The sequence below is a fragment of the Oncorhynchus clarkii genome, chromosome 5 (genome assembly GCF_045791955.1).
Source record: "Oncorhynchus clarkii lewisi isolate Uvic-CL-2024 chromosome 5, UVic_Ocla_1.0, whole genome shotgun sequence".
NCBI lineage: Eukaryota > Metazoa > Chordata > Actinopteri > Salmoniformes > Salmonidae > Oncorhynchus > Oncorhynchus clarkii.
In genome coordinates, this window is record NC_092151.1 from 24,056,485 (window position 1) to 24,113,960 (window position 57,476).

Below are 57,476 nucleotides of genomic sequence, written 5' to 3' on the forward strand. Positions count from 1 at the left end.
AGGCAATAAATAGGCCATGGTGCCGAAGTAATTACAATATAGCAATTAAACACTGGAGTGTTAGACGTACAGAAGATTAATGTGCAAGTAGGGATACTGGGGTGCAAAGGAGCATGATAAATAAATAAATACAGTATGGGGATGAGGTAGTTGGATAGGGTATTTCCAGATGGGCTATGTACAGGTGCAGTGATCTGTGAGCTGCTCTGACAGCTGGTGCTTAAAGCTAGTGATGGAAATATGAGTCTCCAGCTTCAGTGATTTTTGCAGTTCATTCCAGTCATTGGCAGCAGAGAACTGGAAGGAAAGGCGGCCAAAGGAAGAATTGGCTTTGGTGGTGACTAGTGAGATATACCTGCTGGAGCACATGCTATGGTGACCAGTGAGCTGAGATAAGGCGGGGCTTTACCTAGCAGGGACGTGTAGATGACTTGGGGCCAGTGGGTTTGGCGACGAAGCGCAACTTTGGCAAATGTATTTCAATCTATCAGGGGTGCTGTGGGACCCCCTGCGGCTATGATTCTATAAGGAAATAAATGACGAAGTGCAACGCTGGAAAGATGAGTGTTGCAGGCTCATGTCTATCAGGGCAGAGAGGCGGAAAGAGATAATAGAAAGTTAATCTCTTCAGTTCGGTGAGAGATACATGCGCGCTTCTCTCTCACCAGTGTTGTGCTATATAGGCTAGGCTAGAAACGACTACAAGTGTGCTTGCCCTAGTTCCTAGACGCCACAGCTAGCAGAGCTAAACAAGTACCTTATAGTTTAAGCCTTTTCTTTGTGTCATAAAAGTGCATTAAAATTGCATAGGAACTGTGCACTTTGGATTTTTACAAGTATGATTTTCCCTGGACAGTTACTTTAATAATATGCAATTGTTTCACACATTGTTGTATAAATATATTAATACTGCATGCACTCAGTGGTTAATTAATTATCCAGGCCTCAATCCAGGCTGTATCACATCTGGACGTGATTGGGAGTTCCATAGGGCTGCACACAATTAGCCCAGCGTCGTTTTTTTACTTAACTGACTTGCCTAGTTACATTTTTTTTTAAATACAAAAATACAAAATACAAAAAGAAAATACAAGATATTTGTACAAACCATTTATTTAAAATTGACATTAAACATACAATGGCTTTGCTACATTCGTATCTGAAATCCAGACACAAGCAAACAATTGTCTAAGGGAGAAAATTACTTAAAGAGTTTTTTTGTTTGTTCATAAAACATTTACATGGGCAGTATAAACATGTTTTTAAGCTATGCAACAAATAAACAGAAAAGTGTGAGGCTTGTAGTAAAATATGAAGAAGTACAAAGAGAAAAAAACAACTATTCTCAAATCAATTGCCAGAGCACAAACATGATGTGAACACCAATTCATAACCCTAACTCCTAAGCAGTCTCAAAGGTAATATTGTAACAGAAGGGATGTGTTAAAAAAGGGGGTAGAAAAGCATTATGAAGAAAAAATAAGGTCCCTAGAAATTGATGCAGGCTGGTTTTTCATTGTCTGTCAATAGATGGCAGTGCCAGCACTGTAGCTTCATATCTCAGCTATAAAATATAATGATTTCCTCTTTACACAAGTGTAACCACTAGACTACAGGGAAAAAGGGGCTAAACCAAGTTTAATGTGTCTAACATCATATGCTAGTACTTAGGTCGATTCACCACTTATGGCCTCACTAAGTCTATTCTACACAATTTACTTCACACTTCATTCAGTTCCTTCTGCTTTTAGGTTTTTATTTTTTGTTAATAACTGTATGTATGTACATATATATTTTGTGAAGCACATAAATACACTCTTACAAATGTTTGTACAAAGGACGCTACAGGAAATAAACATGGATTAACTATCCTGAAAAGCTTTCTTCTTGTCAGAGCCAAACAATGAGAAGCAATGTGATTTGCGTACCTGTATATACATGTTTGTTGACATGTATAAAGGGGTCCAACTTTATATCAATACATTAGTAGCCTTCTCACACTACCGAGCCAAACCAAGCAGAGCTGTACTGGACAATGTGAAAAGTACAGTTTGGGTCGCCCCTATAGTGTGAATCAGGCATATTAGTTCAGGCTTGAAAAGTCTGCCCTCTACCACAGAGAGAAAGGCTCACAATAGCCCACAAATAGATTAAAAACATTGTGTTAACAATCACTACAAGAGCCCTAACACAAAACGGACATTATCATGACCACCTTGGTTGAATAAGAAATTCTATGTGCAGAAATGGCATATGGAACTATGAACTTCTTTGACCGTATGTGCACTGAACATAGTCTTTGATCAGTGCTCCGGCATCAAGCAGGAAAAGGTTAACCCCAAATGCAGTTCACCCACTCCTGTCTATTTGATCTCAGTCATGATGCCCTGTAGCTAAATGTAGTCTTGATAATGTAGTAACACATTACTGTGCTCTTTAGTTTTCCAGGGCTGCTTTGTTCGGAATGGCATAAATAATGACACATAATCACCATCCGTTTAAAATAAATATGTCAATGAATGTCAATAAATAAAAAATGATGGAACCTTGAGGGCTCTGAGTGTTTGTAGGAACTGTTCAGAAACATTTGACTAACAAAAGAAATAGCTATGGAAATAACTTCCAACAAGTGTCCCACGGGACACACTGGTTGAATCAACATTGTTTCCACGTCATTTCAATGAAATCACTTGGAACCAAAGTGGAATAGACGTTGAATTGACGTCTGTGCCCAGTGGGGTGAGAATGCATTAACACTGAAAAACAAAACAACTAACAATGCAGTCTATAAAACATTCAGTTTAGTCACTTCTGCATTTATAAAAAACAACTTCCTTGCCCTTACCTGCACTTATTCACTTTAAATGAGCCTATGGCACATTTCAATTCATAAACAAATTCTGGAATTTGTAAACAGTAACAAGCCACCGTATGAGACATATTTACACACACATGTAAATATTCAAATGGACCATTTATAACTGTAGTTAAAACTTCTAATACAGTTATGACTCATATCAATCTGCATTGTCAACCATGATATACAGTATGTTCCATATTTTACTGTCATTTTTTTACAGCGTTGTGCTTAAATGGTCTCTTTACCTGTAGTTTAAACTTCCTCCTAATATGGGCATTTGTTACCTGTTGCTCTAAACCCTTCATGTGCCAGAGGCCAGTGCATCAAGAAGACGCAGTATCAGTGACAAAAAGCTAGCTAATGCCACTCCTACAAACCAGTGTATGTCCCTGTCCCAGGGGTCAGTATTGGCCTATAAGCCATGTCAGTCTCAGAGAGAAGGGGCAGGGTATAAAATCATTGAAATCAAAGGTGAGCTTCAGACCCACCCAATCACCTCAGCTTACATCTGACCACAATGGCCGCTAACTTGTGTTGAGGCCATCTCTTAAAATAACCTCAACATCCATCTCCAAATCCTCCATTTAGTTTTAGAAAGTGTTGGCCTATCAAGACCGAATACACCAGGCCATATTAGCCGATTACAGTTGATGTCTTCTTGCAAGACAACAACGTCCATCTCTAAACCCTGCATTAGAGAGTACTGGTCTATAGGCCCGAATACACCAAACCATTTTGTCTGATCTTCAAAAGACAACAATGTCCATCTCCAACTCCTCCATTTTATAAGAAAGCACTGGCCTGAAGGCCGAATACATCAGACCATTTAGGCCAATAAGAGTTGACGTTGTCTTTCAACAATGTTTTTAATTTAATCGCAATCCACACGCGTCTCCAAGGCAGCGCCCCCAGTGGGCTGGGGGTGTCAAGGCGTGTCTGCGTGTTTGTAGTAGCCCCTCTTGATGGCAGCTAAGGCGATGCTCTCAGCGGAGCGCCTCTGGTCCAGGCTGAGAAGGGCCTGGAGCAGTGCATTGATGTCTGCTTTCAGACCCTCCTTCTGCATCCAGTTCTTCAACAGGTCGTACACCTTGTCGCCAGGAAGGGCTCTCTCTGCCATCTTGATGTGGTTGTCATTGACACCAATGTAGCGGAAGAACTTGTTGTGGATCCGCACATCCAGGCACTCGTCGAAGAGGTCGAAGCTCTTCTTCAGGGATGTCTCATCTCCTGGGGAGAGAAAGGAGAAGAAGTGTTACCTTGGTTACATCTTTGCTAATTCATTGTTGCTGATATCAAAAATAGGGGAGTTTTCCTGTTTTCCTGACCACCAAGAAAATATGTGCTTTAGTTATAGACAATAAGAAAGGTCTGGACTTTTTTCCTGAACTGGTCACATGGTCAGGAAAAAAACTCCTGCCCGTTATTTTAGAAAGCATAACTCTTTATCGTAATTTTTCCTTTTCCTGATGATTTCACTTAAATGAATTACAATTCTCAAGCAGAAAACAATAATATATTAAACAATAGATAAACATGTACAGTCATGCACTGAACTAAAGTAGCTCTGCATCAACTATGATCTGTTCCTGAATCTGTGGCGGTGTGCTTTCCCCGTCACATTTTGTTCATTTTCTCGGCCTTACAATAGAGCTCCTTTTTAGCATCCAAATTGTAAATTGTTTCTAACCTCTTAATGCCGGGGAATTAACTCGTAAAGCAATTAACCACTGAATACAGAGCTAACAAGGTTAAACCGTGGAGCCAATAGTAAATAAGTGCTATACACACGCAATTTACTTCAGGCAGAGATAAAAACAAAGCCAAGCTATACTGACTATAGTTCAGTAGCAAAAACTATTCTTTAGGTAAATCCCGTATTCCTGTAGTCCCTATTCATTAAATTCAAATCCCTATTCATCATAGGATGAATGAGTGACAAAGGACATAAAATCCATATATAAAATCCATCAAATTCATTATTGTTTTGACTTGCTGTGGGCTGACATGAACTCGACGTTACTCCATCTCTATGGAGTGTATTCAAGAAGTCGAAATACTCAAACCTTGCATATAAAATGTAACTTATAGACAATACATTTCTATCAGACTGTTCTGTAACAATTCACTCTTCTGAACAGACCGCAGTCAGGATATGATGAATGTGTTGTTTATGGTGTTTGTGGAACCCCTCCCTACAGTGGTGTAGTGGTGCCTGGAGAAGTGGGTATACTCTAATTTTTCCAAGGCATCCTGTGTGAAAAAATCTATGAGAAACAGTCACATACACTCTGAATGACCTAAAACCATAAATCCCATATTGGTCTTTCACAGTCAGGCCAAGCCAAGCTGTACTGTGCAAGTAGGCTTAGATTAGGTGTACAGTTGAAACAAATAAATGAGCCTGTCAACGGAGTCAGAAATTCATAGTTTTCAGATCCTTCCCTATTTTATTAGGTTTTCACTCTCAAGGTCACACTTCTTCAACAGAAAAACAACGAAATTGTATGTTTTAAGTCCATAACAATGATTGAACCACACCAGACCACTTTTGAGGTCTGGAAAAAAATCTAAGAAATGTTGAGTTTTGAGTGTAGTTACCCTTTAATTCAAGTGTGCAGGCACCTAGCACTGTTGTTTGGTTAGCTGTGCTTCTGTTGCACACACATGGATTAGGCAAAATAAATGTCCACTGGATTGGTGCAAATAATCATGACATCATTCTGACAGGTAGGCAAAGGCTACTTTGTAGCTAATTAACATTTAATAAAGAAGGTTTTTGGGAAAGCCTGTCCATCTATCAGAAGACGGTTAGGCCTATCATTAGCACTGCTATATGTTTCCTGTTCCTTAATGGTTTGACACCTGGAAGTTTTACTTCATAGGCATGTCTTACCTTGCTTTAAAGTAGCGTATTGCACAAATTCCACCATAGAAACATGGAGGCAATTATTTGTATAAAGACCTACTCATGCGTTCTCCTGTTCTATTGTTTTTTTTTAGTTAAAAAAAAAACTTTGTTTCATTGTCTAGCAGCCAAAGGCATTATGCTAGTCATATTAACAACACATGATACATTTCTAACGGATAGTCCATCTATTTCTATGAAACTGCTTGCATGTGCAGTGCGCATTTTAGAATGGTGTTTTCCAGCAATTGCAATTTGGAACAAATACATAATAGTTAATCAACATTTTATGCTAAATACGTATCAGTTGGGATTAAGAAGAGTGTATAAGTGGGTATAAGGCTGCGTATACCCTCCACTACACCACTGCCTCCCTACTAGAACCCGGCCCACACTCCAGCTCTGTGCGGGGTCCCTTACCTAGCAGGGGCACCAATCTCTTCTGTAGAGGATCATCCTGAAACACGACAGGAGAAAAAACGAGTTAACCACAGCCCTTCTACAGACTACCGAGGACAAAATCCCTTTTGTGTTCAGAAATACTGTAAGTAAAATATTATTAGTGTTATGAAAGTCTGCCTTGGTGAAAATTCTCAAACTTGCAATGTGCTATTGTTATTGCACTTCTCAGGATATGTCTGCTGCAGGAATGCACAACTCGTCTCCGTGCTCACATGATCTGCTGCTAGCAGGGTCTGTTTGGTTTTGTGTCCTAGGCCATACCTATCCCCAGGGTCCCTGTCCCCCAATCCCCCCTGATTTCACGCTCCCCCTGCTCCCCTCTCTTGCAAGGTACCTGCCCTCTTCTAACCTTCTCTGCCCCCATATTCTTCAACATCTCCCTCCCTCCACTGCCCCCCAACCACCTCTCCCTCCTTCTCTCACCCCGGCTGTGGGCTGCAGTCTCTGGGTGGAGGGGCTGTGTTGGGGAGAGCTGCTCGACGAGGCTGCCCCGGCGGTGGGCAAGGCCGACAAACTTGTCTGGGAGGAGCTGGTGGTGTTGGGCAGGCTGTCACCCAGGCCACGGTCCTCGTCCTCCCCCAGGCTCAGGGGAGGGGAGGCCTTGATCAGCCTACCCTGGGTCTCCTGCAGCAAGGGACGTGACTCGGGACGGACCTCCTCTGCTTCTTCCTCCTCCAGGCCGGCGTTCTGGCTGTTTTGTCTCTCCTCTGCTGTGGGTCCACTCTCATCCTAAAAGAGAGAGATTTACATAGAGAGAGAGAGAGCACATTCATATCATAGATGTAATCATAATTAGTTGATATGGTTCAGGCCGGTGTGACTAATCTTCTGCCAAGACCAGAAAAAGTGAGTGACGCATCACTATGACCTTCGACTGTGTCACTTAGCAGATCAAAGTACACTGAGACATTCTGAGAAGATGCATGAAAACAATTCCCCACGAAGATTCATATACAGCCAACAGACTGATATACACCAGGGATGGTCAACTGGTGGCCCAGCCCCCCTTTTATAGGCCCGCAGATACATTTTTAGGAACTCAGTCAGGATCTCAACTTACTTTTGAGAGTTATAATGGTAGAATACACAAGGTACAATTTCAAAATGTGGTTGTGCATCAGCAGTTTTTCTCTTGTTATGTCAGTAATTGGCAGTCACTCAATCAGCCCATGTCAGCTAAAAAGTTTAGTCTAGCCAGTTATCTAAACTTGTAGTAATCATGGTCGAATTAATGACCAGGGGCCCCCATTGATTTTGTTAGTCACTTAGATATGCAAACATTTCTCTCTGCCCCATGGGAAAATTTGTAGAATTGTATGAAATGAGTTGCGAAATCTTCTCTACGCCCCATGGCAAAATGTGTAGAATTGCAGCAAACTTGCTTTAAAACTGCAACATTTTCTCAACGCATGATATTAACTCTCTGCTGTCAAGGGAGGGCACTAAAATGTTGTGCTCACAAGTAAGCGGTGGGGGACACACAACAAAATGTCACATAGGGCCGGATCTGACTACATGTATGTAGGTACGCAGACACACGAGCCACTGTCCCCTCATGATGAATTCAGATTTTTTATCTACACTGTTAGATAACATAACCCCAAAGACATACTGTAACTAAAGGAGTAGAGAGGGGAAAACTTACGATGGGAATCTTCACGATCTCATTGGAGTCACAGCGACTGTCTGAACCTGAAAGACAAACTAAAACACATGGAGAATTAGACAACAACCATATCAGACAACCAATCTGCAGTGTTGTGTCAATATGTATTTCAATACACAGCGAGTGGCGAGGGACATTTGTTTTTGTTACTCACCTGGCTGAAATGTACATGGCTTCTTGATCCAAAGCCACACACCAATCCCAATGGAGAGGAGGAAGAGCAGGAGCAGAATTACCAATGGCGTAGCTTTTGGGGAGGAGAAATGAGGAAACGCAACCAATCAGAATCACATCTCAGACTTGATAGAAACTATGCTTATTTTTCACAATTAAACACCCCATAACCTATGACTTCAGTAAATTAGGAATTTGCGCTCCACTAACAAGCAAGTGTCATGTTATTTAAGCTGAAAAAATATCAGTGTATCAACTATATACAGTTCATTCTGTTTATTTAATCTGTCCTCAATAAAAAAGATTCAGAGCCTATAAAACAGATAGCTAAAGACATATGTAGGCCTACCTATGGTCCTTGGTGAGCTGGGGGTGGGGGTGGGGAGGGTAGGAAGGTGGAGGGTAGGTGAGACGTCCAGTTTCCTACACAAAGTGTTGGAAATGGGGGTGCATTTCTTCACCTCCCCCTCCCCCACTTTACACCTAGGAAGACAAGAAAAAGGAATTAGTATTTTATTTTTGAAGGGGCTAGTGCAGTAGACACTTGGTTAAAAATGACATAATGCTAAACTCAGATCAATTTGTGCGGTCTTGCCAACTCCTTGACAACTCATGGCAACGACAATAGAAGTTGGCTATAGAGTAAAAACTGATCTGAGACAAGGCTGCTGTTTAGTAGGCCTACAGGGGTGATTTCTGGACTAAATTCTGGTGGTTTTAGTAGTGTTCTAAATGTTTAGGGTGGCACTCACTTGGCACATCTCTTGCAGACCTCACAGGCCTGCTCTGGCACACAGAAGGTGCCCGCACGACACTGGCACTGGGTGTCTGTGGTACTGGTACAAGGTACCGTCTTGCTCTGATCTGAAGAGGGAGAAAAAGAGAGAGAGTGAGAGCGAGCGTAATTAAGGGCACATTCGTACATTCACTCTTGCTATCTACTCCAATTTCAGAGCACTCGTCTTAGTACCAGAGCGCAGAATAACTGATGAATTTACGAACGCTCAACACCTGATGAATATGGCCGGTGTCAGTAAACATCAGCAAAACAGCTTAATTAAATTTTTGCCAGCAGCACAGTTACAGTCACCAACGCTCTGGATAACATGAAAACAGCTTAACCAGAACGCTCTGATCAACCCTACTCCTCGGCCAGAGTGTCCAGTGTGTGCTCTAAACACTCCAAGAGCGAAGCGCTCTGAATTTACGAACTGACAATTTGACAGTTCTCTAAATTTACACTCTCTGGTACTCCAACGTGAATTTACGAACCCTAAGTGTTAATGCCCGAGAAGCTGGTGTTTGGAGGATATATTGGCATGGGTGTTGTTAGGGCAAACACCGGCTTCGAGGGCATTATCACTTTTATACAACAGGTTTATACAACATATTCAAATAACGATTGACATATTTTCATGAAAGTTATTTTGATGAATTTATTCATACTATTTCATAATTCCACAAGATATAGTCCCTACACAAATCTGGGTTGCTGGAGACGCAACCCAGTCGTTCAGTCGTTCAGCAAAGTAGCTGTATTTGCATTTGTTTAAGTGACATTTATTTGGATACTTCCATAACAATAAGCTGATGAGGCGTGATTTCGCCTGGCATAGAAAATGTGCTCACTCGTCAGAACACCATCGTTCAGAGGAGCTAGCCAACAACACAGCTACAGTAACAATCACTTCAAATTGAAGCTGGAAAGACTGCAAATTAGCTGTGTTTTGTTGTACCTTTAAAAAAAAGAAGAAGTTTTGTATATATCCATAAAAACGCTGCCTGTCTGTCTGTCTCGTCCCGACACGTTCATTTATATGGGACAGCAGGAGATTGAATTTGAATATAAAAAATATTTAGCAAATGTCTACTGATAAAAACTAAATGTTAGTCTAAAAGCAATGTGAGATAATGTCTAGATGCTTTATATAGTGGAGATCAAAATGATAAATTGCTTGGCTGGGCTGATGAGACAATGGATTGCGCAGTCAGATGGAACAGAGTAAATAAGCATTTTAAGGTCATAGATTTAGCCATTGGCAATTTGTGGAATAGACACTGGCTGGAATGTGGTTTTAACCAATCAGCATTCAGGATTAGAACCACCCGATTAGACCCACCCACAAGTACTATTATAAACTGTGTGGTTCAAGCCCTGAATGCTGATTGGCTGACAGCCGTGGTATATCAAACCTTATACCACGGGTATGACAAAACATTTATTTTTACTGCTCTAATTACATTGGTAACCAGTTTATAATAGCAATAAGGCACGTCAGTAGTTTGTGGTATATGGCCAATATACCACAACTAAGTGCTGTATCCAGGCACGCCACGTTGCGTCGGGCTTAAGAACAGCCCACCATACACTACATGACCAAAGGTATGTGGACACTTGGTCGTCAAACATCTCATTCCAAAATCATGGGTATTAATATGGAGTTGGTCCTCCTTTGCTGCTATAATAGCCTCCACTCTTCTGGGAAGGCTTTCCACTAGATGTTGGAACATTGCTCGCAGTCAAAGTTCCAAATCATCCCAAAGGTTTTCGTTGGGGTTGCTGTCAGGGCTCCGTGCAGGCCAGTCAGGTTCTTCTACACCGATCTCGTAATACCATTTCTGTATGGACCTCGCTTTGTGCACGGGGGGCATTGTCATGCTGAAATAGGAAAGGGCCTTCCCCAAACTGTTTCCACAAAGTTGGAAGCACAGAATTGTATAGAATGTCACTGTATACTGTAGTGCTAAAATTTCCCTTCACTGGAACTAGCCCGGACCACGAAAAACAGCCCCAAACCATTATTACTCTTCCACCAAACTTAACAGTTGGCACTATGAATTGGGGCAGGGAGCATTCACCTGGCATCCGCCAAACCCAGATTTGTCCGTCGGACTGCCAGACGGTGAAGCGTGATTCATCACTCCAGAGAACGCGTTTCCAATGGCGGCGAGCTTTACAGCCGACAATTGGCATTGCGCATGTTGATCTTAGGCTTGTGTGCGGCTGCTCGGCCATGGAAATCCATTTCATGAAGCTCCTGACAAACAGTTCTTGTGATCACGTTGCTTCCAGAGGCAGTTTGGAACTCGGTACTGAGTGTTGAAACTGAGGACAGATGATTTTTACGCGCTACGCGCTTCAGCACTCGGTGTTCCTGTTCTGTGAGCTTGTGTGGCCTACCACTTTGCGGCTGAGCTGTTGTTGCTCCTAGACGTTTCCACTTCACAATAACAGCTCTGACAGTTGACCGGGGTAGCTCTAGCAGGGCAGAAATTTGACAAACTGACTTTCCACATTGAAAGTCACTGAGCTCTTCGGTAAGGCCATTCTACTGCCAGTATTTGTCTATGGAGATTGCATGTCTGTGTGCTCGATTTGATACACCTGTTATCAATGGTGTGGCTGAAATAGCTGAATCCACTAATTTGAAGCGGTGTCCACATATATTTGTATGTATATACTGTATATATATTGTATCATACATTCAATAGTTTAGGTAAAAGTTTATTTTCAGTTCTGTTTCAGATGGTATTTATTACTAAGTTATTATTACTAATCTTTCCAATGTTTACTGTGAGATATGTATGCACTGAAGCACTCACATAATAAAGCTCTTTCACAACACAAAACATGTCCCTCCCCTGTAACAGTTATCTCCTTTCAGTGGGTCAGGCCTTTCACATGGCACAAAGACACACCGAACTGCTTTGCAAGGTAATGTACGAACACACACACACACAACTTTCCTGAGACAGGTAACACACACTCTGCATTCAGTTTGTGTGAAAAAAAGACAGGCACACCCTCGTATGCCTGGTAATACCACTGTATCAAATTATCATGGAGCTTTGAGGACAGGGAGAAAGCCACCATGTATTCTTCTGCACTCTCTGGAACAAAAGTATATCAAGCTAAACTGTGAATGCCCAAAGCTCCATGAGTAGACTCCCGGAATTGGTGTCTACCCTGGTTAATAGTTTATGAATTGGCAACAGATACAAGAGAGAGAGAGACATTGTGGTTAGCTAATGGCTAACTTCATGTGAAATGGAGAGTCTCTTCTTCTAATGACACAAACTTGTAAGACAGTTCTTTAAGGACAGCTAAAAGAGGCCAGGTAACAGGTTTGTTCTTTTACAGGACTACAAATAAACAGCAGAGGACTTCATTACCCTTGCGGCAGTGCGTGCAGGGCAGGCAGTGGTTCATCCCGTTGGAGTGTTCTGTGTAGGTGTGGCCGTGATCACAGGGCAAGCATCTCCCCTGCTCCATGTCCCGGTCACACGCCCCGCCCACGAACGTACCTGTCCATCAATCAATAACATTTTTACAAACAGAAATAGTCTGTTATAAGCTGTTTATTTGTTTGATTTATACTTAACAATAACCTTATTGAGGTCAAAATACATATTTAGCCTGAAGCATTTCTTCGAGTAAGACAAAGGGGTGGTGTGCTTGTTGTGATGGTGGTAGTCTGTATGCATGTGTGTGTGCTTTTCCTATGTCTAATACTGGAACAGAGACACATAGCCATGGCATATGCAAACGATATTCTACTGCAGTGGTTTTGCGTCTACTTTCTTGGTTGTGATGTAACATTAGCATTTTTCCCGGCCCGTTCACGCATGACATGCTTTAGGCACCTGATTATCATGTGTTTAGAGAAAAGACACTATCACACCCAAAAGAGAGAGAGAGCGATAGAGGGAAGGAGAGAACGTGATAAATGTACAGAGGAAAAGCTTGAAAAGTTCACTGCCATTCCTGATTAACTAGCTAGAGATAGAGGCAGTTCAATCTGTGTCTCTGCCTTTTCCTATCTGACTGACCTAAAAAGGTCCAAACGGGTCATCTAATTGGAAATAGCAATAGCTTGTTAGCAGTAGCCTGATAGCAATGGTGCTAGTGTTGCTATAATATCCTTGGCTCATTCCACAGCGCTGGCATCAGAAGCGCAGTGGTTAGATTTTAATGGGACTATTTCAGCTAGTAACACAACTTTTTAAAGAAACCCTACTCCCTCCCTAAATGTTTACTACTGGGTGTTGTTACAGAGCCTGGGTTGGGTTCCCTGCCGCTAGCTTGGGCATAGGTTCCGCTCTGCTCTGCTATCCTCACATAGTTGGCACTCTGACTGAAATAATGTTATAGTCAGAGTAATGAGTTCCCTCCTCTCTGGAAGGCCTGTTGATAATGTATTAGACGGACTGGTTCAAGCTTGGGTTCTATGTTTTATTTATAAAGTGTGATTGTAGTTCTGGTTCCGGGCTCAGGTTCTAGTAGCTCTGATTCTGCTGGCCTGTACTGCTAGCCTGGCAGTGTATATAACCAAAGTTATCGCTTGGGTTCTAGATCAGGTTTTGGGCCTGGGTTCTCCTTACCGGCCTGGCAGTTGAGGCAGCAGAGGTCCTGATGGCGGTACTGCTGGTTCTCCACACAGGTTTTGTGTCGCTGCGTTCGGTTCCTGTCATCGCCGGACCACTGGGCCGACAACACGCCCCTGAGCTCCGCCCCACAGCAGGCCAGCCCTGAGCACAGTAAGAACACCACCACCTAGAGGAGGCAGGGTAGGAGAGTTTCATTTACTTTCCTTTAACCAGGCAAGTCAAATAACAACACATTCTTACTTACATTGACCACCTGGAAAGGGCAGTGCAGCAAGAGAGAGAGTGAGAGAAAGAGTGGGAGAGAGATTGCTCCCATTCATATCATACAGGAGGGAGAGGTTCACATTACCAGTCTATATAAACACTCACTCGCCCACCCGCTTGGGAGCGGGGAGAGAAGAGAGTTTATATTCTCATAAGAAACTGTGTGTGAGCAATCTGGGGCCTAATTTGAACCACCTGATCTGAACATCTGCAGAGGACAGCCAATTAGGAGAGCAGGCTGGAGTTAGAAAACAACATAACATGTGTATGTATGCAGAGTTTACACCATATACTGATGTTAAATGTTGAATTAAGGCCATTCAATACAGTTGTTGAAGGCATGTTGAATGGCCAGGTCACGTTTCATCACTATTCTGGGGTTCAAAGACGATCCCAGGGATAAAAACATAAAAGTTCAAACCAGATTTTTTTTTAAATGTGGTGGAGTGCAATACCATTCTAAATATCTGATTCTAAACCAGCAAAAATATAAATATGTATAGTGTGCATAGATTTTTTTTTAAATTACACATACACAGACAGACACTTCAAACAGATAGTTCAAAGCGTATCCAAACAATTTCAATCTATTCAAAATGTCATTTTGGTTAAATCCATTGTCTTGGACAACCATAATCCTCTCTAGTGAGGAGACAATGGGGATTGATAGGGTATCCTATAGCTAAAGCTAGCATGTTGCTGCCCATATCAGATGTGATCCCAGTAATCCATTCCTGTGCTGGATAATAACAGGGCTTGTATGGATTGGGGGGACAGAGTAAAATACAGCGGAGCACTTTAGTGTGGCCCAAAGGCACCAGTGTTTGTTCACACGCCTTTTCACCTTGTCACTGTGAGAAGGTCCTATTCACTGGCAAACAACACACTTTAGTACCTCTACATCAAATGACCCACATTCTTAAAACCCCAGCGCTTTGACTGGGCCGACATGCGACACCACCACGAAGCCCCTTGGAAGCAATTTGACACCTCCTCGTGTAAATGAGCGGCCTAGTTTTGGTAGGTTTTGTCTCTCTCTCTCGTAGACCCCACCGTGCCCCACCACCCTCCCACCCCCATAACTGGCACACAGCGCTCAGTTCAATCTAACCCACAATACTTACACAATAGCTCTTTTATTTTTCCCATGGTCAAATAACATAACGTATTGAAATCACAGATTTTTGGGGAGTAGTTTGTAAACAAAGACAGTGGATGAACATAGTGTCTACTCAAATGGTGGGCTACATGGAATTCCTGGGAAACTAGTGGAGTTGACTCCTAATAGACTGGAGTTGACTTGTGTAAGACTACAGTAGAGTTGACTCCTTACAGACTGAAGTTGACTCCTGACAAACAGACTTGACTCCTGAGTCTAAGCTCCTGTCGTTCCTCACTTGTATCTGTGGAAGGCGGCCGGCCATGCCTTGTTGTTCACAGAGAGTTTCCTGGCCGGTGCAGCGCTGCTGTGCACCCGCCGAGCCTTTTGCTGGCTCTCTCTCTCCTCCCCCCTCCCACCCCCTCTCCCGTTCTCTCTGCTCACGTCAGACTTTCCACAGACACGGGGAGGCAGAGCGGAGGGGCCGACGACCAGCAGAGCACTCACAATCACACCATTTAGCTTTATCCAAACATAGTGAGAGAGAAGAGGCAAAGAGAGGGGGGAGTGAGAGAAAGAGAGGGAAGAAAGAGAGAATGACAGAGAAGGGGGAGAGAGGAAAAGATAGAGGGGTTAATAGCTTATGAGATTGTACAGAGGGAGTTAAAGAGTTGAATGTGTGACTGTGGGAGGGGAGAGGGTGAAAGCAAAGGACTGAGTCCATGTGAAAAAGAAGGAGAAGGGGAAAACGACAGCATGCATGTGTGCATTTTGCATTTGTGAAAGAGGGAAAGATAGAAAAAAGAGAAAAGCACAACCAGGGAAGAGTGAGGAGAGATTGAGCAGTGCATTGGAAGCACACTATAGACAAGAGAAGTAGTGAAACCATGACGAATCCCACAAACAGTAATCAGGCTTGCTTAGAAGCGTAACCATGGTTATGTTCACAATCAAAAGCCTGAAGGGTATACTACAAAGCCGGATCAATGAGTTATAACTTGATTTTATAACTAATAACTAATAACTAATAACTAATAAGTAAGAAAGCTAAACTTTTTGGTTGTCGAGTCATTTAGACCACACCCATTTCAAGCTTATCCCCCCCATAAATGTTATTTCAGAATTTTTAGGCAAGTTAGATAGCTAACTCCCTGATCCTACTTCAGTTGTATATACCCCTCAGGTGGCTACTGGAAAATATACACGCGCACGCACGTGCACACACACACGCACACACAAACACGAAGGGCTGCTGAGCAGTGACATAACATCCTATCTGAGTGCATTCCTGGGCCTGTGGATCACTAGATTCCTCCATGCAGCAGCGATCCCAACCTCACAGACAAACCTGTTCTTGTCTCAGCAGTTTACAGGCGCCTCAAAGAGGAAAAAGGTCACTTTATGGGGAGGAGGAATATCTAACAATGGAATTTTCCCATTGAGCCATGGCCATTAGAAAGAGAGTTTTTTGTGTGACTGAGGTTTGCTGCCCAAGTGTTGAATTGGGGAAAAACTCTGTCTATTCTGCTAAATGACTTCCATATTGTACAGTAAGCTCTTGGTATGAAACGGAGTAGTAGACATACATTTATTCAGTACTGAGTTCTAAATGTAGACAATTTAATTATGCCTCAAAACCTGATCGACCAACATTACAGCTACCTGTACACTTGACTACAGGCCTTACCACTTTTCACACACCTTTTGTGTAACTGCCTGCACTTTCATGTCGCACTGGTTATTTCCTTGTAGTTACTAGGGTTGGGCATTAACCAGATTTTCATATCATCATACCGCCCTTCTCTCATTCTGGGATTTACAGTATTACCGGCTTAGTACACAAGGGGTGCCCAAAGAAATCCCACAAAAAATCCCATTGGGCATCTATTAAATAAAGGTAAAAATGAATATGACCAAAATGCTAATTCTGTGCTTCAGTTGCACTTTTCCACTCGGAGGAGAATTAACAAACTAGGCATTCTATCAGCAGACAGCGCTACTTTTCTCCAGTACCTTTCGGTGTAGCCTACTTTTCTCAGGTAAAATGCAAGATTAACTTTAAGCAAAACATTTGGAAATGTAGCTGGCTTTCTATGATGAATATTAGACATATAATGGCCGTGCATCGTTTTTTAAAACAAAATATAGCATTGCACTTCTGTTGTCATCTGATGAAAATTAAGCTATTTTCTGCCAAATGTGCACTAATATGTTTTCTGTGAAGGAAAACTATAGTTGCATGACCCTAATCACTCTATTGAAGCAAAAAACACTTGACTTTCAATATAAAACACAACCCCTGTCAATACACAGCTGGACTCCACTGCTCCTGCTTTCTCCGTTCCGTTATTTACAAACAAACACGTGACTGGCTCAACTGTTCTAGGGAACGATGGTAAGCTTCATAATGTACAATAATGTGACAGGTTCATTGAAGATCGCAATCAGCTTTATCTCCTAATGTATTGCACAAGTTGACTGCAGGTATTTACTTAAAAAGTAGCTACAAATATGAAAATGTGTTGATACATTTCAAAGAAATCATTTAAAAATTGTATTGACCTGATTATGTAAAAACTGGGCAGCACATGCATGCAACGCACACGCACACACAGACACACAGACACACAGACACACACACACACGTTTGGTTAACTATTCTTGTGGGGACCAAACAATTAATTCCCAAATTAATTTCCCTAACCCCTAACCCTAAAACCCTAACTCTAACCCTATACCCTAAGCCTAAAATAGCCTTTTTCTTTGTGTCCCCACTTGTCCGAATTTTCCTTGTTTTACTATCCTTGAGAGCACTTCTGGTCCCCACAAGGATAGTCAAATCAAACACGCGCATGCGTGCGTGCGCGCACACACACACACACACACTCACCGGGGGCAAACTACCGGCCCTCCAGGAAACCTACACCACCCGATGTCACAGGAAGGCCATAAAGGTCATCAAGGACATCAACCACCCGAGCCACTGCCTGTTCACCCCGCTATCATCCAGAAGGCGAGGTCAGTACAGGTGCATCAAAGCAGGGACCGAGAGACTGAAAAACAGCTTCTATCTCAAGGCCATCAGACTGTTAAACAGCCACCACTAACATTGAGTGGCTGCTGCCAACACACTGACACTGACTCAACTCCAGCCACTTTAATAATGGGAATTGATGGGAAATGATGTAAATATATCACTAGCCACTTTAAACAATGCTACCTAATATAATGTTTACATACCATACATTATTCATCTCATATGCATACGTATATACTGTACTCTATATCATCGACTGTATCCTTATGTAATACATGTATCACTAGCCACTTTAACTATGCCACTTTGTTTACATACTCATCTCATATGTATATACTGTACTCGATACCATCTACTGTATCTTGCCTATGCTGCTCTGTACCATCACTCATATATCCTTATGTACATATTCTTTATCCCCTTACACTGTGTACAAGACAGTAGTTTTGGAATTGTTAGTTAGATTACTTGTTGGTTATTACTGCATTGTCGGAACTAGAAGCACAAGCATTTCGCTACACTCGCATTAACATCTGCTAACCATGTGTATGTGACAAATAAATTTGATTTGATTTGACACACACACACACACACTGAGACAAACACACACACTCTTAGACCAGCCACAATGTGGTAGAGTTTCATAGGGAAGAGGACCGGAGTGGCCACCTTAACCTCAGTGCTGAAAAAGATCCCTCCAAGTCCTAAAGCCACAATCCCTGGTCTCTGGCAGCCCACCAATACTAAATACTAAAGTGTAGTACAGTACAGCAGACATCCTGGCCTGCACATGGCAGAGAGAGTGAGGCATAGAGAGAAACAGAGAAAGATAGAGAGAGAGAGAAAAAAGAGAGCGAGAAAAAGAGACAGAGAGCGAAAGAAAGAGAGAGCGAGAGAGAATGAATGGACTGCAGCCTTTGTGAGCCTCACTGTCTCCCAGTCCGGCGGCAGTTACTCTCATCTAATTCCTGTCATTGCCAGGGGTACTTCCAAATTGCCCTGGAACACTCGACATATGCCACTGTGTACACTGAAGTTGTATTTATTACTGAATGACAGGACCCCCTTTCAGCCGAGCAGGTTATCAATGTGGCATTTAGAGGGTTTTATTCCCCTCCTGTGGGTCCTACAGTGAGCCTCATTATCTCAGGAGAGTGGGACACACACACACACACAGCAGCGGGGTCAAGTCAGAATGTACTTTATTTGATACAAAACAGATGATTTCAATCAGAGCCATATCTGATAAGGAGCAGCAGGCTGTACCTCATTACACCCCTGGGGAGTGGGACCCTGACCCTCGTCTGTATCCCGATCATGCCTTTCCCATTAGTCACTCATCCATTATCTGGGAGGGAAATACGTGTTAGTGGGGATACTGTACACCCATCCGTTCAGATTAACTGGACAGGCGGATGAAGGAAACAGGCCCTGATATGGAGGTTCAGATTAGTGAAGGAAAGTACTGCTAAGAAGAAGGTAGGGTGAGATAGAAACACAGTGAGTGCAGAGTAGAGGTCGACCAATTATGATTTTTCAACGCCGATACCGATACCGATTATTGGAGGACAAAAAAAGCCAATACCGATTAATCGGACGATTTTTAAAAAATATGTATATACTGTATATATACACACATTTTTGTAATAATGACAATTGCAACAATACTGAATGAACAATGAACACTTTTATTTTAACTTAATATAATACATGTTATGGGCTTTTGGATGGGTGTTCTTAAGGTGATTCCACAGGTTGGTGGTATTTTTTGATTTAGCCGTTGCTGACCCCATGCTTACATCTTTATCACAAATAAGACACCTTGCTTTCCCTGGTGCCAATTCCATGGAATATCTGCTTTTCTCTGCCATCTGTAAAACACACACAGCTCTGAAGTGACAATGATACTGAAGAGTCTGTTTAGGAGGCAAATACTCTCAACTGTTTGAGTTTAAGTTACCTGTGATGAATGTTGAAAACAAAAGCTGTAATTTCTATATGCAGGAAATACTATTTTAATAATGGACATGGTAAGAATTGACTACCAAAGTGCGAGTCATAATTCCCATGACACCTTCTAGCAAAATCTGAAAAGCGGTTCCCTACATTCATTTATTTCATAGGATATTTTTTAGATTAACTTAAAATAAGGTCTGCGTTTCATGTAGGCTTACACCACCTTGCCAATTTTATAACTGTGTAGATATCCATAGGACAAGGTAATTCTGATCAATATTGGCTAAATATAAGCAAAGATAATTTTTCTGTAGAGTGGTTTATGAAAATGTGTTGACAAACGTTACCTTATCCTAGTGAGATTTACACGGGTACTAAAACGCCGAGGCGGTTTAAGCCGGCACGAAACACAGACCTTATTTGAAGTAGATCAAGACATTCTCTATGGAAGACATGAACAGAGGCGGTTTAAGCCTGAACGAAACACAGACCTTATTTGAAGTAGATCAAGACATTCTCTATGGAAGACATGAACAGAGTCGGTTTAAGCCTGCACGAAACACAGACCTTATTTGAAGTAGATCAAGACATTCTCTATGGAAGACATGAACAGAGGCGGTTTAAGCCTGAACGAAACACAGACCTTTTTTGAAGTAGATCAAGACATTCTCTATGGAAGACATGAACAGAGGCAGTTTAAGCCGGCACGAAACACAGACCTTAGTTGAAGTAGATCAAGACATTCTCTATGGAAGACATGAACAGAGGCGGTTTAAGCCTGAACGAAACACAGACCTTATTTGAAGTAGATCAAGACATTCTCTATGGAAGACATGAACAGAGGCAGTTTAAGCCGGCACGAAACACAGACCTTAGTTGAAGTAGATCAAGACATTCTCTATGGAAGACATGAACAGAGGCGGTTTAAGCCTGAACGAAACACAGACCTTATTTGAAGTAGATCAAGACATTCTCTATGGAAGACATGAATGGTAAAATAACGAAGGAACCCCTTTCAAGGTCAGCCGCAAGTTATTACAGGAATTATAACGCGTCGACTATTTCTCTCTAAACCATATACCTTTGACTATTACGAGCCTGCTGCTGCCTACCACCCCTCTGTCAGACTGCTCTATCAAATATCAAATCATAGACTTAACTATAATAAACACACAGAAATACAAGCCTTAGGTCAAATCCGGAAACTATCACCTCGAAAACAAAACGTTTACTCCGTTCTGTATTTTATCTAACGGGTGGCATCCATGAGTCTAAATATTCCTGTTACATTGCACAACCTTCAATGTTATGTCATAATTACGTAAAATTCTGGCAAATTAGTTCTCAAAGAGCCAGGCTGCCCAAATGGTTGCATATACCCTGACTCTGCGTGCAATGAACGCAAGAGAAGTGACACAATTTCACCTGGTTAATATTGCCTGCTAACCTGGATTTCTTTTAGCTAAATATGCAGGTTTAAAAATATATACTTGTGTATTGATTTTAAGAAAGGCATTGATGTTTATGGTTAAGTACACATTGGAGCAACGACAGTCGATGATTGATTGTTTTTTTTTAAAGATAAGTTTAATGCTAGCTAGCAACTTACCTTGGCTTACTGCATTCGCGTAACATGCAGGCTCCTCGTGAGGCAATTGGTTAGAGCGTTGGACAAGTTAACTGTAAGGTTAAGCTGAGAGCTGACAAGGTAAAAATCTGTCATTCTGCCTCGTTCCTAGGCCGTCATTGAAAATAAGAATGTGTTCTTAATTGACTTGCCTAGTTAAATAAAGCTTAAATAAAGGTGTACATTTGTTTTTTAAATCGACAAAATCCGCGCCCAAAAATACAGATTTCCGATTGTTATGAAAACTTGAAATCGTCCCTAATTAATCGGCCATTCCGATTAATCAGTCGACCTCTAGCGCAGAGATGCTTAAGGGGTTAGTTCACGCCAAAATCATAGTTTGACAGATGTTTTGAAATTGAAAAAGATGTTAAGTAGTTTCTTGTGGGTCAATTGCTTATACTAACTATATTAGGTCAGTTTTACAACTTCCTGAAGACCTACAGTGCCTTTAGAAAGTATTCACACCCCTTGACTTCTTCCACATTTTGTTGTGTTACAAGGTGGGATTAAAATGGGTTTAAATCTAATTTTTGTCAACGATCTGCACAAAATACTATGTAATGTCAAAGTTAAAGAAGAATTCTAACATTTGTAAAAATAAACATAAAAAAACACTAATATATATTGATTACATAGTATTCAACCCCCTGAGTCAATACTTTCTGGGTAAGTCTCTAAGAGCTTTGCATACCTGAATTGTAAAATATTTGCACATTATTCTTTTGAAAATTCTTCAAACTCTGTTTAGTTGGTTGTTGATCATTTGGACACAGCTATCAAGTCTTGCCATAGATTTTCATGCTGATTTAAGTGAAAACTGTAAGTAGGCCACTCAAGAACATTCAATGTTGTCTTGGTAAGCAAATCCAGTGTATATTTGGCCTTGTGTTTTCCTCTAGGATTTTGTCTGTGTTAGTCCTATTTAATTTTTTTTTATCCTGAAAAACTTCCTAGTCCTTGCTGATGACAAGCATACGCATAACATGATGCATCCACCACCATGCTTGAAAATATGAAGAGTGGTTCTCAGTGATTTGTTGTGTTGGATTTGCCCCAAACATAACAATTTGTATTCAGGACATAAAGTTAATTTCTTTGCCACATTTTTAGCACTTTTACTTCCGTGCATTATTGCAAACAGGATCCATGTTGTGGGATATCTTTATTCTGTACAGGCTTCCTTCTTTTCACTCTGTCATTTAGGTTAGTATTGTGGAGTAACTACAATGCTGTTGATCCATCCTCAGTTTTCTCCAATCACAGCCATTAAACTCTGTAACTGTTTTAATGTCACCACTGGCCTCATGGTGAAATCCCTGAGCAGTTTCCTTCCTCTCCGGCAACTGAGTTAGGAACAACGCCTGTTTCTTTGTAGCAACTGGGTGGACACACCCTCCAAAGTGTAATTAATAACTTCACCATGCTCTGCTTTATTATTTATTTTTACCCATCTACCAATAAGTGCCCTTCTTTGCGAGATATTGGAAAATCTCCCTGGTCTTTGTGGTTGAATCTGTGTCTGACATTCACTGCTCGACTGAGGACCTTACAGATAATTGTATGTGTGAGGTAGTCATTCAAAAACCATGTTAAACACTATTATTGCACACAGAGTGAGTCCATTCAACTTATTATGTTACTTATTAAGCAAATCTTTACTCCTGAACTTACACATGTAAAGTGTTAGTCCCATGTTTCATGAGCTGAAATAAAATATCCCAGAAATTGTCCATATGCACCAAAAGCTTATTTCTCTCAAATGTTGTGAACAAATTTGTTTACATCCCTGTTAGTGAGCATTTATACTTTCCCAAGATAATCCATCCACCTGACAGGTGTGGCATATCAAGAAGCTGATTGAACAACATGATCATTACACAAGTGCACCTTGTGCTGGGGGCAATAAAAAGGACACTATAAAATGTGTAGTTTTGTCACACAACACAATGCCACAGATGTCTCAAGTTGAGGGAGCGTGCAATTGGCATGCCGACTGCATGAATGTCCACCAGAGCGGTTACCAGAGAATTTTATGTTAATTTCTCTCAACGTCGTTTTAGAGAATTTGGCAGTATGTCCAATCGGCCTTACAACTGTAGACCATGTGTAACCATGCCAGCACAGGAACACAATATTTTGCTACACCAGAAACAACATCTGCTAAATATGTGTATGCGACCAATAGAATTAGATTTGATTAGAACATTCTGGGAGGTGAAAATGTCCCAGTTCTTCAAATGGCCTGCATACTCACCAGACATGTCACCCATTGAGCATGTTTGGGATGCTCTGGATCAACGTGTTCCAGTTCCCGCCACTATCCAGCAACTTCACACAGCCATTGAAGAGGAATGGGACATTACAAAGGCCACAATCAATAGCCTGATCAACTCTATGTAAAGGAGTTGCGCTGCATGAGACAAATGGTGGTCACACCAGATACTGATTGGTTTTCTGATCCACGCCCCTACTTCTTTTTTTATGTATCTGTGACCAACAGATTCATATCTTTATTCCCAGTCAGGTGAAATCCACAGATTAGGGCTTAATTTATTTAAATTGACTGACTCAGTCAAATCTTTAAAATTGTTGCATGTTGCGTTTATATTTGTGACAGGGCGACAGGGTAGCCTAGTGGTTAGAGCGTTGGACTAGTAACCAGAAGGTTGCAAGGTCAAACCCCCGAGCTGACAAGGTACAAATCTGTCATTCTGCCCCTGAACAGGCAGTTAACCCACTGTTCCTAGGCCGTCATTGAAAATAAGGATTTGTTCTTAACTGACTTGCCTAGTTAAATAAAAAACATTTTTGTTCAGGGTATTTACGCTCGCCATAACAAAGGGGTTGAATAATTATTGACTCGAGACATATCACCTTTTCATTTTTAATTAATTTGTACACATTAAAAAAAAACATAATTCCACTTTGACATAACGGGGTATTGCTGTGTGTAGATCATTGACACAAAATCTCAATTTAATCAATTTTAAATTCAGGTTGTAACACAACAAAATGCAGATTAAGTCACGGGATGTGAATACATTCTGAAGGCACTGTATATTACAGGTCGAGGTCTTCACTCGAGGAGACATTCACGTATTACTCATCTCACTCACCCCTAAGAGATTCCAAAGTACCTGACTCAGAACAAGACACATTGTGGTTTGCATCTTGATTTACTGAAAGCCCAAAACTGAAAGGCAACAACAAAAAACAAGGTACTTGTGTTCAGTTTGACTGTTATTCGAGATACAAACCACAACTTATCTAGTTCTTAGTATGTTCAGACTCCTGCACTCTTTTCTTTCCTACCGGTATAACCATGTAAATAATAGGTAACCTTCAATAGCATTAGTAAAAACACTGCCCTGTAGCCAAATGTACAATACTGTATATCATTACATGTCTAACTGATAGTGTGCACCCATATACTAGCAACATTCCTCATGGTAGTGTATCATTTTGAAATGCATCCTTTGATGTTTTGATGACACACCACTCTTTTAGTTTACTTTCTCTCCCTCTTTACATCTGAAAATTCTTAAATGAAAGTGTGTTAAATTGACTCACATTACTCTTGAGTAAGCCCAAGTTAGATACTTGACCATTCAAACCCACATAGATAACCCTGAACAAGATGCTGAAAGTAAACTCTTCTTCTACTTGAGAGATAAATCCAGCTTATCTTTTGAAGCTGGGAGGAGAAGACATGCTCTAGTTATATGTCTTTCAGTAATAAACCAGAGTGACATACTGTATACAGTATGCGTACCTCTTCTGTGGTAGGGGTCTGGTACATCACAGCTTGTACCATTAACAACAAGTCACTCACCACCACAACTGCATTCTTTATCAGACACTAACACATAACATTAAGATATATGTTGGGAGTGAGTGTGTGGCTTTATGTTATATACTGCACAAACAAATACAGTGTAGTACATAAAGCCCCTCAAAAACACCAATAACCACAAAACACATAAGCATGCACAGTCGCACAAACACACACATTATGTAAACACATACACGACACGATGACACCAAAATTCAATGCCACACATACAGTATCCACCATCAGACGCGCATACAGACACACGGACACAGCGTATCAGTAGGGAGCATGTGAAACGGTGCGTCCCCCTCCTCCCAGGGTGTACAGGAAGGCCCAGACAATGCCGAGGCTTCATGCCGGGTTCAGCTCAACACTGCACTCTCTCTCTCTCTCTCTCTCTCTCAATGGCTAGTCCTAGTCCTCCTAGTCCAAGCCTGGCCCGGGCCAAGAGCGTATCCGCTCTGGCAGTTATTTTTAACTCAAGGAAGCCACAGCTCCAAGACACACACACTCGGTTTCCTCATCGGAGTAGGGTTCACTGATTACTGAGCCATTGCACAGCGTGTGTACTGTACGTGTGTGTGTGACACTGGGTTACAGTGTGTGACAGGTTAGGTTAGTTGACTTTTACCTTCGTACAAGAGGTAGACAACAACCTTTGTGAATTTTCTGCTCAAAGTCAAACAGTTGTGGTTGCTAACACAACTGACAATGAGGCCCTGAGTGACCACAATACATCTGACTTAGTGCCTTGATGAAGTGTGAGAAATAAGTGGGCTGAAATATCTAAGAGCTGTGGTAGAGTCAAACAAGTGTGCTTTAGTTAACTACTCTTTATGTTTGAACACATCCAGTGTGCGTACCAGTATGTGCATGCATGTGTGTGGTGGGAGTTGGGGGCAAGGGGGAATTCTGTGAGGTTTATTGTTGCGTAGCTTTACACAAAAACATTGACATGAAAAGGTCCTTTCAAAATCACCCTTTTGTTGAGTAGGAGTTTGACCTAGGGCTGGGTGATATGTTGAATGTATTTGCACGATTTTCCAAATGCCTGTATCGTAAGAATCTAGGTTTTGTAATTTGTCGTTTTTATGAGCGTTTATGTCTGTTTGTTCTCATATTGTATTTTTGGTCTAGTCTCCTTCGATCCTCTGTGCTGTGTGCACCTCCACATTCACACCAGAAATCTGTATACAGTTGAAATCCGAAGTTTACATACACTGAGGTTGGAATCATTAAAACTCGTTTTTAACCACTCCACAAATGTCTTGTTAACAAACTACAGATTTGGCAAGTCAGTAAGGACATCTACTTTGTGCATGACACAAGTCATTTTTCCAACAACTGTTTACAGACAGATTATTTCACTTATAATTCACTGTATCACAATTCCAGTGGGTCAGAAATTTACATACACTAAGTTGACTGTGCCTTTAAACAGCTTGGAAAATTCCAGAAAATGATGTCATGGCTTTAGAAGCTTCTGATAGGCTAATTGACATAATTTGAGTCGATTGGAGGTATACCTGTGGATGTATTTCAAGGCCTACCTTCAAACTCAGTGCCTCTTTGCTTGACATCATGGGAAAATTGTGGAACTCCACAAGTCTGGTTCATCCTTGGGAGCAATTTCCAAACACCTGAAGGTACCATGTTCATCTGTACAAACAATAATACGCAAGTATAAACACCATGGGACCACGCAGCCGTCATACCGCTCAGGAAGGAGACGCGGTCTGTCTCCTAGGGATGAACGTACTTTGGTGCGAAAAGTGCAAATCAAACCCAGTACAACAGCAAAGGACCTTGAGAAGACGCTGGAGGAAACAGGTACAAAAGTATCTATAGCCACAGTAAAACGAGTCCTATATTGACATAATCTGAAAGGCCGCTCAGCAAGGAAGAAGCCACTACTCCAAAACCGCCATAAAAAAGCCAGACTACTGTTTGCAACTGCACATGGGGACAAAGATCGTACTTTTTGGAGAAATGTCCTCTGGTCTGATGAAACAAAAATAGAACTGTTTGGCCATAATGACCATCAGTACGTTTGGAGGAAAAAGGGGGAGGCTTGCAAGCCGAAGAACACCATCCCACCCATGAAGCACGGGGGTGGCAGCATCATGTTGTGGGGATGCTTTGCTGCAGGAGGGACTGGTGCACTTCACAAAATAGATGCCATCATGAGGTAGGAAAATGATGTGGATATATTGAAGTAACATCTCAAGACATCAGTCAGGAAGTTAAAGCTTGGTCGCAAATGGGTCTTCCAAATGGACAATGATCCCAAGCACACTTCCAAAGTTGTGGCAAAATGGCTTAAGGACAACAAAGTCAAGGTATTGGAGTGGCCATCACAAAGCCCTGACCTCAATCCCATAGAAAATTAGTGGGCAGAACTGAAAAAGCGTGCGAGCAAGGAGGCCTACAAACCTGACCCAGTTACACCAGCTCTGTCAGGAGGAATGGGCCAAAATTCACCCAACTTATTGTGGGAAGCTTGTGGAAGGCTACCCGAAACGTTTGACCCAAGTTAAACAAGGGAATGCTACCAACTACTAATTGAGTGTATGTAAATTTCTGACCCACTGGGAATGCAATGAAAGAAATAAAAACTGAAATAAATCAAACTCTACTATTATTCTGACATTTCACATTCTTAAAATAAAGTGGTGATCCTAACTGACCTAACGACAGGGACCTTTTACTAGGATTAAATGTCAGGAATGGTGAAAAACTTAGTTTAAATATACTTGGCTAAGATGTATGTAAACTTCCGACTTCAACTGTATAATGACAAGATGCCCATCTCTGGCCTAACAATGGGAGTCGTTGGACCAAAGGCGGGAAAAAATAAGCCCATAGGTCCTAAATAAACCCATAGAAACGCAATGGAATTATTTTGGACAGATTTTAGCGAGAGTGAAACCTCTTCCTTCGCCTCTTCCTCTATGGTTTACACACGCACACCAAGCCCGCCCCCTGCCTCTTATGCCAACAAAGTTGAAATATCACATCTTTCTCTCTGACAAGCGGTTTCAACTCGCTATTTGCATTTGAGGTTTGGTCCAACAGAAATCGGTCCTATGGACACCGAAACACATTGAGAAATTATTTTACTGTAAGAGGAGGTTAACTTTTCTAACGAGGCCCTTTTACGTCTCAACTACTCAAATTTAGTGCAGAGCAGACACTACTAAAATGAGAGTATCAATGAACATTGATTCTGGAAAATGAATGCTCAGTTTGCACGGCATTGGGGTATCATGTACCACTAGTAGCATTTTAGCCAAATAGTGTTATACTTGCTGTCTAGTCTGTGTTTTATAAATGTGCAATAAGCATAAAACACAATTATAAAAAGGAATTGGCAACTCCTTCTCATTCTGAGAAATAAGGTAGGCCACTTGATTTCAACATCAAGGCAAGGTTGGCTACTTTGAAGAATCTAAAATACAAAATATAGTTAGATTTTTTTAAACACTTGTTTGGTTACTACATGATTCCATGTGTGTTATTTAATAGTTGATGTCTTCACAATTATTCTCCAATGTAGAAAATAGTACAAAATTAGAAAAACCCTTGAATGAGTAGGTGTGTCCAAACTTTTGACTGGTACTGTATATATTGTGAACAAAAAAATAGAGATATCATTTTTAGGCCGTATCGCCCAGCCCTAGTTTTACCTTCTGTGAAACTAACTTCACGGTAACACTGTAGATAGCCAACTTAATGCCACCTATTAGCTTGAGTGTAACATTTAGTATTTTTAGAGCAGAGTTAAGTTCATTTCAACCCATGTGTTGAATTTGACCAAGTTAGAAAGGAATGACACAGCTATTGGTAGGCTGTTGGAGTGTGGAGCGAGATAGAGAGAAGGGAAGAAGGAGAGAAAGAGAAGAGTGACTCACTCACAAATCTCTAAAGAGAGTCCATTACCTTGTTCCAAAGACAATCACATTAGTGCCATAACAGGGTGTCTCCAAATAAAAAGCTCTTTGAAGCCACTGGATAGTTTATAGTCTTATCCATAAAAATTCAGACTGTGTGTCTGGCCCAATAGGTCTACAGGGCCTAAGTGACCATCTCAACGTGTGATTTATGTCTTTGTAAACACTATCCCACCCTATGGACAAAGGTTGGGGCGCGTTTAACATCCTCAGAACATTTTTGCGTTATTTGTTATAAGATCTGAGAGGTAAAAAATAGATAGAGGACTTGGCAGGGTTGTGAGACACCTTTGAGGCAGTTCGAACTCAAATTTCAAACAGAAGTGTGGCAACTGTCAATGATAGGACATGTCATCCTAGGTAGTGTTCCAGATGTCTGTGTTCAGACTGGTGATAATTTCATGAATGCACTTTAGTTGAACTAGTAGTCAATTAAATGCATTTTTTTCACAGTAAATCACTGAGCTATAGGAGGTTAATGAATCTCAAAAAAACAACTATGTAGTTAATGTTATTATTATCTAGTTACCATTTCAGTAAGTAATTTCTTAGTAAATAACCAGTAACTCATGTACCATGAAATAAAGTACAAGGTTCACTATCTGTGTTCCATGAGTAACAGGTAATCCTGACAGAATTGCTGGATAACAACTGCATCAAACAGATAGGTCTAGGTCTCGGATAAAGTCAATTGATTTATCCAAACAATCATAATGAACACCAATGTGCTACACATCAATCTAACATCAATAACAGTTAATAATAGTGAAGGCACCAATTTGAGAATGTTAGAGCAACTTCAACTATATCAAACATGTCTTGGCATGTTCCTCAGGTTAAGTGGGTGTCATAAATGCCAGCTATGCCAGGTGACACTCTTGCACTCTGTCTGTCTCTCTGTCTGTCTGTCTACAGTGGCTACAGTAAACAGAAAACTGAGTTATACATAAGGTGTTGAACAGGTGTATTTCCAGATTAACTTGGTCAACACATGACGTCCTATTACATTTTAAACAGGTAAACAAGTTTTGGTCATACGCTGTAAGTGGTTCAGATATTTGACTACATGTCTGGAATGAATGTGTAGTTACTAGAGGAACACGTCACCTTCACTAGTCCTTATCAACCCTTTTCACTGAGGAGATTACAGTAACAGGTGTGATTCAAAGATGTACATTGAACGTCTTATTCAATGACATACATATTAAAAACCGCCACTCTGTTTGTTCTGGTCCTTGGTGATAAAAATGATAGAGTGAAAAATGTTAACACGATCACAGCTTCCCACCACATCCTTCCTTTTACGTTCTGAGGTTTGATATGAACTCTAAATGAGAACCGATCAGTCAGACCTGTGAGTGAGTCTAACCACCACACTGACAACCTGCCCTCTGATTAAAAGGCTTGCACTGGGGTTGCATCATACTGTAGGCTGTAGTCTGCATGTGACTTCTCTACTCTATCAACGCCAGTGCTTGCAATGGAATGTAAGAGGTGCCAGCCTGGTACTCTTTCCTTTCACTGTTCCATGGTTTGTATCTTTGAGACAGTATTATAAAAGACAGTATCATATAAGAGATATATTCTAAAGTTCTATAGTTTTAGACTAGGCCTATATGTTTGCTATGTGACTTTTAATTGTGAACCATACATAGCATGAAGTAGCTTTGGTGACCAATAGTGGATCCTATCCTTAGCCACACTGTTGAACTTGTACAGTGAGGGAAAAAAGTATTTGATCCCCTGCTGATTTTGTACGTTTGCCCACTGACAAAGAAATGATCAGTCTATAATTTTAATGGTAGGTTTATTTGAACAGTGAGAGACAGAATAACAACAAAAAATCCAGAAAAACGCATGTCAAAAATGTTATAAATTGATTTGCATTTTAATGAGGGAAATAGGCATTTGACCCCCTTTCTGGCTCCCAGGTGTCTTTTATACAGGTAACGAGCTGAGATTAGGAGCACACTCTTAAAGGGAGTGCTCCTAATCTCAGTTTGTCCACAGAAGCAATCAATCAATCAGATTCCAAACTCTCCACCATGGCCAAGACCAAAGAGCTCTCCAAGGATGTCAGGGACAAGATCGTTTATTCACAAATGAAAGAAACACAAAATAACTGTCAATCTCCCTCGGCCTGGGGCTCCATGCAAGATCTCACCTCGGAGAGTTGCAATGAATATGAGATCGGTGAGCAATCAGCAAAGAACTGCACGGGAGGATCTTGTCAATGATCTCAAGGCAGCTGGGACCATAGTCACCAAGAAAACAATTGGTAACACACTATGCCGTGAAGGACTGAAATCCTGCAGCGCCCGCAAGGTCCCACTGCTCAAGAAAGCACATATACATGCCCTTCTGAAGTTTGCCAATAAACATCTGAATGATTCAGAGGACAACTGGGTGAAAGTGTTGTGGTCAGATGAGACCAAAATGGAGCTCTTTTGCATCATCTCAACTCGCTGTGTTTGGAGGAGGAGGAATACTGCCTATGACCCCAAGCACACCATCCCCACCATCAAACATGGAGGTGTTTTTCTGCTAAGGGGACAGGACAACTTCACTGCATCAAAGGGACGATGGACGGGGCCATGCACCATCAAATCTTGGGTGAGAACCTCCTTCCCTCAGTCAGGGCATTGAAAATGGGTCGTGGATGGGTATTCCAGCATGACAATGACCTAAAACACACGGCCAAGGAAACAAAGGAGTGGCTCAAGAAGAAGCACATTAAGGTCCTGGAGTGGCCTAGCCAGTCTCCAGACCTTAATCCCATAGAACATCTGTGGAGGGAGCTGAAGATTCGAGTTGCCAAACGTCAGCCTCGAAACCTTAATGACTTGGAGAAGATCTGCAAAGAGGAGGGGGACAAAATCCCTCCTGAGATGTGTGCAAACCTGGTGGCCAACTACAAAAAATGTCTGACCTCTGTGATTGCCAACAAGGGTTTTGCCACAAAGTACTAAGTCATGTTTTGCAGAGGGGTCAAATACTTATTTCCCTCATTAAAATTAAAATCAATTTATAACATTTTTGACATGCGTTTTTCTGGATTTCTTTGTTGTTATTCTGTCTCTCACTGTTCAAATAAACCTACCATTAAAATTATAGACTGATCATTTCTTTGTCAATGGGAAAACGCACAAAATCAGCAGGGGATCAAATACTTTTTTCCCTCACTGTACTTCTACTAATATAGAAGCAGTAGGCCTCCCTGATGGTTGTCTTTTCCTTCGTTGCCCATAGAGATAGAGAGTGATTTCCTGTGTGAACCCACACCCAGTAGTAAAGTAAACCAAACCACAGATAACATTTAGTGTAAATGAGTGCGGGCTGGGCATGACTGGATTGATGCCCCTAATAATCTGTAAATCTGTGTATTTTCTACACAGGAAGTTTACTGAAGAGACAGGCAAGTACACTGCAGTCATTTGCAATGGAGTCGAGGGAGGACCATGGGGGGTTGAGTGTCCGCTCGATCAGGGGGGTTGAAAGTCTGCCCGCAGTCCCCTAGCAACAAGCATTGACTGGCGAGAAGACTTCAGAAGTTTCTGTTGTTTACAGAAGAGATAAACAATGACATCGCCACCCCAGAGAGAGAAGCAATTTGGTCTAAGTAGCGGAAAAATGCATGACTTCAAACTTGGATGTGATGATTAGGTTACTCTGTCCAAAACAACCTCTAGTGCTAGATTGTACACAGCGAATTGTCCAGTGTTACCTAGTTACCTAGTTTTCAGTGTAACATTTATTTCTTTTTATTTACTTTTTACTCCCTTTTTCTCCCCAATTTCGTGATATCCAATTGCAATCTTGTCTCATCGCTGCAACTCCCCAACGGGCTTGGGAGAGGTGAAGGTCGAGTCATGCGTCCTCCAAAACATGATCCGCCAAACCGCGTTTCTTAACACCTGCCCACTTAACAGGGAAGCCAGGTGCACCAATGTGTCAAAGAAAACACTGTTCAACTAACGATCGAAGTTAGTCTGCAAACGCCCAGCCCACCACAAGGAGTTGCTAGAGCACGATGAGCCAAGTAAGTTTATTCTATGTGTAACTCTGTGTTGTTGTTTGTGTCACACTGCTTTGCTTTATCTTGGCCAGGTCGCAGTTGTAAATGAAAACTTCTTCTCAACTGGCCTACCCGGTTAAATAAAAGTGAAATAAAAAATAAAATAAAAAATAAAATACGTGCAATTTATAGATTATAATGATTTAATACAACAAAATGTTGTTTAAATGCTGAGGGCTTTATGTCCCTACCAGCCTATTTGGTCGCACTCGCAAATGCTTCACAGTGTATTTCATTGTAGACTATATCCTTGAAATAATGGAGCCTAAATAATTCATTTTCATTCCTTCTTAGGCTCCATGTCTGGCTCCTGACCTATTTAGAGTGTTTATATGCTGTTTAATATGACATATAGCCTATTTGAAATTATGTCTGCTTCTTACATTTCAATGTTTATTCAAATACTTCTCATTCAAATCCATATTGTTTAGTTAATTGGTAGGTCCAGTTATTCATAAAAATAGATGGGTTTTGGTTAAATAGATTTTAATGACTGGAGCAAATTTGGAGTGGCAGATGTTAGACGCTTGTAAGTGTTAGCTAGCGTTAGCCACCTAGCTAGAATTCGTAACATGCTGTAACGTAGACGCAGGCAGTCAAGAAACAAGTGCTGTGTGAGTTTAATGATAACGAATATAGGATGAATGACAGAACAGAGTGTTAGATAAATGACAAGTAGTCAAGGTAGTAATGGTCCAGGTGTGACTGATGATGGGGTGCAGGTGTGCGTACTGATAGTTGGCAGGTGTACGTAATGATGGGTTGCCAGGACCGGTGGTTAGTAAACCGGTGATGTCGAACACCGGAGCAGGGGAGCGGGAGTAGACAATGCCGGCCAGGACGACGGCCCTGAGGGCGAGGAGCGGGCCGGTCAGTGAAGTGAAAATCTCAGATGATGTTGGGATCTAGAATGTTGTCCAACAGAACCCAACAACGCTCCTCTGGACCGTACCCAACAGGTACTGGAGCCAACACTCACGACGTCGGGAGTGGGGAGCTGTAATCTATACATCACCTCATTGACCCTCTGGAGGACCTTCAATTGCCCCACAAACCGGGGACTCAGCTTCTTACAGGGCAGGCGGAGTGGGAGGTTCCTGGTGGAGAGCCAGATGGGATAACTAGGATGGAACACAGGAGCCTCACTGCGGTGGTGTCTCACGTTGGCATCGTTCCAGATCTCTTCTGCGTGCCTGAACCACTCGTCCACCGGAGGAGCTTTGGTCTGGCTCGGGGTCCACGGAGCCAGGGCTGGCTGATAACCCATAACACACTAGAAGGGAGTCAGCCCGGTGGAGCAGTGACGTAAAGAATTCTGGGAGTTCTCTGCCCAGGGAAGGAATGGGGCCCACTCCTCCTGCCGGTCCTGGCAGTGACTCCTCAGGAACCTCCCAGCTCCTGGTTCATCCTCTCCACCTGCTCCTTAGACTGAGTCCGGTACCCGGCTAACTGGTTAACTGCCTTGTTCAGGGGCAGAACGACAGATTTTTACCTTGTCAGCTCACGGATTCAATCTTGCAACCTTACTAGTCTAGTCTACTAATAATTAGTCTAACGCTCTAACCACCTGCCTCACGAGGAGCCTGCCTGTTACGCGAATGCAGTAAGAGGCCAAGGTAAGTTTCTAGCTAGCATTAAACGTATCTTGTAAAAAAACTTGGATGGGGTATTTACAGATGGGCTATGTACAGGTGCAATCATCTGTAAGCTGCTCTGATAGCTGATGCTTAAAGTTAGAGAATGAGATATGAGTCTCCAGCTTCAATGATTTTTGCAATTCGTTCCAGTCATTGGCAGCAGAGAACTGGAAGGAAAGGCGGCCAAAAGAGGAATTGGCTTTAGGGGTGACCAGTGAAATATACCTGCTGGAGCGCGTTCTACGGGTGGGTGTGCTATGGTGACCAGTGAGCTGAGATAAGGCTGGGCTTTACCTAGCAAAGACTTATAGATGACCTGGAGCCAGTGGGTTTGGCAACAAATTTGAAGCGAGGGCTAGCCAACGAGAGCATACAGGTCGCAGTGGTGGGTTGTGGCTTAATTAGAATTAAATGAAAATTAACTTTTGTGCCTTTAAATTCATTCTTAAAATTAATGTTTAGAAACACAAGTTTGGCCAGTCTGTGGCTTCAGGTTCATGCGATGGTGCCTGGAGAGCCGGTCAGCAGTAGAGAATATCCTCTCCACACTTGCAGAGCCACTGGGGATGCTAAACACCATTTTGGCCACTCCGGGCAGAGATGCAAAGTTCTTCTTTTATTTTTCTATAGGTAGGCCTAATAACTCAATAAAAACGGAAAGCCCCTTGAATGTGAGAATATGCCAGGCCTATTGGGTCAAAATCATTTATGGCCTATTGTATAGATAATAGAACGAAAATGAACTAAATGTTTAAGAGATCTGATTTTTAGTCTATAAATATTTTGCTACAATGACACACTTAGTTATCTACCCACCTCATTCCTTTCTTTTAGCATGCGCATGTAGCATGCTTTTGGGATACGTGTCTTTTCAGATTACACAATGATTCTTTAGTTGTGGACACGACATCACCACACTTCCTCTCTTGCTCCTCATCTTTGTAAGTCACCTTGATTTAGCACCTGTGCGTTTTATCAGTTTCTTTATGAAAATATTTAGCTAAATCTGTGACAGTAGCTAAAACAAGGGGCTATAGCAGCACACAAGTAGACTGCAAATGCATGCTGGGGCGGGTATGGCGTGAGCTCATGAAGTGAGCGCTACTGGAGCGAAATTGGAGTGGCCGAGAACTCTGGTCACTAACCAATACAGTAAAGGTTGGTATTTCCAAAGGCATTCTTTGAAAATATGCAAATGTCATAATTTAACAATGAAAAGCGTGGACCCACATAGACACTGGACCAATGTTAAAATGTAACACTGTCAGTGTTGATTTAACACTGGAGTATTTGCTGTTTAGTGGTGGAAAAGCCTTTTATGTAGCCTAACCCTACCCAATCAATCAATTTAACCAATTGACAACAATAAATCAAATACCACCAATGTGGAAATAAATGTATCTGAATGAATGGTATTTCCATGAAAATTACTCACAAATTGGTTGTTATTTCAGTTTGTCACTCATTTAAAAACAATTCCAACATATTTATTTCTATGAATTTCTCCAACAGTATATTTCGTGGAAAACCCAAAGGGTCTTTTATCCGAGGTTAAGTGTTTCAGGTTTTACTGATGTTATTTCAGTTTGTCACTCATTTAAAAACAATTCCAACATATTTATTTCTATGAATTTCTCCAACAGTATATTTCGTGGAAAACCCAAAGGGTCTTTTATCCGAGGTTAAGTGTTTCAGGTTTTACTGATGCCGTATTTATAGTGTCAGGTTTTGGCACTGCACGGCTGGAAAATACAACAGCACAGCACTGAATGGCCCTTTCTGTGTGGAATAAACTTTACATTGGCAGGACTAGCTACGACTCTATTAAATATATAGGCATGTGTGTGTGTGTGTGTGTGTCTGTCTGTGACCTAGGGATCTAGGACAGTTGAAATTCCTTTTCAACAGTACTGTATTCAGTAATATTGAAGCTGGAATATTTTGCAGACCACATTTCTACATATTATGTTATTCAACTACAAGTAAAGAGGTGCTAAACCATGTATTGATCGACATGGTGGGACAAGTAGGCTAAACTGTAGTGAGGTGTTATTAAAATGTAGGTACAACCTAACAAGTATACGTACCCCCATTTACATCAAGGTAATAACTAGCCTATACATTCAATAGAAAAATGCCACACAATCATATCACGAAATCATGACAAGCATTTAGCCAGTGTTTCAAATGGTTTGAGTAGAGACCAACCAACGGTTTGATCCAATGTCCCAGACAGTCAGAGCTGATGCCTGGGGGCTGAATTAATAGGGTGGGATCATGTCCCGCACCAGATGGTGACTGTTGTCATGGGGGAAGGGGTCAAAATTATACAACACATGTACAGTTAACTAGCCTACAGTATAAACGTTCAATACTGTACATGAATAGTTACAATGTTTCCCAGTAAACAAACAAACACCACTGATAATACCCAGCATTAATCACGCAATGATGTTCAAGTGCAGTGGGCTACAACTTGAGAGACTACCGAAAGTTATAGTTGAATAAGGAGTAGAGAACGGACGGCTGAGATTGCTGTAGCCTAGCCTATTGTATCTCGGGTCTGCGGCGAGCGGCCGCTCGAGCGTGGCCCCTCACCCGAGAGCAAGTTGTAAACTTCAGGTAAACTTCTGTCTTCGTTTGTAAACGGTTACATAAAGTAGCTTAGGTACTCAATCTGCATAGCATTGGGCCATCAGTACTATTTCAGCCGGAGTAAAAGTTACTTTGTATCGTTCAAACTAGAAGGAATCCCATTAACAAAGTGGCCTTGATAGGACATAACGTTATAGGCTATGTTACAACAACATAGAACACTATTTAATACAATGTTTATTTTCTTACCGAACATTTCATGAACGTCAGATCGAAGATCATCATGGAATTCCAGCGACTATCATTCAATCTTCAACCTCGTGTAGAAATCTAAAACTTCCTTTCAAACACAACTATTTTTTTAAATAAAGCATTTTAAGTAAAACATCCAGTTGTTTCCATGTATATATAAAAGCGATACGTTCTGAAGACGCGTCCGTTTTACGCACTTACAGTTGAGAGACTGTCCCGCCGATGGCATAATTCTTTCGAAGAAAATCCTCCACACTCATTGACGTCATCCCTGCCCATAGACCAATCACATAACTTCATTTGGAGTGGAAAAAACAATGTCAAAAACAATGTCACTCCCAACATTTAGAAGTAGGCCGACGTAACTGTGAAAAATTAAACAATATTTGATACACGTTGGACGTTCTTTTTTCGTTCTATCCAACAAGTTTTGCTAAATATATTTTGGACTAGAATTTTAGGCTATAATTTTAAATATAATATCATATATCATGAATCTGTTATGATGAATGTAAATGAATTAATATACAATACGTTAATTATTAATAATTAATTATACAATAACCTCAATGCTGTAAATAGGCTGAAGAAGATTTCTTATTTATTTTAAGACAGACCAGCACACTCTGTATAAGTGGGGATGTTTAGGTGTTGTAATTGTCCAGAACATTTAGAAATGTGTAGGGTTGACATAATTGCCACATGACAGAGTGACTATCTGAACTTTTGGTAATGTACCTGAATAAGCTGCATATATGGCTCTCAGATGAACTGATTCATTAGGACCAGTTATTGCACCCAGGGGAATTCCAGTACTTGATTGTATTCTTTAAATCACAGGATCCATTCTGCCAGTGCCAGACAATGATGCAACACAAATATTGTGCAATCAGCAAACCTGTGACTTTACTCAAGTAAAGACTAAAGACGAGGAATTACTATGTCAGTTCACGGGATAAGCTAAGCCAACTTCCCTTTTTATTTGTCTGTAGAGGATTTTTGACCCTGAAATAAAATAAGTGACATTTCATTTACAGTAATTTAACATCTTTAGTGTAGATATTCAGCCCATCTCTAGAATGTTGTAGTTTTAACAGTGTAATGGTGTAATTCAATACCATTGGATAAAATGTGGCTTCCATTAGACATGTATTTTTGGTGTCAATTAAGATAAAGGCTTAGTCAAGCCTAGCAACCCAATATGCAAATTAGCTGTAGTTCCACATGTAATAACACAAATGTAGTTACGATTATAGAATGATGTAGGCTCAAAACTTCACTGGTGCAATAGTTCTACAGAGTTACTGTTGGTCACGTTGACATCCTCCCTTGCTAGGCTCTCTATGATAACTTACACAGATGGTGAACAAGACTATATTGGCCATATTCTTAATGTACGTAGGATGCAGTTTAGCCTGAGCTGAGCAGCATCTGTATGAGAGTGTCTGGGTACATGTTGACAACTGTTATGCCAGCTATGCCAGGGAAATGCTCCATTGACAAAATATGTGGTGGAGAGCGAAAGGATTTTCCGTGGTCCACTGTACAAACAGAACTCCTCCACTTCTACGTATCTGACTAAAACAATTATCTTTGGGCTGGCCATCACACACCTCTGATGTAAAATAGAACAACAGAGAAAAACATTAAAGTGCCAGAAAGTTTGACTCTGGGCTTGACTCATATTTGTTGCTTGCCATTGGAAACCTTAATCCTGGCGAGCATAAACAGTGAGCTCAGTCTTCACATAGAGATGCTGTTTGCTCACACTCTGCCTTTATGTTTGGCTTGAGTAATGAAATCCTCACTGAATCCTAGAAGGAGAGAAACAAATATAGTGCATTATTGAAGTTTTCTTAGTTTTCTGAGCCAAATCAATCATCTCCCTGCTATAGTTTGAAGATATGAACATGACTAAACACTTTAACCTGTTGAATTTTGGCACAACAAAATAGTTCAAATTGAATAACAGATGCCTCATCCCCATTCAAAAGTTTTCACATAAAATAAACATGTGTTTCAGTTTTTGTACTATCTAGGAAATCGGCAACCATTTATTCCCATCGGCTCACATCCTGTGTTACTTCTTGTGCATGAGGTCATTGCACGACTCAACAACAGGAAGTGTTGTGATAGGCTTGTTTACAAGCTTCTCTGGCCTCTCCTGACATAACCAGTAGTTGCTATTACACACTGACTGGTTTGGACACTGGAACTAGTACTGTATGGGCCATCTATAAGTACTCAATGCATTTTAGCACTCAAAACTTGCAGTGTTTCCCTATATCTGCTCCTCGGACAAGATAGTGCTGACATACATGGTCACCATGTTTCTAGCTCCTGGTCAGCTTTGCAGTATTTATTTATTTTTTGTCTTATTTCTTACATTATTTAGAAATTAGACTTACTGAATTGGATCCTTTCTTTAAACTCTCCAAGGCAATTCCATTCATCCCGGGGGCTGCTCCAAGACCCTGTCGCAGGAGAAGATGAGTAAGGAGTGAGCTCCTAGTCAGACACAGGAGGCGTGAATACCATCCAATGCTTCTTAGTATATTACTCGCTAACGTTCAGTCCCTGGACAATAAAGTAGACAAGCTCAGGGTGAGGATCTCTTTCCAGAGAGACATCAGGGAATGTAACATACTCTGTTTTACGGAATCGTGGCTCTTTCCGGATATACTGTCCCCGTCCATTTAGCCAGCGGGGTTCTCTGTCCATCACGCGGACACGAAGAAAGACACTGGTGGACACTGACCCCTCGGTCCCGGACAAGTTAAACAACTTATTCGCCAGCTTCGTGAAAAACAGAGTGGTCGATGCAGTCCACTGCCGCTCACGAGGATCCTGAGCTCTCATTCTCATTCTCATTCTCATTCTTATTCTCATTCTTTAAGCGTGTTAACCCTTGCAAGGCAGCCGGCCCAGATGGCATCCTAAGAAACGTCCTCTTTTTGAGTGTGAACTGCATTACTGTACTGTATTGTATTATACTGTATCATATGGACTGGAATTACTTAATTCAAACCATTATAAAGCAGGGGGAGAACATGCAATTCTGGTGCAGCACATGCGGCCTACAATGTTACAATTATAGGCCAGTGAATTTGATTGTAATTTTGAAATATAATAGGGCCTATTTGTATAATTCGTAGGCTGAAACATATGTACCCTACCTTTCATAATATTTCCCCTAATGTTATTAGCCTACATCCTCTTTCTCTCTGTATTGTTGCTTCATTCGTTCCTCGCTTTCAACTGTTAAATGAAATAAGTTTTGTTGTCCTTATCTTCATCATTCTCCTAGCACTGTTGGAGCTAGGAAAACAAGCATTTCGCAACACCCCAATAACATCTGCTAAATATATGCATGTGACCAATAACATTTGATTTGATTTGATCCTTGAATAATATAGTACTAGAATTAGATGCAGAATGGTTTCACTTCTCACCATGAAGATTGAATGGTTATGGGCCTAAAAAATAACTGCTATAGTCTACCGCTATCGCACGTTCGCTCTTCTTTCAATTGGCTGTTGTATTTAACATTCAGCAGACAAGAACTTGCTCTTCCAATAGTCTATTGGTGGAATTCAGGAAACAGCAGAGGGAGCAGCCCCCTATGCACATCGACGGGACAGTAGTGGAGAGGGTGAAAAGTTTTAAGTTCCTCGGTGTACACATCACGGACAAACTGACATGGTCCAACCACACAGACAGCGTGGTGAAGAAGGTGTGGCAGCGCTTCTTCAACCGCAGGAGGCTGAAGAAATTCATCTTGTCACCAAAAACACTCACAAACTTTTACAGATGCACAATCGAGAGCATCCTGTCGGGCTGTATCACCGCCTGGTACGGCAACTGCTCCGCCCATAACCGTAAGGCTCTCCAGAGGGTAGTGAGGTCTGCACAACACATCACCGGGGGCAAACTACCTGCCCTCCAGGACACCTACACCACCCGATGTCACAAGAAGGCCAAAAACATCATCAAGGACAACAACCACCCGAGCCACTGCCTGTTCACCCCGCTGTCATCCAGAAGGCGAGGTCAGTACAGGTGCATCAAAGCGGGGACCGAGAGCCTGAAAAACAGCTTCTATCTCAAGGCCAACAGCAATCACTAACATTGAGTGGCTGCTGCCAACATACTGACTCACCTCTAGTCACTTTAATAATGGAAACATTTCTGTAATAAATGTATCACTAGCAACTTTAAACAATGCCACTTTATATAATGTTTACATAACCTACATTACTCATCTCATATGTATATACTGTACTCTATACCATCTACTGCATCTTGCCATCTTGATGTAATAAATGTATCACTAGCCACTTTAAACAATGCCACTTTATATAATGTTTACATACCCTACATTACTCATCTTATATGTATATACTGTACTCTATACCATCTACTGCATCTTGCCTATGCAGTTCAGCCATCACTCATTCATATATTTTTATGTACATATTCTTATTCATTCCTTTACACTTGTGTGTATAAGGTAGTTGTTGTGAAATTGTTAGGTTAGATTACTTGTTAGAGATTACGGCATGGTCGGAACTAGAAGCACAAGCACTTCGCTACACTCGCATTATCATCTGCTAACCATGTGTATGTGACAAATAACATTTGATTTGATTTGATTTAATTTGGTATAAGAAATGCTAAAAAAAAATGTATGTCCAGCATACAGGACTCTTGAAGTCCTGCATGGGACTCCAAGAGCTAAGGAGTGTTTTTTCAGGAGAGAGGCCAGAAGACACAACTGTCTTATGAATGCTAAACATCTGATCAGTTTCATCATGTACTTCAATCAACACATTAGACCTAGCACTGTTTCTAAACCCCCTTTTCTATTACATTTAGGATGTATCTTTACAAGACACTAAGTGGTAATACACGTGTGACCGAAACATGTTCGTTTGTGATAATCTACACAAACTAACGAAAACCTTATCAGAAGTGTAACAACTCATGCCGTACCCAAAGCATTAGTTGACCGACTTGAATTAGACAGGAAACGGTGTATGGGGGTGTCCCATGCATTCTGTAAAGGTTTTCCTCCTTTTCGTCTGAAGAGGAGGTGTAGCAAGGATCGGACCAAGATGCGGCATGGAAACTCAACATGAACACTAATACAAAAACAATAAACGTGAACAAAACCGAAACAGTACCGTGTGGCGAACAAACACAGACATGGAAACAATCACCCACAAAACAACAGTGAAACCCAGGCTACCTAAGTATGATTCTCAATCAGAGACAACTAACGACACCTGCCTCTGATTGAGAACCATACTAGGCCGAATACAGAAAACCAACCTAGAAACACAAAACATAGAATGCCCACCCAATTCATGTCCTGACCAACTAAAACAAACAAATAACACAAGAACTAGGGTTAGAACGTGACACATTCACAACATTTAGGCTGTCAACACCCTGACACAGACAGAACAATACATCCATAGAAACTGTACATCCCAGCAGTACAGTGTACATTGAATACGCAGTCCTACAGGAACCTTGTGGTGTTGCTAAGAAGCAATTCTTGACAATATCATATTAAGCATACAGAAGAATTTCAGTATCTCACCAACACACATTGGGAATTCAATGTTTAAAGGAGCCTTTCTCTTGAATGTGTCACACAGATATAGGAATTCAATAAAACTGTTTTAAAGGAACTCTTCTCTTGACTATCTCACCAACACACATGGGGAATTCAAGGAAGTCATTTTTTAAGTACAGGGGTGCCTTAAGAGTGACAGGGAGTGAGATAGCGCAAGGGCAACAACGAAAGGAGCTGCACTGTCTGTTTACGGTCAAAGGTCAGGGGACGTGGGGGTGAGTGTTCTGTTGAGATGGAGGCCAAGGCCGGACAGGCAGGGGATTACGACTGCTGATATTTCTGCTGCTCTGGTTAGGAGAATGGAGCATGAGTCACACACACACACACACACACACACACACACACACACACACACACACACACACACACACACACACACACACACACACACACACACACACACACACACACACACACACACACACACACACACACACACACAGAAGCGGTTGATCTGAAACAGGGTGAGGCAGGCGTGCCTTGGTGGGTCAAGGCCTGGTAAAGGTAGAGACAGAGAGAGAAAGGCCAGAGAGAGAGAGATACAGAGAGAGAGACAGAGAGAGGGAGAGAGAGAAGGAAAGTAAGAGGGAGAATCTGGTTCAGTGCAGTCAGTGTTAACAAGGTGAAGGCTCAGGTCTGACTGAGAGAGGAATGCGTCTCTCTTTGTAGGGTCCTGGAACAGCCGGTGACGTCATGGCGTTCTCCTGGTACTTTGGCAGATTCCACGAGAGGAGACGGGCAGCCAGCTAGACACACACACACACACACACACACACACACACACACACACACACACACACACACACGAGGGCATGATCAAGCTGCATTGTAATGTGGCCTGATTGGTCACCTGACACTTTTTTCCTTCTCAAATCTAGTAGAGGACAGGATTTACACCATGAATAGGGTGGGAGAATGAGCCTCTGCTCTGACTGTGTGTGTATGTGTGGAGATGTGTGTGTGTGTGTGTGTGGGGGGGGGGGGGGGGGGGGGGGGGGGGGGGGGGTATTTGAGAGAGTTTAAGACAATGACACAAGGGAAAAATTAAGAAAGAAATAAAGAAAGAAAGAAAGAAAGATGGAAAAATAGGGAAGAGTAGAAGAAAGTGTGAGAGAAAGAGAAATAAGGAAAAAAATTAGGAGAAATGGAGAGAGTAAGGGAAAGGAAGGGAGGGGAGAGAAAGAGAGAAAGTGTGTGAGAGAGAGACAGAGACATTGGAGAAGGAACCATGCCTCAGCCATAGTCTGGTCCAGCGAGAGGCAGTTGGCAGCTGGCTCTCTACCAGGCACAAATGTACAGTAATTCAAAGCATGCGACTTGACGCCGGTCCTTGGGAGTGGGAGCCGTGCGGTCACACATGCATGCGCACACACACAAACACACACACAGTCCACGTGACTGCAATTATGTACATTTCTATAGCAAATGCATACTACAGTTAATCACATTACAGACGCTATGGTCCCTTCAAGAAAAACAACATTTCCCAAATGACTTCCCTGTCCTTTTATAGAGAAATGTATTTATATGCTGCATCCAAATAGCATTACAAAACCCCAAAGTTCCTCAGAGAGAGCAGATTATGAAGCTATCATGTACTAACCAGACTACAAATGAGGTCAGTAAAATCAGATCTAACGTTTCAATTAGTGTTCGAAAAACAACACAACAATACCTCTGTTCCAATGCACCCAGCAAAGAGCGAACTGTTTTGTTCCAAATTCCAACTCAATTACAGGTACATATCTGATTTTACGTAGGAACATTGCAATATTGATCAACTCAACAAACACAAATGAGTGTGGTCCAAACAACAAGTAATACAGATGTTAATTTTACCAGTTTCTCACAGCAGGAAAATAATCCTGCAGCAACAGACTTTAATTAATGGACATTAATTATACATTTTTAAATAGGAAAATCAAGTCTAAAATATTAATATGGAAATGACAAACAATCAAACTTTATATGCCTTTTTAAAAATTGAAATCCTACAAGCTTGCATTTCCTGCAACAACAGGGTGATCAAATTAAGATCCTACCTCTCTAACAGCAGGAAAGGGAGAGAGTAAAAGACTAAGACAAGAAGGGTCATAGATGAAAGAGTGCACTTCAAAACATGGCCAGTTGGTGAGCGAGAAAACAAGATTCCGACTTTTGTAAAGATTCGCTCTCATGAGCTTCACATGACTTGCATTTACCCCTCTCTTTATTCTCGCTCTCTCTCTTTGCTCTTCTCCTTTCTCCCTCTGCACTCTGTTCTCTCCCTTCTCTCCCCTCCTGCCCCCTCCCCTCCTCTTTGTGCAGCAGCAAGCACACAGACTTCCTGTGTGCCCCAGCCTGAATGGTATGCATAGGGAGTGGGTGTCTGGGAGGCCTTTCATCCGGCCTGGAAAGAAAAGAAAAGTCAAGAGAGGGAACGAAGAAAAGAGAAAGAGAGAGAAGAGAATCATCTTTAATCCGATGGCAGCGCAGTTGTCCAGGGGCAGGCAGGGGGGGCAGGGGGGGGGGGGGGGGGGGAGTATTAGGGTGTGTTGGAGGGGGAGGGAGTGGGTGAAGGTCTGGGTTTAGCCAGGGATGTGTAGTGTCTGGTGGGGAAGGAGGCCTGGCCTTGCTGTAGCCAGCCCTGCGACGCATGACGTCTGGGAGAGAGAGAGACACTTTGCATGGCTGGGGTACTGAGCTAATGCTAGCTGTACCAAGGTCTTAGAATGAGTAGAACAGATATGACGTTAGAATCAAGTGAATATTATAGTTTCCGTCATGAACTATGGTGGCTGGCATGTAGACTTTGCCATTGCTGCATCTGTCTGAGAAAGACATTCAATTATGAGAGATGCCATGATAAATATAAAATGATGAATCTTAACCTTTTACTGCAGTGGGCTAAATCAGGGTCACACAGAGTGTTTCTTGGTAGTCTTAAACAAATATTAATTGAAACAAAAGTATACACCTCACACACATGGTTATGGGCTTACAAAAAAAAAGACACCTGTACCATGTCAGAGTTGAAATGTATTCAATTTTGAGTTTGCATCCCAATATTACACTTTATATACTGTTATTTTTTTGTTTGTTTAAATACCATTTATTAATTGTGATGTTACTAAAGTAATAACATTACACCCATGAGGCCACTATGTAATTTGACTGCAGGAAAGGGCTTCTCTAATCTCAATCTAATTCATCTTAATCTAAATCTTTAGCAAAAAGGATAAATCAAATATATCTGTAGTTAATAAACCTGGGAAAGTTCTCAAATGAAATATCATTCTGTGCACAGAACATTAGTTTGAATGGGAATGTTCCTTCTACTTATTCTATGAACTGTTGGGGATGTTTGTTGTTCTACTAATTCTGCTTTCATGAGCTGTGTGGGTTGTCCCTCTCCGAGTGCTGAGGCTTCTGGCATGATCAGACAGGGTGTAGCTAGCTGGCTGTGCACACAGTGCCATGGTAGACTGAGACCCTACACAGACATTTAAATGGCTACACATGCCAGCATGTGAGGCTGCAGAATTTGTCATGGAAACTTCTTACCGCTGGCATGCATACATTAACAACATGAAGATGTCTGTATGTGCCAATTCAGTGGTTTCGAATGAGTAAAAATGGCTGGGCAAAAATATAGGAAAAGCATATGCCGCCAACTAGTGGTCGATTATACATACTGCACTCTATTGCACATATTGAGGAATAAGGAGATAACAATGCTGGTTTGATAATGATACACAGACTGGCCATCAACCACAGGAGGCTTCTGAGGGGACAACGGCTCATAATAATAGAAACCATGTGTTTGATGTATTTGATACCATTCCATCTATTCCGCTCCAGCCATTGCCACGTGCCCATTCTCCCCAATTAAGATGCCACCAACCTCCTGTGCCATCAATTTAGGACTTGATTCAATCAGCATCCCCGAAGTTCAGCGCTATAGCGTGCTTGAAATTAAAGTACTGAACTTTGGCGTTATGGATTGAATCAAAGATTCTCCGGTACATTTAGCCAGTAATTCTGAAAGTAGCGCTCACGTGCCAAAAATTGGTCCTGGAAAATTGCATACTACATCACAGACTGTATGTGCAGATATGTGCACCACATCTCTCTCGTTTTGCTGTTTGTGCATTTTGCTAGCTGTCACTCGAATGGCAAGAGGGTGAAGGTCATTGGCTGAAACACAAATTGCAAGGGGGCTGGTCCACATGGGAAAGAATTTAGGGAAAATGGCGCAGCACAGCTCCCATAAAACAGTCACTTTTAAACTAGGGATTTCGTGGCTAACAGGTAAAACAGTATTTATTCTCATTGATTATGCGTGTACAGTGCATTCGGAATGTCTTTTAAGTAAAAAATATACTCATCAATCTACACACAATACCCCATAATGACAAAGGGAAAACAGTTTTTTCGAAATGTTAGCAAATGTATTAAAAATTAAAAAACATAAGTATTCAGATCCTTTGCTATGAGACTCAAAATTGAGCTCAGGTGCATCCTGTTTTCATTGATCATCCTGAGATGTTCTTACAACTTGATTGGAGTCCACCTGTGGTAAATTGATTCAATTGGACAGGATTTGGAAAAGCACATACCTGTCTATATAATGTCCCACAGTTGACAGTGCATGTTAGAGCAAAAAGCAAGCCATGAGGTCGAAGGAAATGTCCATAGAGCTCCGAGACAGGGATGTGTCGAGACATAGATCTGGGGAAGGGTACCAAAACACTTCTGCAGCATTGAAGGTCCCCAAGAACACAGTGGACTCAATCACTCTTAAATTAAAGAAGTTTCGAACCACCAAGACCCCGAGAGCTGGCCGCCCGGCCAAACTAAATCGAGGGCAAGGGCCTTGGTCAGGGAGGTGACCAAGAATCTGATGGTCACTCTTACAGAGCTCCAGAGATCCTCTGAGGTGATGGAAGAACCTTCCAGAAGGATACTATCTCTGCAGCACTCCACCAATCAGGCCTTTATGGTAGAGTGGCCAGACGGAATCCACTCCTCAGTAAAAGGCACATGACAGCCCACTTGGAGTTTGCCAAAAGGCACCCAAAAGACCTGTCTGGAGGAAACCTGGCACCATCCCTATGATGACGCGTTGTGATGGCAGCATCATACTGTGGGGATATTTTTCAGCAGCAGGGACTGGGAGCCTAGTCAGGATTGAGGGAAAGTACAGAGAGATCCTTCATGGAAACCTGCTCCAGAGCGTTCAGGACCTCAGACTGGGGCAAAGGTTCACCTTCCAACAGGACAACGTCCATAAGTCCACAGCCAAGACAACGCAGGAGTGACTTCGGGACAAGTCTCTGAATATCCTTGAGTGGCCCAGACAAAGCCCTGACCTGAAAATAGCTGTGCAGCGACGCTCCACCTCCAACCTGACAGAGCTTGAGAGGACCTGCAGAGAAGAATGGAAGAAACTCCCCAAATACAGGTGTGCCAAGCTTGTAGCGTCATACTCAAGAAGACTCGAGGCTGTAATCAGTGTCAAAGGTGCTTCAACAAAGTACTGCGTAAAGGGTCTGAATACTTATGTAAATGTGATATTTCATTTTTTTCTCTAAAACCCTGTTTTTGCTTTGTTATTATGGTGTATTATGTGTAGATTGATGAGGGAAAAAAACGATTTAATCAATTTTAGAAGAAGGTTGTAACATAACAAAACGTTGAAAAAGTCAAGGGGTCTGAATGCTTTCCGAATGCACTGTATGAACTACACATTGACACATCCAGCCCAAAGTGGGAGGTTTAAAAAATACATATTAGTCGCCAAAGTTCCGTAGCATATCTTTAAAGATGTTCGTGGAGATGGCCGTTCATGGTAAACACTGCAAATGTTGGCTCAAGCGAAAAATGTGTTTAGATTGTTGATCAAATCCCAGCCTATAATAAAATTTTCAGACCAAAGAAAACAAGGGAATTTCACTGCATATTTATTTCAAAACATGATAGAGTATATACATTTGCAAATCATGTTGAGGAAAAAATAGAACAAAAATCTGCTAAAATATACATCAAATAGTGATACGCAGAATAATAATCATCGTACTATTCACCTGATTAACATAAACATTCAAAATGTAGAGTGTCGTAAAACAAAGCTAAGTAAATAAGATGTGATTATAGACAATGTATACAGAACTTTCATGGCTTAATTCATTAAATTAATGATAAATGCCCCTCACTGTATACATAATAATATTTTCAGGATCAAATCATTATTCATCTATTTTCAGTCGTTACTGTTTACTCTAAACAAAAATATAACAATTGTAGCATGAGAACTAAGTAGGATCTCTAAGATTTCAAAGGTATGTTTCTTCCTAGTAAGGAATGGCAGATTATGTAAAAGCAGATCAGAATAAAAGCAATACATTTTTGGATGAAAATATCAGTATATCTCTGACAAATGGATATGGTTTTACTCAGTACTGTTTCTTTATTTTCTCCAAATGAATACAGATCTAAAGACAGTAGCTTGCGAGATACATACATTACACACCAGGATAAACTCAAATACTAGCACTAGGCTGGATTCTCCAAAGGGGACTAAGACAGATCATCAAAGTCATGACACACACACACACACACACACACACACACACACACACACACACACACACACACACACACACACACACACACACACACACACACACACACACACACACACAATCGCCCTGTGTATAGATAGCTCTTTATGATGATCACTGTAGTGACATCCATCTGCATGTTCAATTAGGCATACACCTCACCACATTGGGGAACTGTATGTGTGTGGTTGTGTGTGTGTGCACACATAGTGCATGTGTGTGTGTGTGTATGCATGTTTGCCCAGAGTGTGTGTCAGTTCATCATCTCCTAGCTGCAGCTCCTCCGATTGTGTTTGATGGGTTTAAATGCTATAACAAAGTGCGGGTCACCTCTGTCACATGCCTGGTGTGACCCACACTTTAGGTAGTGGAGACTGGAGAGCTTACTATCATTTGGTACTGGCATGTAAAAACACGTTCAATTCCATGAAACAACAGTATGGCAGTTTTGCACACTGTTCCTCAGGTTAATTGTTGTATTATTTTGTGTGTGTGTGTGTGTGTGTGTGTGTGTGTGTGTGTGTGTGTGTGTGTGTGTGTGTGTGTGTGTGTGTGTGTGTGTGTGTGTGTGTGTGTGTGTGTGTCTGTGTGTGTGTGTGTGTGTGTGTGTGTGTGTGTGTCTGTGTGTGTGTGTGTGTGTGTGTGTGTGTGCGTGTGTGTGTGTGTGTGTGTGTGTGTGTGTGTGTGTGTGTGTGTGTGTGTGTCTGTGTGTGTGTGTGTGTGTGTGTGAGGGGGGAATTTTTGAGGATGTAAAATATTGGGTTTGCATTTTCTGTTAGTAGGCTAAGGGTTAGTTAGTTAGTTTATCTGATTTGGCCTGCAGCACCACTGGAGCAAGAGTTTAAAGTGATAGGTCAGATTTTGGCAATGCCCTTTATCTACTTCCCCAGAGTCAAATGAACTCGTGGATACCAATTTTATGTATCTGCGTTCAGTTTGAAGAAAGTTGCTAACTAGCATTAGTGCAATTGCTAACAGCTAGCATGCTATCGGTTCCTGTAGACTTCTAGTCATTGTGCTAACACGCGAAACTACCTCCCTTCATACTGGACGTAGATATGTAAAAATGGTATCCACGAGTTCATCTAAATCTGGGGAAGTAGATTAACGGCATCATTGCCAACATCCCGAACTATCCCTTTAAGGGTTAACAGCACACATAAATACTCTAATCACTTTAATTAATTTTCCGACCAATACATGTAGGTAAAAAAACATGCCAAATTGCCATTCTGCTTGTGTGTTGATCTTACCCATGTGACAGCGAGGGAAAAGTTTAGCCCATCCCTAACACATTCTCTTTCATTCATCTGCAGATATGCATTTCTTAATTACTCTCACTTCTCTAGTGTGTCACCAGAAGTTTTACAGTGACTTTCAGTAAAATGACATTTTGGCTACGTTCCAATATCCACACCAGCATACCACACTGAATGCATTCCCCAATTCTTCATTCTTAGTAGAATGCATGCTTGTGTGGGTATTGGAACAGAGCCTAGGTGTGGGTAAACCAAATGTTTGTGACATCATATGACAGATGTCATTTCTGACTGTTTTTCATAAATATTGTCAACATCTGAATACTTCGAAAGAGTTCCTTGTTTCTCTCTGGTACCACAGTAGGCCTATGCACTGAACACACCATCACTGTGCAGGGAAAAACACAAGAAAAGAAAGAAAATATATTATAAATATAAAATAAACGACAACAACTTCACGTAACACGAAGCATTCTGGCTTCCCAGGGGAATGGCTAGAGGGACAAGACCTAATAGTCCAGGTTAGGAAGAGTGTTTCTTGTTGGTTTGTGGTTCAGTTGAGGTTTACTTTTTGACTAGTTTGTGGTTTAGTCCCTTGGTTAGTTAGTTCCTCTGTGTCTACCTAAACAACAATAGCTTCCTTCTTGACCAGGACCTCTAGAACCCCTATCTCTTGAACACTGCTTTCTTGTCCCTCTCTCCCTTACCACCATCTCCTTTTCCACCCCTCGCCATTGGCCTGTGTTCCTCTCCTCTCAAACCCTTGTCCCTGGGCCCCCTCAGCCCTTTTCCTCTCTCCCTTGTTCCCTTCTTCTGTAGCACCCCTTTTACCCCTGTCATATTGTCCCTATTCCCCCTCCATTCAGCCTGGTGGCCTGACTTTAGTTACAGTAGTTAGTTATTTCCCCTTCAGTCCTTAGTCCTCTCTGAGCTCGGGCCCAATCCTCCACTGGCTGGATTAGTCCACTGGAGTTCTCTGTATGTACTCCTCCTTGTTAGGGTCCATCCATTCATCCCCAGCCTTGTGGTCCTCTACTGGGGCTCCAGTTCGTCCGTTCCTCCCCTTGTTAGGTGAACTCAGTGTCCAGCTCCTCAGTGCTGCGGCCCAGGGTAGTGGTGGTCCTTGTGGTGGTCCCTGTGGTGGTCAGCGTGGTGGCCCTACTGGAGGTGGAGTGGGTGGAGGAGTGGACCTTGCCGATCTCCTCCAGGGCGCTGGCCAGAGAGTCCAGGTCTCCTGTGTCCTGGTGCTGGGCCTCCCACAGGCTGAGGATCACCGCTGATGGGCTCTCCTGACGTGCAAAGTAACACAGGTTCCTGGAGGGAGGGAGGTGGGAGAGAGAGAGCGAGAGAGAGAGGGTTAGAGAGAGAGAGAGAGAGAGAGAGAGAGAGAGAGAGAGAGAGAGAGAGAGAGAGAGAGAGAGAGAGAAAGAGAGAGAGAGAGAGAGAGAAAGATAGAAAGAGAGAGAGAGAGAGAGAGAGAGAGAGAGAGAGAGAGAGAGAGAGAGAGAGAGAGAGAGAGAGAGAGAGTTAATGTAGAATGCAGCTTGATGAGTAGTTGTTCTGGTGTAGATCCAATAAAAGGCACTGGCTGGGGTTACTCAGGAAGAGGTTTGGGAGACACTGGCCAAATAAGAGTATGATGAAAAGGAAGAAGGAATAAATACATGCAAATTGCATATTGTTGAAATCATTATGCTTAATATCAAATTCAGCTTATACTTCCTGCTATATCGCCACCTCAGCTGTTGTTACAACTCACATCCACCTGAGGGCACTGTTTCATTACAGAGAGCTTGATCTCTGTCCCTCCCTTTTTGTCTCAGGTGTGGTGATGATGCTCCCACATACCATGATAAATAATTGCACAAATCCGCTTAACAAGGTACAGGCGTTCTCATTACATGCTGCTGGTGGCTTCCACTGGGTTGAAAATGCACCCTAAATTCTTCTCCCATTCCAAAACGCCCCACATGGTTTTCCGACAGTTTGCTGGAAAATGATTTGATACATATGGACATTCCTGGTCACACGGCTTATGTCACACTTTTATTCAGTAAACTTTGTTCCCCTTTTCCACACTCCTTATTGACTGTTTCTTCTTCTGCTGAGGGAATAGAGATTACCCATTACCGCTAAAATCTCCAACATTGGGGGTTAGGGAAAATAGGATTTTGAATTGGACTGAATTGTGTGTCCCTACAAGGTTAGTTAAACAAGACTGTGTGCGTGTGTGTGTGTGTGTGTGTGTGTGTGTGTGTGTGTGTGTGTGTGTGTGTGTGTGTGTACAGATCTATAATGAGATCCGCAGAGTGTGTGTGTGACCTGGTCACTGGTAGGGTTGCTTGGTGTTAGCAAATAAAGACTGGCACAGTGGCGAAGGCCCAGATAATAAGCCAACTATTATGCAAATGACTAGGCACATCCATAGGGAGACTGGTAGAGTTGATGCAGTCAAGGTTGATCTTTTCTCTAATGTTGTCATTTCAAAATGAGTCATTTGCAAATACATTGACCAAGGCAATAGAGCAACAAAATAGACTTGCGACACATTGCTGGACCTTGCAGTATCATTATTAATCCAGCTCAATAAAACTTATTAGAATCCCTAAATGAAATGGACTGAAATGGTGGCTGCTAGTCAAACATGATGAACATTGGAGGGGCCAATACAACAGTTGGACTACCATTCAAGGATGGGGACCCAGGGTTTCTGGGTGTATAGTACAGCAGGGAGTGTATATGTGTGTGTGTGTGCGTGCAAGTGCGCATGGTATCTCACCTGTCTATGTGGAGTTTCTGTGCAAGCAGCTGCCAGTCCTTTCCCTTGGCGTTGGCTGTGTCGAAGGTGGCACAAATCCTCTGGCGGATGGACAGGGGGATCTTGAAGGCCCTGGACCCCGTCAGCGACGTGGTGGTACAGTTCGACTGAGTGAAGAAGGGGACTACCTCCTTTTCACTCTGGAGGAAGAAACCATTGCAGCATAAAAATGAGAGGTGTTAGAGTGACCATTTATTTTCTACAGATAACATAAGATTATATGGCTTCAAAGAATTAACTCAATGTAATATATATGTCAAGAGGCCCCTGCGTGCTTCATTAAGAAAAGCCCTTCAGTAAAATCAGGAGACATTCACTCTAATGAGAGAGCCTATTAGTATCACAGCTTCAGCTCCATACAGGATTCACACACACACACACACACACACACACACACACACACACACACACACACACACACACACACACACACACACACACACACACACACACACACACACACACACACACACACACACACACACACACACACACACACACACACACACACACACACACGCACGCAAGCGCACATGGACGCACTTGCACACACACAAAACAACCCCCACCCCCCGCGACAAACACACTTCACACTTCCTGCCATATACTGTATACACACAATTCCACACACACTCTTCCTCCCACACACACTCCTCCCCTTACCTCGACCACAGAGGTGTAGACCTGGAGGATCTGCTCCTGACCTTTGACCTGACGCACACTGATCTTACAGGACAGCTGGGAGGAGGCGGGGCTGTAGCGCTCCAATGAGAAGGCACACTGCAGGGGCCGCTGGTTACTAGCCCACACCTGAGAGAACGAGAACTCCTAGAGAGAGAAAGAGAAGGGGGGAGAGAGAGAAGGGGGGAGAGAGAGCGGGTGGGGTCAATACATGAAAGAAACTATAGACCTAATCTAGCTCTGTGCCAGTATTCACAAAGAGTCTCAGGGTAGGAGTGCTGATATAGAGATCATGTTGCCTTTTAGATCATAATGAATAAGATTACATGAACAGGGGGGACCTGATCCTACATCAGTACTTCTACTCTGAGGCGCATTTTGAATACAGACCCTGGATGACAATATTTACTAAATACACTGCCTGAATGCCAGCTAATTGCATTGCCCCCTTTCCTCTATTTCAGCTTTAATTATTAGTTCTGACCAGACCAAGTCAATGGTTTCTTTACCCACTCAACAACCACTGCTAATCAATGAAGGGAATACAATCAGCAGCCTCTTGGGGATGGGGTTGTCTACCCATGAGCAAACTGAATTGGAGATGGCCAGTCTGAAATTACTTGCCTAGTCAACATTCTGTCCTTAAAAGTCAATTCCATTCCTATATACTGTGTGGTCATTGTTTTAATGACAAACAAACACAACTACGAATCAGACTCTCTTGGGATCCTTCAAGCAACATAATGATAGATAATGACATGAGAGCTTCCTATTGAGTACATCTTTAGGCTGCATCCAGAATGGCACCCTTTAACCTTTATAGTGCACTACTTTTGACCAGGACCCACAAGGCTCTGGTCAAAAGTAGTCCACCGTGAAGGGAATAGACTACTATGTGGGATGCAGATGTAGAGTACAGATCTAGAATAATATTAGTAATGTATTAGATCTTAGACATACACACAGTTTATTAGGTACACCCATCTAGTACCGGGTCAGACCCCTGCCATTTGTCTCCAGAACAGCCTGAATTCTTAGGGCATGGAAGCATTGTTCAACTGGTATCAAGGGACCTAACGTGTGCCAGGAAAACATTCCAAACACCATTACACCACCTCCACCAGCCTGTAAAGTTGACACCAGGCAGGATGGGGCCATGGATTCATGCTACCAACGCCAAATCCTGACTCTGCCATCAGCATGATGCGGGATTCATCGGACCAGGTTGGCAATGTTTTTCCACTCCTAAATTGTCCAGTGTTGGTGATCGTGTGCCCACTTGAGCCGCTTCTTCTTGTTTTTAGCTGATAGGAGTGGAACCTGGTCGTCTGCTGCAATAGTCCATCCGGGTCAAAGACCGATGAGTTGTGCATTCCGAGATGCCGTTTCATCCACTAGATGTTTTTGCTCACAGGACTGCCGATGACTTGATGTTTTTTGTTTGTCGCACCATTCTGGGTAGACCCTAGACACTGTTGTGAGTGAAAAGTACAGGAGGCCGGCCATTTCTGAGATGGAACCGGTGCGCCTGGCACCGACGATCATACTACCACGCTCAAAGTCGCTTAGGTCACTTGTTTTGCCCATTTTAACATTCAGTTGAACAGTAACTGAATGCTTTATATAGCAAGCCACGGCCATGCGACTCACTGTCTGTACGATGAAACTGTTCACTGAGCTTCTACTCTTCCTGACCTTCCCTCCCTCCCTCCCTCCCTCCCTCCCTCCCTCCCTCCCTCCCTCCCTCCCTATCTCTTTCGCTCTCTCTCTGCTCCATGAGAGCTGGTTGATATTCTGGCTAATTCTGCTAATGGGATCTCACTGGAGGGCGTAAAATCACAGAGCAGCACAGTACATGCACCCCACACACCCCTAGGAAGAAAAGGAAATGTGTGTCTGTGTGTGTGTGTGTGTGCCTAGAAGACATAATTAATTTAGTTTTGTGTGTAAGTGTGTGTGTGTGTGTGTGGAAGAGATAGTTATTGTCCTCTGTCCTTGCCACAGTCCCTGCTCTTTGCTGTGACCCCAGAGTAAGAAGACAGGATTGTTGATGGAGTAGAGGACTCTGATGAAGGGATGGTTGATGGAGGAGAAGACTCAGATGGAAGGGAGGTTTCTCAAATGATGGTGTTTCTCAAATGACACACCCCCATACCCCTGCACCTACTCTCAACACACACAAACAATTCCCCTCCACACACACACACACTCCGCCCTCCCCTACCTGGCAGGTGGTGAAAGGCTTGATGCTCCAGAGGAACTGGGGGATGTCCTGGATAGAGAGCTGCAGGCTGAAGGAGTTCCCCCTGAACAGCAGCGTCTTGGGCTCCTCCAGGAGACGACCGCCCCTCACCCGCTCCACTGATGCCACTTCCTGATAGGGGGAGAGGGGAGAACAGTGGTGAAGGAGGATGAGGAGGAGGAGGAGGAGGGGGTATGGAGGGAAGAGTGAGAGAGGCGTAGGTGTTGGGGGGAAGAGGGACAGTGGGGAAGTAGGTGGGAGGGAGAGAGCAAGAGAGAGAGAGAGTGGGAGAGAGAAGGGAGATGAGGGGTGGAGAGAAAGGTGAAATAAAAGTGTGAGAATTACGTTATTTTTGAGTGTGTTTACAGCATTTAAGTACAGTATACATAGATTACACAACATAGAAAACCAATTTTACTAAGTCATTAATACAACCACTCTCCTCTATCTG

General features: G+C 42.1%; 2 protein-coding genes across 3 annotated transcripts in view; both read right to left on the reverse strand.

Annotated features, from left to right (window-relative positions):
- Window positions 1–1,088: 1,088 nt before the first annotated feature.
- On the reverse strand, window positions 1,089–38,006 carry LOC139408560 (tumor necrosis factor receptor superfamily, member a). Its single transcript, XM_071152609.1, has 10 exons — window positions 37,780–38,006; window positions 13,450–13,621; window positions 12,241–12,372; window positions 8,820–8,931; window positions 8,417–8,550; window positions 8,048–8,140; window positions 7,873–7,931; window positions 6,651–6,956; window positions 6,186–6,222; window positions 1,089–4,087 (listed from the first exon to the last, which is right to left on the reverse strand). The coding sequence occupies exons 1-10, from the start codon at window positions 37,813–37,815 to the stop codon at window positions 3,786–3,788; spliced, it is 1,383 nt and encodes a 460-aa protein (XP_071008710.1). The 5' UTR covers window positions 37,816–38,006; the 3' UTR covers window positions 1,089–3,785.
- A 12,674-nt stretch (window positions 38,007–50,680) lies between these two features.
- LOC139408561 (netrin receptor UNC5D-like) overlaps window positions 50,681–57,476 on the reverse strand; it is a 309,780-nt gene continuing 302,984 nt past the window's right edge. For both annotated transcript variants that reach the window (XM_071152611.1, XM_071152610.1), the window contains 4 exons: window positions 57,008–57,157; window positions 54,766–54,930; window positions 54,064–54,242; window positions 50,681–52,598 (listed from right to left, as the gene is read on the reverse strand). In XM_071152611.1, coding sequence (XP_071008712.1) covers window positions 52,352–52,598; window positions 54,064–54,242; window positions 54,766–54,930; window positions 57,008–57,157 — 741 coding nt within the window. In that variant the 3' untranslated portion in view covers window positions 50,681–52,351. The remainder of the gene's footprint in view (window positions 52,599–54,063; window positions 54,243–54,765; window positions 54,931–57,007; window positions 57,158–57,476) is intronic.

Excerpts from the sequence above, each read along its gene's own strand:
- LOC139408560 (XM_071152609.1), bottom strand. The coding sequence starts at position 37,815 with ATGATGATCTTCGATCTGACGTTCATGAAATGTTCG. Across the intron at positions 8,932-12,240 it reads CTGCACGCACTGCCGCAAGG|ATCAGAGCAAGACGGTACCT; the intron begins GTAATGAAGTCC and ends CTCCCTCTTCAG. Across the intron at positions 8,141-8,416 it reads CAGCTCACCAAGGACCATAG|CTACGCCATTGGTAATTCTG; the intron begins GTAGGCCTACAT and ends CCTCCCCAAAAG.